At 36.8% G+C, this 59,514-nt stretch overlaps 6 protein-coding genes across 7 annotated transcripts; 1 reads left to right on the top strand and 5 right to left on the bottom strand.

The window, feature by feature from the left end:
• Positions 1 to 22,253: 22,253 nt before the first annotated feature.
• LOC122277344 (COBRA-like protein 10) lies at positions 22,254 to 24,767 on the bottom strand. Its single transcript, XM_043087305.1, has 2 exons — positions 23,947 to 24,767; positions 22,254 to 23,828 (listed from the first exon to the last, which is right to left on the bottom strand). The coding sequence occupies exons 1-2, from the start codon at positions 24,659 to 24,661 to the stop codon at positions 22,411 to 22,413; spliced, it is 2,133 nt and encodes a 710-aa protein (XP_042943239.1). The 5' UTR covers positions 24,662 to 24,767; the 3' UTR covers positions 22,254 to 22,410.
• A 4,064-nt stretch (positions 24,768 to 28,831) lies between these two features.
• On the bottom strand, positions 28,832 to 31,985 carry LOC122275332 (CRIB domain-containing protein RIC10-like). Of its 2 annotated transcripts, none has more exons than XM_043084348.1 (5): positions 31,562 to 31,984; positions 31,105 to 31,252; positions 30,867 to 30,964; positions 30,635 to 30,740; positions 28,832 to 29,389 (listed from the first exon to the last, which is right to left on the bottom strand). In XM_043084348.1, exons 2-5 carry the CDS (start codon positions 31,160 to 31,162, stop codon positions 29,178 to 29,180), a joined length of 474 nt encoding a protein of 157 aa, XP_042940282.1. In that variant the 5' UTR covers positions 31,163 to 31,252; positions 31,562 to 31,984; the 3' UTR covers positions 28,832 to 29,177. The 2 variants fall into 2 exon arrangements, with proteins under 2 accessions (XP_042940282.1, XP_042940283.1); XM_043084349.1 differs by having other exon boundaries at positions 29,245 to 29,389; positions 30,619 to 30,740; positions 31,562 to 31,985.
• A 7,737-nt stretch (positions 31,986 to 39,722) lies between these two features.
• On the bottom strand, positions 39,723 to 42,177 carry LOC122276723 (pectinesterase-like). Its single transcript, XM_043086633.1, has 2 exons — positions 41,148 to 42,177; positions 39,723 to 40,562 (listed from the first exon to the last, which is right to left on the bottom strand). The coding sequence occupies exons 1-2, from the start codon at positions 42,097 to 42,099 to the stop codon at positions 39,871 to 39,873; spliced, it is 1,644 nt and encodes a 547-aa protein (XP_042942567.1). The 5' UTR covers positions 42,100 to 42,177; the 3' UTR covers positions 39,723 to 39,870.
• Positions 42,178 to 46,042: 3,865 nt separating this feature from the next.
• LOC122276776 lies at positions 46,043 to 46,843 on the top strand. Its single transcript, XM_043086681.1, has one exon. The coding sequence runs from the start codon at positions 46,043 to 46,045 to the stop codon at positions 46,841 to 46,843; it is 801 nt and encodes a 266-aa protein (XP_042942615.1).
• A 3,070-nt stretch (positions 46,844 to 49,913) lies between these two features.
• On the bottom strand, positions 49,914 to 51,213 carry LOC122276074 (probable dolichyl-diphosphooligosaccharide--protein glycosyltransferase subunit 3B). The gene has a single exon (XM_043085521.1). The coding sequence runs from the start codon at positions 51,105 to 51,107 to the stop codon at positions 50,070 to 50,072; it is 1,038 nt and encodes a 345-aa protein (XP_042941455.1). The 5' UTR covers positions 51,108 to 51,213; the 3' UTR covers positions 49,914 to 50,069.
• Positions 51,214 to 51,570: 357 nt separating this feature from the next.
• On the bottom strand, positions 51,571 to 53,662 carry LOC122276073 (pentatricopeptide repeat-containing protein At4g21170). The gene is made up of 2 exons (XM_043085520.1): positions 51,828 to 53,662; positions 51,571 to 51,720 (listed from the first exon to the last, which is right to left on the bottom strand). The coding sequence occupies exon 1, from the start codon at positions 53,553 to 53,555 to the stop codon at positions 51,840 to 51,842; it is 1,716 nt and encodes a 571-aa protein (XP_042941454.1). The 5' UTR covers positions 53,556 to 53,662; the 3' UTR covers positions 51,571 to 51,720; positions 51,828 to 51,839.
• Positions 53,663 to 59,514: the final 5,852 nt, after the last annotated feature.

Below are 59,514 nucleotides of genomic sequence, written 5' to 3'. Positions count from 1 at the left end.
TGAAGCTAGAGACCTCAAGAAACTCGAAGTCAATGAACTCGTCGGGTCACTTATCACCCATGAGTACACATTGAAAAGAAGAGAAGAAGAAGGAAAGCCAAAGAAGAGCTTAGCACTTAAAGCTGTTCCTCATGAAAGTGAAAGTGATGAAGATGAGGAAAATGAAGATAAAGATGAAAAAGTTACGATGATAACAAGAAGAATTCAGAGGTTCTTGAAGAAAAATAGAACTCCTCCGAGGAAATCCTTCAAAAAGTTTTCCAAGAAAGATTCAGGTAAAAATGACACTTTAATTTGTTATAAATGCAATAAACCCGGTCATATCAAGCCAGATTGTCCTCTGCTAAAGAAAGATCGAAACAAGGGCAAGAAAGCAATGAAAGCTACATGGGATGATGATTCAAGTAGCTCAGATAGTGAAACAAGTAATGAAGAATCAGCAAATCTTTGTCTTATGACTAAAGATGACATTGAGGTAACAAATCTTGATAATATTGAAAATCCTTCATATGAAGAATTGCAAAATGTTTTAGAAGAGGTATATGAGGAATTTGAAAAATTGGGTATCAAGTATACTGCTTTGAAAAAGAAAAATTCTTCTTTAACAAACGAAATTGAAATTTTAAGAAAAGAAAGTATCATTTTGAAAGATAAAAATCTTGAATTGAATAAGAAGAAAACCGATTTACGAATGGAAAAAGAAATTTTGAAAAACTTCTTGGTAGTCAAAGATGTGTTTTTGACAAGGCAGGTTTGGGATATATGCCAAAACAAAAATACAAACCTTATAAAAATTTCTTTGATAATCATTCTACATCAAAGACTAATATTCAAAATTCTTTTCATAAAAATAATTTTGTCAAAAAAGGATATTATTATAATCATTCAAATTTTTCATATATGTCACATGCTATTTGCAATTTTTGTAATAGAAATGGTCATAATTATCATACTTGTCCTATTAGAAGAAATCATACAATGACTATTAGGACTATATGGGTACCTAAAAATCTTATTTCTTCTAATACTCATAAATAAAGGACCCAAAGAACTTGGGTACCAAGAAAAATCATTTTAATTGTTTTTATAGGTATGCATGAAGTCTTCCACAAGCAAAAACAAATGGGTTTTAGATAGTGGATGTTCAAGACACATGACGGGAGACAAGACTAAATTCTTTGATCTTAGATCTAAAGAAGAAGGACACGTGACATTTGGAGACAACTCGAAAGGGAAGATTGTGGGAATAAGTAAAATTGGTAATGAATCTTCTCTCATAATTGAAGATGTTCTACTTGTTGAAGGTTTAAAACATAATCTTTTGAACATAAGTCAATTATGTGATAAAAGATTTACAGTTACTTTTAAAATAGATAAATGCATTATTTTGAATGATCATGATTGTAATATTTGTTTTATTGCTTTTAGAAACAATAATGTTTATACAATTGATTTTGAAGAAATTACCTCACAAGATGCTATTTACTTTTCAGTTCAAAATGAAACTAGTTGGTTATGGCATAGAAGATTAGGTCATGCCAACATGAAACTTATTTCCAAACTTTCAAAAAATGATCTTGTGAGAGGTTTACCAAAAACATATTTTCTTAAAGACAAAATTTGTGATGCATGTTAATTTGGTAAACAAACAAAAACTTCTTTTAAAACTAAGAAACATATTTTCACTACTAGACCATTGCAAATGATACACATGGATCTTTTTGGACCAAATAGAGTTGTAAGTCTAGGAGGAAAATATTATGCATTTGTTATTGTTGATGATTTTTCTAGATATACTTGGGTTATCTTTCTTGCTCATAAAGATGAGGCACATAATGCCTTTACCAAGTTATGCAAGAGAATTCAAAATAAAAAGGGTTATACTATTTCAAGTATCCGAAGTGATAGGGGAAAAGAGTTTGTTAATAAAAATATTGAAACATTTTGTGATGAAAACGGTTTTGTGCATAATTTTTCTGCTCCTCGAACTCCTCAACAAAATGGGGTAGTAGAGAGGAAAAATAGATCTCTTCAAGAGATGGCAATAACAATGCTCAATGAGAACAACTTGCCTAGTTATTTTTGGGCCGAAGCGGTAAGTACTGCATGTTATGTTATAAATAAAGTTATGCTAAGGTCTAAGGTATCTTTCTCGGGTATTCTACTAATAGTAAAGCTTATAGAGTATTCAATAAAAAGACTTTGACTGTACAAGAATCTATGCATGTAGTATTTGATGAATCTAATTCTCCACTCTCCAAGAAATCTATTGATGAAGAAACAGAAGGTATAAATAACACAGAAAGTCTCAATCTCAACAAAGAGAAAACAATAGAGAAAGTTCAACATGGAGCCATCAGGAAAGATCATCCAAATTTAATACAAGATGCAACCAAACAGTGGAAATTTGTGAAAGATCATCCAGTGGAACAAATTTTGGGAGAACCTTCACAAGGTGTAAGTACTCGATCATCTCTTAGAAATATTTGCAATCATACTGTTTTTCTATCTCAAATTAAACCCAAAAATATTGATGACGCACTTCTTGATGAATCTTGGATTCTAGCTATGCAAGAAGAGTTGAATCAATTTGAAAGAAATGATGTTTGGACACTTGTTCCTAGACCCAAAAATCATACTATTATTGGAACAAAATTGGTTTTTAGAAAGAAGAAAGATGAGTCCGGAGTCATTACTAGAAATAAGGCTCGACTTGTAGCCCAAGGTTTTAATCAAGAAAAAGGAATCGATTATGATGAGACATATGCACCTGTCGCAAGATTAGAAGCTATTCGAATGCTACTTGCATATGCTTGCTATAAAGATTTTAAACTTTTTCAAATGGATGTTAAAAGTGCTTTCTTAAATGGTTTTATAAATGAAGAGGTATATGTTGAGCAACCTCTAGGTTTTGAAAATCATATTTCCCCAAATCATGTTTTCAAACTCACAAAAGCACTATATGGACTTAAACAAGTTCCTAGAGCTTAGTACGAAAGACTTAGTGGTTTCTTGATTGAAAAAGGGTTTTCAAGAGGAAAAATCGACACAACTCTTTTCATTAAATATGAAAATGATGATATTCTTTTGATTCAGATTTATGTTGATGATATAATATTCGGTGCTACTAATGAAAATATGTGTCAAGTTTTTGCTAAGACTATGCAGAAAGAATTTGAGATGAGCATGATGGGAGAACTTACATTCTTTCTCGGATTACAAATTAAGCAAGCAAAAAGTGGGACATTCATCAATTAATCAAAATATATTAAGGAATTACTGAAGAAGTTTAGGATGGAAAATGCTAAGGAAATTGGAACACCAATGAGCCCATCAACTAAACTTGATAAAAATGAATCCGGTAAGCCAGTTGACTCGAAAATATATCGAGGTATGATTGGTAGCTTATTATATTTAACAGCCAGTAGACCAGATATTATGTTTAGTGTGTGCTTATGTGCACGCTTTCAATCATCTCCAAAAGAATCACATTTAATTGCAGTTAAACGCATTCTTAGATATCTTAGTGGTACAATTAACCTAGGGTTATGATACCCTAAGCACACATCTTTCGATCTAATCAGTTACACAGATGCAAATTATGCTGGCTGTAAAATAGATTGAAAAAGCACTAGTGGAGCATGTCATTTCTTAGGTCATGTACTAGTTTCCTGGTTTAGTAAAAAACAAAATTCTGTTGCACTATCTACTGCTGAGGCAGAATATGTTGCTGCGGGTAGTTGTTGTGCTCAAGTTCTCTACATGAAGCAACAACTTGAAGATTTTAAACTCATGTATAATCACATTCCAATCAAATGTGATAATACAAGTGCTATAAATCTTTCAAAGAACCCAATACAACATTCTAGAACTAAGCATATTGAAATAAGATATCATTTTCTTCGAGATCGTGTGCAGAAAGGCGATATAGTACTAGAATTCACAAACACACACGATCAGTTAGTAGATATTTTCACAAAACCTTTACCAGAAGATAGATTATGTATGATCAGAAGAGAAATATGTATGATGCATGCTATGAATATCTCTTAAAAGATAGACTAGAGTCAATAAAAATAGACATATATTTTTTAAATACTTTTACATAAACTTGAGATTCTTAGTCTCATGTTTGAGATGCTCATTCTCTTCATACAATATCATGTCATTCTTATCCATGGGAACCGGCAAGCGGAATGAAGAATCTAATAAAGATTTCAACTGTTTATTCTTCTGCCGAATGATTCCTTCTCTTGTGTGAGACTCTTGAACAATTCGTTGAAGTACAACAATTTGTTCTTTGAGCTATTCAACTTCATGATTTTTGGCTTGTAGCCGCTGAGAAAAAGCAACAATAGAGGAAGAGTAGCGAGTCCCAAGACTCACCAAGTCATAAATAGCATCAGAATCTGACTTATTAGTCAGATTATTATTTTCTTGCTGCAACATGGCACCAATGGCAGCTGCAGAAAGGACAGGAGGTTGAGATGCAGAATGCCTCATGGATGGATCTAGAGAAATGTTAGAAGAATGAGCCATTGAGAAAAGAATAAAAGGCTTAAAACGAGAATGTCGAAGGAATGTAGATGAGTTATAGAGATAAGATGAAAACTTGATGCGAATTAGATGAACTTAAGGACTGATTTTATAGAGATAGCATAAAGAATAAGACAAACTATTGTCTCTTCAAATCTTATTTAGTCAAAAGAAATACAAGATATGCTGGACACACATTGTCAAAAGTTTTCTTACTAAGCCAGGGAGATTAACAGTAGATTGTCCCTATTTTTCTAGTAAACGATGAACCTCTGCTGTTATCTGCCGATGTTGACCTTGTATCTGAACCCTTTCTCGTTCCAGCTCCTCTATTCGTGGTTGCAGATCATGAGCATACCAATCTGCAAATTTTTTCAACTTTTGGTTTTCTTGTTTTAGCCTTTTATTCTCACTATCCTTATTAGCAAGCTTCTGTCGTAACTCAGATATTTGCATGTTAAGATGATCAATCTCACTCACCCTCGCCATTAACCTTCGAGACAAGATCGTAACAGAGGCAGCATATTGACTACTGAGCATTCTTGATTTTGCAATAATCTCAGAATCAGCCTTACTAGAAAAACGGTTCACTGCTCCTATCATGGTATTGACGGCCTCAGGAGAGAAGATTGATGATTGATGCGTCAAGAGTTCCTGATTCAAGTCTAGAACATTAGTGGAAGAGAATTGCTCAGCCATTCTATCTTTGTGGAAAAACAGAACTCAGGTCAAGAAGCAATTATTTTTTTGGCATCCGATAGATGAAAATGATCATTTTTTTTTTATAGAAACTCGGAGCCTTCAATTCCGTTTGTTAACAACATCAGGCGATTGTTTAATCTTCAGCCGTATTAAATTCATAGAGTTAGGCCTCGAGGCTTTGCAGCACTTGTCAGATCACGGACGACTCCATTTTTCAACTATCTATAGTGTCTACTTACGCACCATTTTCTTCAGTCTATTTACTTGTTGCGGATCCTTTTTAATGATGCCAAAAGGGGGAGAAGTGTTAGACTAGAACATTAACACTGTTTAAATTGCTAAACTTGTTATATATGTTTGGAATTATATTTATACTTTTGCTTGAAAAACTAACGCACATTCTCAGGTGGAGCTTAAGTATTAATACAGGTTTCAGGTTCTATCAAGTATTTGTCATCATCAAAAAGGGGGAGATTGTTGAACCCAAGATTTCAAATTTTGTGTAATTATATATTTACACATAGATTTTGATGATAACAAATGAATTCAAAGAATAAAAAAGTCTCAAATTCAAGTTGTCTACACAATGGAGTCAAGCACATCAAGGAAACAAGCATGAGCAAGAAGGGAACAAGTTCACATTAAAATTATAGAGTAATGTTGTAAATCTCTTGAAAATTCGAAATTAGGATTAATGCTCAAAATTAATAGTTTATCATAAAGCATTAAAATACATTTTCCACATGTGCATGAATATTTTTGAAAATTAAATTTGAAAATTTTGAAAGATGATTAATTGTCATCTTTTGCATGTGCATGCCTTGATTAAAGGGTTGAACTTTGAAAATATTAAAGATGATTGATTGTCATCTTTCACATGTGCATGTTTTATTTGAATATTTTCAAAAGTGATTGATGCTTTTTTAGACTTATACAAAAGGTAGATGATTTTGTTTGAAAAATTTGAAAAGTAAAGTGTGCTCATTTTGTCATATGCAAAAAGTAAAAGATTAGGTTTGAATTTTTTGAAAAGGAAAGTGTACTCATTTTGTCATATGCTAAAAGTAAAAGATTAGGTTTGATTTTTTTAAAAAGTGAATGATGTTGTCTTTGACAATTGAAAAAGAAGAACCTTTTATTTGAATTTTTTGAAAAAGTGAATGATGTTGTCTTTGACATGTGAATCTTTTTAAATTTGAATATGAAGTCTCATATGCCTATAAATAGATCATTTGAGAGCTTCACATTTACAACACCAAGAGCATACAACATTCATTCAAAACTTTCATTCTCTCTTCTCTAAGCATTGAGCCTTAATCCTTGTTCATTTTGAGAGATATAGTTTGCGCTGTATTGTTCTTATTTCACTCATTGAGGAGTGTTTTCTGATAACCTACCCATTATCAGCTCTTGTATCAGAAAAATGGTGTGTATAACCCTTGTGTGTGTAGAAAGTATTCTACACGGGGAATAGTTGAATCACCACGTGTAAGGTGATTGCAAGTGTAGAGGGTGTTCTACACAGATCCTTTGTACCGGTATTGTTCAAAGGTGTAATAGGTTTCTATCTCCACCTGAAGGAGGTTGAATAGTGAATTTGGGAATCCTCAAGGGGTAGCTTGAGGCGAGGACGTAGGCAGTGGGGCTGAAACCTCGTTAACATACTGAGTTTGCTTCTCTTACCCTTACTCTTTATATTTATTGTTATTTCATATTTTGTTTATTTTTTGTATTATATATTTGATTTATAATTGTTATTTTTTTTAATACAACTCAATTCACCCCCCCTCTTGTGTTAGTTATCTGGGCAACATAATTTAAGTAATAAGTTTTACTATTAAAAATTTATTTACGGTATTATAATTATATGTTTAAAACACTTTCAAATATGTTATGTTTGTTTATAAACAAATTAAAAAAGTATTTTTTGAGGTAAAAATGATGATTATTTGAATTTTTAAAAATTATATTCATATTTTTAAAAGTTTGAAAATTGCAATTATCTTAAAATTGTATGTGTATTTTCGTCCATTAATAGTTTTTTTAAAATTTAAATTACGTTCCGCATTATTCGAAAAAGTACGTTTAAGAGAAAACATTAAGCGTACTTTTTAAACTTATTTGAGATTAAAAATATTTTAATATGTAACACATAAATAACATAATTTTTTTATTAAATAGTTTTTAAGATTAGTTAAGCACTTTTTAAAAATCCTATCGCAATCCAAAACAGATCCTAAATTATAAAAAGAAGTCGACGAAACTTCTCAACTGAAAGATCTCCTATATAAATAAAACACATTCCATTCAAATATTCGCATTCCGGATTATTGAGTATGACTAGGGGTATAAAAAAAGATCCGGCAAACCGGAAAATTGGCCCTGATCGGATCGGTTGTGCCAGTTTTGGATTGGTTCGGTCCGGAATTGGTTTCCATAAATGAAAAACCGGCTGAAACCGGTCCGGTTAGTTTTGTACCGGACCGGACCAGTACTATTTATATATTAATATTATATATAATATATAATTTTTAATCACATAAAAAATACCGGACCAGACCTGTACTATTTATATATTAATATTATATATAATATGTTTTATATTATATATAATATGTTTTATATTATATATAATTTTTAATCACATAAAAAATAATCACATGTATACTAATACTAATATTCTAATGTATATTATAGTTATACTTATACTAATATAGTTATACTAAATCATCAAAACTAATACTAATATATAGCTATACTAATAGTCTAATATTAATACTATTAGATTGTCTAATATATTATATAACTGTAATTAATACTAATATATATATACTAATACTAATCGTCTAATATAATATTATAGTAGATATTTTTTTTTACACCAGATTTCTTATTTTAGTTTTTATTTTATAACAGTTTTTTATATAGTAGAATTTTGTTTATATAACAGATTTTTTTTATAAAGCAGATTTTTTATAACAGAATTGTTTTACATAGCAGATTTTTTTTGTAAAGCAGATTTTTGTAAATGGTAATAGATTTTTAATAAAACAGAATTTTTTTAATCAGTTTTTTTTAAACATAATTTTTATGACAAATTTATATTTTATTAAAATTGAAAAATCAGATCAAACTGGACCGAAAATCGATAAAATCGAAATACCAGATTATAAGAAAAATCGGTAAAGCATTTCGGTACAAACTTTATGTGGGACGAGTATTTTCCTCTCTTTTTTTTTTTTTGGTCTTGTCCAAATTGTTGGAAGGGATTGGTTTCAGGAATGAACAATAAATACGGCCTATACGTACACGACAGGATCGGAGGTGAAATTTGTTTTGGTCCAGTTTGATTTGGATGGTTGAAATTATCGTATTGATTTTAGGCCATGTGCGAATTTAATATTCCAATGTTCTATCTCTATATATGCATTAACTACTTAGGACCATTCATTTACTTTTCTCCCCAACCAGTAATTTTTCCAGCTCTGACGTTGGCGATCAGAAGTGTGCATTGCAGAACATTTATTAATTGAGAACAAGAAAATTGCATTTCACATCATGAATCTGCGAGCGATGCTCCGAGGGAGTACTAAATGTAAATGCATTTTAGTTTGGATAGCAGCTTGGACATTAATAATGTAGTCTAATTTACAAAGTAGCATTAATTCATTTACTGTACGCTCAGGCTTATGATTATAACTTCTCCGGCCATGCATCTTTATATCCAGCTTTAATAATCTGAAAGAAAAATCGGTTTTGAAGTTGTAAAGAATCTAAATGGGGCAGCTTGAAAGCGGTAGAAATATAACTGCTTCAATTAAATTTGCACCATACTTTTGTCATACACTGGTTCTTTTAATAAAGAGGATTTAAAGCAGCGGCTCATCAACTTTACCTTATGTGTTTGTGTATATATATAATATAATATTGGAGGGCTCATTTCGTATTTAAGCCCAGTATAAAAATCCTCTATAAGCAAGCTTGAACTGAAGAGCCCAAGCCCAATAGGGATCTGCACACCATACACCACTTTATTTTGGAAGAAGCAAGTCTCATGCACGTATATGGTTGTTTCGGTTACATAGAGATGATCTAAGTCAATAAACACAACACATGATAAATATCACATGAAAGTCAACTCATATCGTGTTGATCTAATTCAACAGGAATTCTCTATATATACTAGATAACTCCAAAAATGATATATCTTTGAATTTTGAATTACCAGAAGAATACAGTTTACTGACTTAAGCATCCGAGTGTTTTCAAACATATCATGCCGGAGTCTTCTTAACATTTACAGGTGAACGGTTACACTTGTGATGGTGAGACACGTCCTTAATAAATATATATATATATATATATACACATATTAGTAAGGGGCCGTGTGCCAATTGAAAAAAAAAATAGTAAATGATAAATGAGAAAGTAAATAAAAAAAAAAAAAAACTCAAATAGATTTAAAATAAGTCACAAATTTACATAAGTTAAACCGAACATAATAAAATGTAAGAAACAAACATCAACTTTATATATATGTCATTGTTTTGTTCAAACATATAATTACAACATTGAGACTTTCAGAACAAGAGATTTAGAACGTTTATGTTGTTGCTTCAGTTACAGGATTGATGGAGAAGATGTTTAGCTTGTTTTGACGTAATTGTCTAGGTTGATTTATTTTTGCACCTACATAGATGATCTATTATTTATCTAAGACTTTACTTGAAATGTTTTGTAAATATGGTAGATGCTCCTATAATAATTAAAACATATAGAAATGTAATGTATTAAATTTTCTAAATAGATTTATGAATGTACATTTTACCTCACCTATATGTTAAAGAAGAATAATAGTTGTACAATCCATTAGTCACATAAATAAAACAGAAGCACTTTTTATTTATAACTTTGTAATTAATCACATGTAAAATAGTCAAAAGCAATATAATGTCCAATACTAAAATTTAACAAATAACTTCAATAATCACAGAACATAAAAGTGAAAAAAATAACATGTCAGCTAAGATTAATGTTTATTTTTCAAAAAAAAGTTAGTATTTTCATAAATCTTTGATGAAGGCCTAGAACTTTTTTTTTTCTAACTATTTTACATTGGCCAATTTTTAAAGTAGTGTTTTTATTTTTATTTTTTTCCATATGGTAAGCCCAAATTTTAACATTAAAGCCCAAGTACTCCCCAAATTTTCACAAAGAGAAATGATATTTGCAGTCGTAGTTGTGCAAGCGGCGTGCAGTCATTTTGAAAAAAATGAATTAATATGGAATCCACATGAAAAAAAAACTAATTTTTTAATCGTAGACCCTACTCTTTTTTAAAGCGAGTACGCGGCGTTTGCAATTCCACGACAGTATGTAGCATTACTCTTTTCACAAAACCCAACACCAACGCCCTATGCGACATAGTTTCTACAAAACCCTAAATCTATACTCTCTCTCTCTCTCTCTCTATCTCTCTCTCTCCCCCCCCCCCCCCCCCCCCAAAGCTGACACCAACTTTCTCACAAAACTCTCTCCCTCTCTCCATCTCATCTCCTACCATTTCTCTACTTCTCACTCACTCACTGGAAGAAGGTGCAGCCACTGAAACAAAGAACATCCTTTCTTTCTCCTCTAGAGCTGACGCCAACTTTTTCACAAAACTCTCTCCCTCTTCCCATCTCACCTCCAACAATTTCTCTACTTCTCTCTCGCTCACTGGTTGAAAGTGCAACCATTGAAACAAAGAACAACCACCAGTATCTCTATTTTTTTCTCGGTCAGTCAAAGAAGTTGTGGTCACTTCTCTTCCTCTCTCTCTCCATCATTGGATGAAGCTGTGATCTCTCCGACCATCGTCTACGAAGAACAACCCCCACCTCTCTCTCTCTCTCTCTCTCTCTCTCTCTCTCTCTCTCTCTCTCTCTCTCTCTCTCTCTCTCTATGTTTGTAAATCGTTACAAATTTGGAGAAATTTTTTTATTTGCCATCATATGGGTATGAAATGCTTTATGAATCATCACAAATTTTATCGGATTTGGTTTATTTTTCTACAAATCCGAGTGTAAATTTTTCTAATGGTCTGAGAAGATTTTGTTGTTTTCTTTAGATCTACATGTATTACATCTTCTTTTTAGATTTTATTTCATTGAGTGTAAATGTGTATGATTTATGGAGTAAACTTATACAAATTTGAAGGGATTTTCTTTCGATCTGAACATATGGGTATGAAATCCTCTTTCAATCCTTACAAATTTGAACATATTTTGTTTCGATTTTGAGTTGATTTTGAATCAATCTGTATTCGTTTCATCTCTGTGGTAATATATATATAAATACATATATATATATATATATATATATATTTATATATGTATGTATGTAGTTAAAAAAAAATGTATCTATGTAGTTCCAGATGATCAGATATTGCATCAATTAATTGAATTTCACCTCAAGAAATGCATGCATAGAGTTCTTCTGAGAAAACTAATTGGTGCAATGCACTTCCATGAGGGCTTGAAGATTAGGTTACTCGGGAGACTATATGTATAAACAAACTGGTCTACAGTACAAAGTAGTCAAGATCGAAGCTCTAGAAGTAGTAGAAGAATGACATGACCCTCCTTTAGTTTATGAAAAATGCTTAATGCAATCGGTTGGGGGTAAGCGGCTCGTAGTCGGGTCCTATGTGTCTTAATGACTTAATGAAACAGTGCGAATTCGATTTGGATATGCAATCCACGATTACAAAACCCATCCTCCCAACCACAACTCCACTTTGCCCAAACACTTCGCCTATTTCATCTCCACTCATCTTCTCCTCTCTCCCCTGATCTTGTCAATCAATCCTAACCCTTTGAACCCCACGAAGACTTACTTGCATCATTTCTCTGAGTTTCCCGCTACTTCCTCCTCATCCTCCCAACCACAACTCCACTTTGCCTCTTTCACTATTGTAGGGAAAAGAAACATGCATTTTCTTTGAAAACAGACGTGGAAAAGCCTACAGAAATCAAGTTGAAAAGGATTGTTGCCCAGATGACTAACACAAGAGGAGGGTGAATTGAGTTGTATTAAAAAAAAATAACAATTATAAATCAAATATACAATATAAAATATAAACAAAATACGAAACAGTAATAAATATAAAGAGTAAGGGTAAGAGAGAAGCAAACTCAGTATGTTAACGAGGTTCAGCCCCACTGCCTACGTCCTCGTCTCAAGCTACCCCTTGAAGATCCCCAAATTCACTATTCAACCTCCTTCAGGTGGAGATAGAAACCTATTACACCTTTGAACAACACCGCTACAAAAGATCCGTGTAGAACACTCTCTACACTTGCAATCACCTTACACGTGGTGATTCAACTATTCCCTGTGTAGAATACTTTCTACACGCACAAGGGTTATACACACCATTTTACTGATACAAGAGCTGATAGTGGGTAGGTTGTCAGAAAACACTCCTCAATGAGTGAAATAAGAACAATACAGCGTAAACTATATCTCTCAAAATGAACAAGGATTAAGGCTCAATGCTTAGAAAAGAGAGAATGAAAGTTTTGAATGAATGTTGTATGCTCTTGGTGTTGTGAATGTGAAGCTCTCAAATGATCTATTTATAGGCATATGAGACTTCATATTCAAATTAAAAAAGATTCACATGTCAAAGACAACATCATTCACTTTTTCAAAAAATTCAAATAAAAGGTTCTTCTTTTTCAATTGTCAAAGACAACATCATTCATTTTTCAAAAACCTCAAACCTAATATTTTACTTTTTGCATATGACAAAAGGAGCACACTTTTCTTTTCAAATAAATCAAACCTAACCTTTTACTTTTTGCATATGACAAAAGGAGCACACTTTACTTTTCAAAAAATTCAAACATAATCTTTTACTTTTTGTATATGACAAAATGAGCACACTTTACTTTTCAAATATTTCAAACAAAATCATCTACCTTTTGCATAAGTCAAAAAAAGCATCAATCACTTTTGAAAATATTCAAATAAAACATGCACATGTGAAAGATGACAATCAATCATCTTTAATATTTTCAAAATTCAACCCTTTAATCAAGACATGCACATGTAAAAGATGACAATCAATCATCTTTAATATTTTCAAAATTCAACCCTTTAATCAAGGCATGCACATGTAAAAGATGACAATCAATCATCTTTCAAAATTTTTCAAATTTAATTTTCAAAATATTTATGCACATGTGGAAAATGAATTTTAATGCTTTATGATAAAATATTAATTTTGAGGCTTAATCCTAATTTCGAATTTTTAGGAGATTTACTACTCTATAACTTTAATGTGAACTTGTTCCCTTCTTGCTCATGCTTGTTTTCTTGATGTGCTTGACTCCATTGTGTAGACAACTTGAGCTTGAGACTTCTTTATTCTTTGAATTCATTTGTTATCATCAAAATCCATGTGTAGATATATAATTACACAAATCTTGAAACCTTGGGTTCAACAAGGATGTCCAAAATTTTTACAATTATACATACACAAAAATTGCAGCTTGAATCTGCAGTTCTCAACAACGAACTCAACCAATGTGCAATATTATTCCTACCAATAGATTTTTTCAACATTGTTCCATAAAACAACAACCCCAAAAAAATCATGAAATAGGAGCAAGACAAAAACGATGCTTTACCATTGTATAGTTTTTGATATTATTTACTGGGTGTTTCGTAGGTAAACTTGTTTGATCCTAAGGCTTTACTTCTCGGCCAATTGGTATCCACCGTGATGGAACTTCACCCGAGTTCTAGTGGGAATTTACGAGGAACTAGAAAATATCCACAATCAGAACCCACCCAGAGGAGATGACCATTTCAATGAAGACCACGTCAGTGAAGACTTAGTTCAGTGGTAGGGGCTACGGTTTCTTGAAGTAGCACCACACAAAGCAGATAACCCACCCGAAGCAAATATGCCACACGAGATAGATGACCCACCTGCACAGATCCCCTTGAAGATTTGAAGAGCTTGAAGCTGAAAACGAGCTCAAGAGGAAGACCAAACCAGTGACACCACGAAGCTGAAGACGAGAGCACTGATGCAAGAAGCGAGAATCTGAAAATGGACTCTCTGTTTTGTTCTAGTTTTTCATTTCATTTTTTTTTAATAATATGCCAAATAACCCACCCGAAGCAAATAACCCACAGGAGGAAGATTATCCACTCGCACAGATCCACTTGAAGATTTGAAGAGGTTGAAGCCGAAAACATGCTCTAGAGGAAGACCACACCAGCGACACCACGAAACCGAAGACGAGAGCACTGATGCAAGAAGTGAGAATCTAAGAATGGATTCTGTATTTTTTCGTTTCATTTTTTTTTTTAATAATATGCCACGTCTGCCGACTGTGCAGCGACTATTACTGGCATTTGTATATAGCAGTATTGATATATATTAAATCTTAAGGATTTGTAATATTACGTAAATACCCAGATGGTCAAATTATTCAAATGAATGAGAATATAATATATGGATTATTATTAACACGTCTGATCGATCCATGTAAATTAATGAAAATTTTATTTATTGGCTGAACCTCGATTTGCAAACAGAATCAAGCCTCTTGGCTTGAACAAATAAAGATGGAGATGTCGCACGCGTTATAAGTAGTACTACTCGTAGCTTTCGTCTCGGATAGGTTGAATAAGTTTAATTTCCCATGCAAGGTGGTTGCCGAAGTAAAATTCAAGACCCCTGTACCAAAGTCACCCACAAAATTCAGATCCGTCGCGAACTTATCTGCTACAATTTCCACAGATGTGCTCATGTTATGCTTCCTACGAGCTGGAACTTTGTAATCTTCTATGGGAGCTTCAGCCACGACATGTCCCGATAACTCACATAAGCCATACTTTGCTGGTACTTGAAACTCCCATAGTTACGATTTTCAACGGTAATCAATATGCCTAATAACAGGTTTAGAGCCAACTCAAGCATTAATTCTAGTTTAAAGCTTTCAAGGCTTACGGGCTGAGAGATTATTTTGGGTTGTGCTGTGTTTCAAACCCAAATATACAATAATATCCAAAGATCCCCAATACAGAAATTTGAATATGTAATAACATCCAAGAATTCCCAATGCAGAAATCCAATTCAGTATAACAGTATATATATATGTACACAGATTCAAAACAAAACTTAACTCAGGAATCTCAATATGATAAGATACTGATCAACACCGAAACTCAGTTGAGATATACACATGATATGATAATGATAACAGGATAACAAAAATAACAAGATAAGCTAATAAATCAGTAAAGGAACAAGAAAGATGCACAGAAATAAGAAAGAAGAAGATACAAACAGAGATTACGTGGTTCGGCCCTAATGGCCTACATCCACGGCAGGAACAGCCTCAGAGATCACTTTATTGATGAATCTTCAAGGCCAAAATGCCATAGTACAAGATAGAACTACAATGGAGTCAAGAAAAACCACAAGATTATGGCTTTTCACTTTCCCTCTCAAACCCTAGTTCTTTCTTTCACTCGGACTCTCCCAAGCTCTCAGACGGCTACTGTACAAATGAATCACTCTCTTTAACCCTAACACGATAAGCACATATATATACATGAAGTAAAGATCGATCGGACGGCTCTCCTTCATCCCATGCTTTAAGTGAGACGGCACCGTTTAAATCACTGCATAGAGTGCCGTTTAGTGAACTGCTGGAATGTCGTTTAAAGCACTGCAGGTTCCCATTACTTCATTTATCATATAAGTGCTGTTGCTTATCACGTGAGTTAACAATCTGCATGAAGATGAGTTAGTAACAAATTGAAGATAAAATAGTTGACACATTTATCACAATTCTCCACCTTGACAATATTTTATTCATCATTCCTATTCTACTCTCATCTTGGCTGTTCCTGCTTTGTCCCTCTACTAAGGGACCCCAACAGTTTTTACATTAATTAAGTTCAAATAGTGTTTGAACTTTGCTAATGGCAAGGACTTAGTCATCATATCTGAGGGATTTTCCTCTGTTGGAATTTTCTCCACTCCAACTTCTCTAGACTCAATTGCATCCCTTACAAAGTGAAGCCTAACATCTATATGCTTAGACCTTTCATGAAATACTTAGTTTTTAGCCAAGTGAATAGAGCTTTGATTATCACAATGTACAGTTATATTTCCTTTGAAAATGGCCAATTCATGTGATATCCCATTCAACCATATAGCTTCCTTTATAGCTTCTGTCAAAGCTATATACTCAGCCTCTGTTGTAGACAGGGTTACAACAGATTGCAAATTAGACTTTCAACTAATAGCCCCCCCAAAAGCAGTAAAAATATATCCTGTTAAAGATTTTCTAGTATCCATACTGCCAGCATAATCAGCATCTACAAACCCTTCCAATTCACACCCTTCTTTAACATTATTCCCATATTTCAAGCCCAAAACAGTAGTTCCTGAAATGTATCTTAATAGCCACTTAATAGCCTGCCAGTGTGCCTTACCAGGGTTACTCATAAACCTACTAACAACACTGACAGCATAGGTAAGATCAGGTCTTGTACAGACCATTGCATACATCACACTTCCTACCATACTAGCATAAGGTATTTGTTGCATAAACTCCATTTCAGATTCAGTTTGAGGGGCTTGAGTAGTGGACAACTTGAAATGTTGACCTAGAGGTGTGCTTACAGGTTTAACTTGGTTCATACCAAATCTTTTAAGAATTTTAGATAGATAATTTCTTTGAGATAGAAACAGACATCTCTCTGGTCTATTTCTTATAATATCCATTCCTAAAATTCTACTAGCTGGTCCTAGTTCCTTCATATCAAACTCAGATTTTAACATGCACTTAGACTGTTTAATCAAATCAGGATCTTTACATGCTACCAACATATCATCTACATACAGTAACAAATATATTAATATTCCATTAACATCCTTATAATAAACACAGCTGTCATAGCAGCTTCGTTTAAAATCATTTTCAAGCATGTAAGTATCAAATCTCTTATACCATTGTCTAGGTGATTGTTTTAAGCCATATAGAGATTTTTTAAGCAAACATACCTAATCAGAGTTAATTTCTTTTGTAAACCCCTCAGGGGGTTGCATGTAAATTACCTCTTCCAATTCTCTATGTTAAAAAGCAGTTTTTATATCCAATTGTTCTAAGTGCAAATCATTATATGCTATAAAGGATAAAAGCAATCTAATGGAGCTATGTTTAACCACAGGAGAGAATATCTCATTAAAATCTATTCCCTCTCTTTGAGTGAAACCTTTAGCCACTAATCTTGCCTTAAACCTAGTCCCTTCTACCCCTGGTATGCCCTCTTTCCTTTTAAAGATCCACTTGGATCCAACCAACTTAACCCCAGCAGGCTTTGTAACTAAATCCCAAGTTTTATTTTTATTTAAAGACTCCATTTCTTCTTGCATACCAAGTATCCACTTAGTGGCATCCTGGCTTGCAATGGCCTCTTTATAAGTCCTTGGTTCTTGATAAATGACCTCATCAGCAATGGTCAAAGCAAAAGCAGTAAGCTCTGCATGACCATACCTAATGGGAGGTTTTATAGTCCTTTTCTTCCTGTCTCTTACTAACATGTAAGAGTCAGGACCTGGTTTATCTAAGTCCTCTGAAATTTGGTCCTCAGACTTACTGACTTCCCCAGTATTACTACCAGTTGAGGTGTTTCCTCTCTCCACCTCAACCTGTACATTTCCCTCTGTGTTTCCAGGTATTTGTTCTATTTCTGTATTCTGGACCCGAGCCATTTGGGATTCATTAAAGATCATATCCCTGCTAATTATACATTTATTTTTACCAGGTTTGTCTATCCATAGCTTATACCCCTTCACTCCCTCAGGGTATCCCACAAAAATGCATTTTAGTGCCGTAGGGTCTAACTTATCAGTTTTTGAATGTGCATAGGCTGTACACCCAAAAATTCTAAGGTAATCATACCTGGGAGGTTTCCCAGTCCACATTTCTTGTGGTGTTTTAAAGTCTATGGCAGAAGATGGACACCTATTAATTAAATGGACAGCTGTGGAAGCAGCTTCAGCCCAGAATGTTTTAGGTAACCCAGCATTTAACAACATGCATCTTACCCTCTCTAGAATGGTCCTATTCATCCTTTCAGCTAGACCATTCTGTTGAGGTGTTGCCCTAACAGTTTTGTGTCTTAGAATCCCTTCCTTTTGACAGAAATTATTAAACTCTGTTGACAGAAACTCTAACCCATTATCAGTTCTTAAGGTTTTTAATTTTCTGTCTACCTGTTTTTCAACTAAGGATTTCCATTCCTTAAACTTTCCAAAAGTGTCACTCTTATGTTTAAGTATGTAAATCCACACCTTTCTAGAGTAATCATCAATGATGGAGAGAAAATAATTCCCTCCACCATGAGAACTTACTCTAGAAGGTCCCCAAAGGTCAGCATATACATAATCTAGAGTCTGAGTAGTCAGATGAGTTGCCCTTTTAAAACTAACCCTTTTAGCCTTTCCATAGACACAGTCTTCACAGAAAGGTCAACAGACCCTGTTTCTTAAGTTCTAAAAGCCCTCTTTGACTAACATGCCCTAACCTCCTGTGCCATAACACAGATTTTTTCTCAACTTCATTATGTACAGGGGATGCTTCCCCTATAGTTGTTTTCCCAACTAAGGTGTAAAGGTCATTTTTTATAACCCCTTTCATAATTGTAAGTGAACCTTTAGTGATTCTAAGGACCCCTGATTCAGACTTAAAGAATAACCTGAGTTATCAAGTATACCAAGAGAAATTAAATTTCTCTTTAGGTCAGGTATAAATCTGACCTCCCTCAAAAGTCTCTCCATCTCATCATGTAGTTTTAGTCTTACACACCCAATACCCATGATTTTACAGGATTTATTATTCCCTAGAATTACATGCCCACCATCCAATTCAGAAAAGTTTTCAAACCAGTCCCTGTTAGGATACATGTGGAAAGAACAACCTGAATCTAATATCCACTCACCTTCATGGCCTATATCAAATATATTTAGTACCTCAGCACTATCATACCCATCTAACACCACTGCTGCATCCCCTTCATCTTTGTTCTTGTATCCTATCTTTGTTTTTCTCTCAGGACAATCTCTCTTGAAATGTCCTTCTTTGTGACACAGAAAATATTTTAACTGTTTTCCTTTAGACTTAGACCTATATTTCTTGTTTTCTGTTTTGCCTTTCTTGCCTCTCTTTTCTGGTCTTCCCCTAACAGACAAACCCTCACCATGTTCTTGTTTGGTATTTTCTTGATTTTGTAATTCTCTAGTATGAAGTACAGATTGCATTTCATCTAGAGATATTGCATCTCTACCATACATCATGGTCTCCTTAAGGTTCTGGTATGAGGAGTCCAAAGAACTCAATAAGAGGATTGCTTGATCCTCATCCTCCACCTTAATATCTATATTCGCTAGGTCTAATATAATTTTATTAAAGGTATCCAGATGTTCTCCTATTGAAGTTCCAGAAGACATCTGAAGAGTATATAACCTAGTCTTTTTATATAATCTGTTTGCTAGGGATTTTGTCATATAGAGATGTTCAAGCTTTAACCAGATACCAGCAGCAGTTTCTTCACTAGCTACTTCCCTTAATACCTTGTCTCCTAGAGAAAGGATCAGAGCACTATGGGCCTTTTGGAGAATTGGACATTCTCCTTCCCTTCCTCTTTCGAGGAAGAGCCCATTTTATCACTGGTGAGGGCATCCTGCAAGCCCTGTTGGACTAGCAGAGCCCTCATCTTAATCCTCCATAAACTAAAATCATTTTCCCCCGTGAACTTCTCAACATCAAATTTTGTGGTCCCCATAGAACCTAAGCTCTTGATACCACTTGTTGTGTTTCAAACCCAAATATACAATAATATCCAAAGATCCCCAATACAGAAATCCGAATATGTAATAACATCCAAGAATTCCCAATGCAGAAATCCAATTCAGTATAACAGTATATATATATGTACACAGATTCAAAACAAAACTTAACTCAGGAATCTCAATATGATAAGATACTGATCAACACCGAAACTCAGTTGAGATATACACATGATATGATAATGATAACAGGATAACAAAAATAACAAGATAAGCTAATAAATCAGTAAAGGAACAAGAAAGATGCACAGAAATAAGAAAGAAGAAGATACAAACAGAGATTACGTGGTTCGGCCCTAATGGCCTACATCCACGGTAGGAATAGCCTCAGAGATCACTTTATTGATGAATCTTCAAGGCCAAAATGCCATAGTACAAGATAGAACTACAATGGAGTCAAGAAAAACCACAAGATCATGGCTTTTCACTTTGCCTCTCAAACCCTAGTTCTTTCTTTCACTCGGACTCTCCCAAGCTCTCAGACGGCTACTGTACAAATGAATCACTCTCTTTAACCCTAACACGATAAGCACATATATATATACATGAAGTAAGATCGATCGGACGGCTCTCCTTCATCCCATGCTTTAAGTGAGACGGCACCGTTTAAATCACTGCATAGAGTGCCGTTTAGTGAACTGCTGGAATGTCGTTTAAATCACTGCAGGTTCCCATTACTTCATTTATCATATAAGTGCTGTTGCTTATCACGTGAGTTAACAATCTGCATGAAGATGAGTTAGTAACAAATTGAAGATAAAATAGTTGACACATTTATCACAGGTTGTTTAGGCTTAAAGACGGTGAAGAACAAGGCGACTAGCACCACTAACAAAGTGATTAGGAAAATGGTTGTGATGCCACAGCAAATTTTCGGGCCCCTTTGAGACTTTCTTCCACTGATTCCCATGATTTCTTCTCCAATTGGGTGGTAGCTAGAAATTAAAGTTTTGGGGGCTTAGAGGTTGGTATTAGAATCGATCGAATGACTTGAGAGTAGAAGCACTGAAAGGGTACTTCGGCAAAATGGGGAGGCATTACATTTGGATAATCATATAAAAATACATAAAAATTGTAGAACGAGGTGAACCTCCATGGGGATTGTTACGAGGTAGTTTTGTTTTTTTTTTAATGAGAACGGATTGATGTATGTTTTTTTTTCGTGTGCATTGGAGGGGAAAGCAATGGGGAAAATTTTGGTGATTGATTATGTATGGATCGAACACTGTTAAAGTTATTTGTTTGTTTGCAGATACATGCCAGTCATGCCATCAGATGGCGCCAGGATGGCTATTCGATCGGCCGCTTAATTTTTTATAATTATAAAAAAAAATTATAATTTTTTTTATTCATTCCGTACAGCCGACTGTACGCCGACTACATTTGCCGACTGTATGTAGTAAAGCCGTTTCGGCATGGAAAAATATTTTTACAATCGGCAAATGCAGTCGGCATGCAGTCATGGAGAAAAAAATAAATTAATACGGGACCTACATGAAAAAAAAAATTATTTTTTTAACTTTTTTTTATTCATGTAGGTCCCCCTGAATATAAAAAAAAAAAATTTATAATTTTTTTTATTCATTCCGTACAGTCGACTGCACGCTAACTGCATTTGCTGACTGTATGTAGCAAAGCCGTTCCGGCATGTAGTTGCTGCGATTATACAGTTGAATGCTGCACGGCCTGCCGAGTAGATGGATTTGACCCATTAGGCGCTTCCAAATTGTTGAAGGATCCATTGCTGGAGATCAGATTGCTATGGTAAGCTCGGCCGAACCTGCCCCATCCCAATTAAGTTGGCCCATTGACTATACGAAATTTTGCTGCTCCAGAAGCATAGCCATGAAAAACACACACAACAAAACACACATGATGTATAGCAACTCTAGAGCGTTAAAAGACCATTCCTGTACTATTCACATGTAATTAAGGATAGGCATAAATCATAAAACTTCTTGTAGCAGTCATTTCTTGTTTTGTTTTTCCCATGCACTGGCTCAAATGTGCAACATTTATGCAAGGATATCCGTCCTAGCTACCTTCTTCTCATTTTGAGAGGACCTTTGTCTTGTTCAACCAGACAAAACGATTAGGGAATCATTATGAATTATTTAATAAAGATCTGAACTATGAAAACGAAATACAAGATTGTTTAATTTCTACAAGTGACTCTAGCTTTTGGCTTCTAATTGATTAGCCTCCTAAAGCATATAATATAAATAGCTAACACATGACCTAATTGCTTGTCAATGATGATTTTCCAACAGCAACAAGGTGGTCATGAGTACAAGAAAAATGTCAACAACTAAATTTACAAAAACTCGATCATTTCCGTTTTTGGTAGGATAATGTGTAGGAATGGAGCATTCCTCACCATTGAAAAAAACCCTCGAAGGAAACCCGTCTCCTTTTACTATTTTGATACCCGGGGTCAGCTTCTTTGTAAAAGAAATGACGGATTGTTGCTTTCCAGGCACTCTAGGGTCTTTTCTTGGGTTTGATCCATTTGTCTCTCCTACCAAAAAATTCGAGCCCGGTAAACCTTGAAAGAAGATCGTGTTGTTCAGCTCCGGAACTAAAGTACCATTGAAGGAGTAGACATTTTCATAACCACGATAAGCTTTCTTCATTTGAATCGCAGCAAACCAGTCCTCAAAATTCAGATCTCCCCAATTGAATAGAGTCATTCTGGCTGTCCACCCACTCATGTAGTCTGAGTTGACATGCCAATTTATGCTAACCCCACAATTGTCCCCACACGGCAATGGCTTAGGGATGTGAAGATGCTTTATTTTAGCCCAAGCTATGGCCTTCTCTGCCCTATTCTCAAAGGGAACAAGAAGAGCTTCTGGAGGGAGAAGCATTGCTGGGGCATCCGGATTGCATTTTTCATCTCCATCACAACCGCAGGCACATGAATTACAAGGTATAACAGAGTCATTGTAATAGGCAGAGAAAGACACACAGCACCTAGTGTTTCTTTTGGTTGGTTTTGTGATGTTGCAGACTACCTGCCAACTCGCAATTGCTGTGCTCGTTGCCTGAAGCCCACTGGGGTCTGGAAATTCTGTTGGATCCACCCTCAGTGGCGCTCCACATTTATAGTCGGGATTAAGAACGCCAAAGATTTTCCATTTCTCTGGAGGATAAAGAGCAGTCCGATTCAAATCAGGCGGAAGTTTAAACACCTGCAATTGAAAAACAGACTTTGATTTGCTTGCATCCATGATGGGTGGCAAAAGGCTACCATTTCTGCAGCAGTAGGGCAACTTGCCTACATCTGTATCGTTTGCTCTCTCACGAGGCAAGTCACCGATGATAGGCCTCTTTTGGCAATTCATGACTTTTGAAAAATCCATATCATTGTAATATTGTCCTGCCATCCCATAAATGCAATCCGCAAAGTCCTTCCTACGTGTGTAGGCTCCTCTCATTGTGAATATAAATTCCCCTCTCATCCACTCCCAGGTCAAGTTCCAACGATCAAGACGTCCTAAAGGGTTTTTGCTCTCCATGGTCACCTGAGCAAGATAATTATTTTGATAGGCTTGAAGAACATCGTAGGAGATGCTAAGATCTCCATTCTGGCGTGGTAAGAACTTGGTTTTCAGTACTTTAGCCTTAGTTTTTGGATTCCGAGTGCAACAAACATGCATCGATGCCTCTGTAGAAAAGAAGCAGCCCCAACAATATAGATAATTGCTATGTGGAAAGAATGTGGATGAAAGATGCACGAAAAAGAATTAGATTCATAAAAGAAACAAGAACAAGGAAATACTAACTGCGCCGAGTATGTGCTGGGCATTTGTACCCATCATTGACAAGACGTATTGTGCTAGGCATTGGAATCCCAGGCGGCTTCACCCCAAACTGAGTGCCACTTATTATAATCTGCACCTGAATTTGGCTAAGATCCCCGGCCGTGTCGATCGAGGTCTTCAAATCGGCCTGAGGAGACCCTGAAAATTGGGTCCCGTTCCCGACCGGAGCCGGGAAGTCATCAGCCTCCATCAAAACAGCTCCACTAGCACCGACTAGAATCTCATCGTGTTGGAACCCGATGAACATCTTCCATGCTTTGAGCTCGATTGTGCCCGTGTTCAATATGGTTGCGGTGGCATTGAAGGCCCAGGACTGTGCCGTTGCATTCTTCACATGGGGGTATTCTTTCTTCCGAGAAATGAATTCATAGGACAAGAAAATCCCATTGCAGCTTTCCACTTCCGGCGGCGGTGCTGCGGGTTTCTCGTCGTCAAAACCTTGTGACTTACTCAAAGGAACTTTGGAACACAAGAAGAAAAACACGAATGTCAGCACTCCAAATGCCCTATTCATGTTTTTCTTTCTGAAAGCGTTAGGATCAAAATGTTTTGAGGACAACACATGGAGAAAACTCAGTACTGTAATCGACGCAAAACAGATCCAGATTGATAGCAAACATAGATGGTAGATAGCTGGTGAAACTGATTCAGGAAATGGGTGTAGAAAAGTTGACATTTGGTGGGATGGATGGGTACTGAACAAAAATTAGTGGAGAATAAGTCAGCTGCAACCTCCTCCTCTAAGTCAGCGATGTATTTGGCGGGGCAACGGTTAACGGCCATCTGAATTTTTTGCAGGTCTGGTTTAATTTACAATGACAATACCAATCCTATCAGTTTGACAGTTTCTCTTAATTACAAAATCCATACAGCGAAGTCCATTGGCCCATTTTTTAAAAACACCGATCCATCTCATTTTAACCACGATGGGCTATTTCGGCACTCTCTCTACATCTTCAAGTAAAGTGGGCCCGAAAGACAGTAATGCTAAATTTTTTTTTGATAGAAATATACTTCATTGCATTCATTCAATAAGTGAAGTTATAACTGTGACTTATAAATCAAGAGAACTCGACTATAAAATCAACTAACGCAGCTGCTCAGGAACTTCTCCGCACACAAAGTGATGGACATTGTCTAAGAACTTCTAAAACTCTCAAAAGAGAGAGTAACAGCTCTGTATGACCAGAGACTGGATGGCTCCTCCTACCTCCAAGGAGGCGGACTATGGAGACAATTGCTATGAACAAAAGGTCCAATAGCATATAACCTAGACTAAAACCTAAAGACACAGACAACCTACAAAACAAAAACCAACAACGACAAAGAACAAAAACAACCACGAACACGGCTTGAGCTTCGACGGCACACCCTCCACAGGCAATTGGCATAACGAGCCCTAATGGCACGAGCACCCAGCTTGCGTACGGACCACAAAAACCTCCTCAACGAAAGCCGGCCGTACGTACACCGACCATAGCATCGTCCACTGCTCTTAACCCTTTGCCTCAGATTGGGGCCGCCCAACATCTCATCACCTCACCGTGGACTTCAAACACGGCAGCAAAAAACAGACCCACTGAAACACCGAGAGCCAACACAGAAACACTAAAAGCCAACACAGCAACTCGGCGGCAAAAAACCAACACAAAAGCACCAACAGACCCACTGAAACCAGGGGTAGAAGACACAAAAACAGAGGTCCCTGGTGGCGCCGACACCAACAGAGGCGGAAAACCCCAGCAGACCCACTGAAAACTAACCCAAAATACACCAACACAAACCAAACCCACTGAGAGAAGCTGGAGGAGAGCCGACGGTCGGAATGCGCTTTCCCGAAGTCCGGGGTCCCAGAAAAGCCTAGTTTTGAAACGGCCGGTTGGTCCCTGGTGGCGCGTGGCGGCCACGCTCTGGAGCGGCCGAGACTTCGTCCCGCGCGTGCGAGGAAAGCGCCACTCCGTGTGGCTTCACGTTCGGTGGACCTGAAGATCGGCGGCTGGCGAAGCTCCTGGTGGGGCGCTTGTCGGCGGACGGCAGCGAAGGCAACCCGGTCGGCACTCCTCCTTATTGCCTGAAAACACAAACTGGAAACGAAAAGACTAAAACAAATCAAACGGGAAAAACAGAACTGAGTGAAGAAAAGAGAAAAAGGGGAGGGGGAGGGAAGAGAAGGGTTCGACTCCCCCCCCCCCCCCCCCCCCCCCCCCCCCCCCCAAGACGATGAACAAAAGGATGAAGGATTTCAGAGAGAGCAGAGATTTTTTTATTTAGTAACGTGTCGATGTCGTACAATTAATAAGGAGATCGACAGTAATGCTAAATGGATGAACTTGATGTATAAATATTTTTTTATGAACGCCTTTTAAGTTTCCAAGCAGGGTTTTTTTTTTAGTCTGTAATTTTGTTGTGCGTAGATAAGCAAAGATTTGGATAACTCGAGGCCTTTGTTTTTTTAATTTTATTTTATTTTATATATCTTTATATATAAAAAATGTGTATGTAACAAAAACTTTTGTTTTAACGATTTTTCATATTTTCTGTTAAAATTAACACTGTTTGTTTAAATTCGTGTGAATGTAACCAGCTTATGGAATGAATACATAAATGACATTCAATGATATAAGATAAAAAGTTACATAGAGAGTATTTCAAGATAAAAAAGTTACACTACGTTTTGGGGACCAATCCGCGTACGAAGCGGAAGTGGCTTGTTGCAGTCAGTTTTTTTATATTAAAAAAAAACATAAAGAAAAAGAAAGCATCGTCTTTTCAGATCTATTTTTGATTGAGCATTATACTCATAAGTCCTATACATTGCATATTTAATATTTTTTTATTTTTTTAAATTTTTTTTAGATTTATTCTTTTTAAGTTAATTCAGTTTTTCTATTTATTATGCATATGCCAAACATTTGATAAAAGAAAAAAATTTAAAAAATTAAAATAATAGATGATGTATGGTGTATGTGCTTATGTTTAGAATTTTTCTTTTCGATCACCCTTTGTCTCCCCTCTTGCAAATCTCTTCTTTTTCATTTTTTCTTTAATTTTTTTTTCCATTCTATTTTTTATGCCCTTGAATAAAATAGATGATTCATTCACTGTCCAGAAGTTTAAGCACAAAATTGTAAAAGTTTGCTCTAAGATTCAAGAAAAACCAAACTTCCCAATGGCATTCACGTGGGTTTTTTTTTTTTCCTCCTCTTTTACTGCCTTGATTAAAAAAGAAATGTAAGAAGCCTTTAGAAATTTCTCTTTCATCTTTGTTTAGTTCATTTTGCTCTAAAATAAAATTCTCAATCGGTAGGAGGCAATGTGCATCTCTCTTTAACTATCTTTAAGAGAAAGAGAGAGTGAGAGAGAGAATTTGTGTGCGAGAATACACTCGTCGGCGCCGTTTACGGTGGCTTTTTGTTGGAGGAGATGACTCAAGTTTAATCTTTTGGCATGTTTTCTCTCGAAGATGAGCTCTGTAAGGGAATGAGAGATGGTAATTCTTTCTGAAAGGGTAGAAATGTTGAAATAAGGGGATAATGCAAATTAAGAAGAAATAAAATAAAAAATGAAGTCATGAGTAGTAGATGAGTAATTCTTTCTAGAAAGGTAAAAAAGGGATTTAGATTTATGTCAGAGGTCGGAGTTTTGTTCTTCATCTTCGTTATTTTTCTTTTGAAAAATAAAAAATAAATAATGCTGAGATTCGTGCACATTTTGAGTGCACAAGTTGCCTATATGTAGAGGGGCTCAAGATGCTAGCAAAGATAGGGTATCTAAATATATATGCATGGCTGGGTGAACCACCTGTCTAGGGAGTCATGAGTGATTAATGAACATACACAAATTTTTAATAAAAGACATACAAATTTTATATAGATCATAATTTTTATATTAAAAAGTTACATGATTTTTATTTATTTAATGTTAGTTTAAAGCCGAGAATAATAACAATACAAATATATATTCTGAATTTATTTTATAATATAATTTATTAATCACAATAATTACAATAATGAATATAGTTTATATAATAATAAGTAATTAAATATTAGTTATTATATTGTTTTCTTTCTCCTTAACATATACACATGTATTAGGTGCATAAGATGTGAATCTCTAAGTAAAATACATGTGTATTATACGTTTCCTTAACTCATATTATTGAGTATTCAAAATTTAAAAATTCCATATAATACAAGTGTGTTTAATCAATTTTTTTTTTAATTTATTTATTTATTTATTTTTAATATTAGTAGGACGTAGCTTTCGCTAAGTTATATTCCACACATGGATTTGCTATGATGGGCACGTGACAAAGGCCGTGATCCTTGAGCTAATCAAGATAGAGTAAATTTGGCCAACAACTTTAAAATATATTTTATGATTTATATATATATATGCTATATATAGAAAATATTATAGTACAAATTTTATAAAAAGAATGGATGATTTAACTTTATGTTGACCCTGATGACTTAACCAACAGAAACGTAAGAATTTCAACGTATTCTCTATTAATCCTCTTCAGGATGACACAAATTGATGAGCTATAATACAAACATCAAATGACACATATTTTGAACTATCGTTTGTGTTTGACTTTTATTAAATTTTTTGCATGCATCTTTATTAAAATTATGGATGTTATAAACATGTATTGGATTATATGATATTTCAAACTAATTTTTTATTTTCTCTAATATGTCTTAAATTATTAAGTGAAATCAATCATTTTTATAAAATATATATTATTTTTTACAAATAATCATTTAATAAAACTAGATAAATGTGCTTTGCACGTTGCTCCCATCTAGTATATATATATTTATCAATAATTTTGACATGGGGATTGAGCTTCTCATCTGCGAAAGAGTATGCATAAATGTGAACTTGCAAGTTGTGAATTGTACATTGTAGCATCGCAAAGAATTAATTAGAAAGAATTTTCAAGGTTGTCAAACAAAAACTCTAAATCATCCGGTACCTTTCAGAACTATAAAAACAGCATCCCCTTGATTTCTTTTTGAAGTCCTGTCATTCAAATCAGCTAAACTTGCAAGCAGCAAAACTGAAGGAATTTCACTCTATGCACACTTATACGAGTAAGAAAAGGGGATTTCACATCTTCTACTATTCATATCAACATTTTTTTAGAAAAACTTTCCCTGCATCAATATCATAATCTTACACCAGTTCTAGATTTGTAGGTTTGATGTTGCATCCATATGATCATTGAATGCAGGCTTTGACTTCGCCGCTCGTGAGGATCTGGACGAAGAAGACTTGGGAGAAGAAGTAGATCTAGACTTTTTTCGCTTCTGTTTCTTGGGAATGTTAGGAAGATCTGTAGGCGGAACGTCTTTGAACATGTCGCCTGCTGGTTGGTGTCTCACGGAATGGTCAAAATCTGTCACAAAATATCAAAATATAACTAAATTGAATTCCCATGAACTATGCTTAAAAGGGCAACACCACCAGAATCCAGAAAATGTACATTGTTTATCTGCCTCCACATGGTAATTTTCAGCTCCATTATTTTACTAACCTAAACATCCCTGAGTTTCTACGATTGTCAAAACTTGTGCCATAAACTCTTCCTCTGTTTTAACTTGATTTGCATTCCTAATTTACATGTTTTATATGAAGGGTGACATCATAATATCTGATACAGGCTTTCATGTGTCTCGGGAGGTATCCATTTGCACAAGTTTTTGGTCTACATTGAATAAGACCCAACACGCGTATCACTTTGAATAACTTTTTTCACATATATATATATATATATATGTATATAACCTTCATATATATATATATATATGTATATAACCTTCAAGAAAGTGCCGTTCTATGTGTTTGTGGTGGTTCATTACAGGCATAACTCAGCCAGATTCACAAACCAAAGACCCAGGCTCGATCGATCCTTATTCCAAAGTGTTTACCCATTCTACGGAAAAAGATATATTACCATAAAGTAAGTTACGCCATTAAGCTTTTTCATTTGAAATGCCTTCCACACCAAGAAAAATAGAAGGAATTGTTTTGTACATAATTTATCCCCTAACTGAACTGAAATATAATACTAGAAAACTAGATCTTTTAGCATAATTGACAAATCTTCCAAGCATCTCATTCACTACTGTCAGTAAATTATTCACATTGCCCCCAATCACATCCTTTTTTACACACCCCCTGGGAAGCATAGCAGATATCAGCATATAAAAAACTTTAATAAGCTTTATTGATTTATGAGAAACTTTGGGAAACTCAACATAAGCAAAAACTTCAATCGATGAACTTCTGGGGTTGGGCACCAAAAGCTGCCGTCTTTTTGGGTCATGAGCTATTAGATTCTCCTTGGTAATGAAGGGTTATCTCGTGACAGAACAGCCAAAATTTTCCTGTTCAGGGGCAAAGAGTCCTAAGAACTTTCCGCACCTTACAACTTTAGCTTCAAAAAACTACGAGAAACGCTAATATACAATTCCTCCTCAACTAGTTAACCCGTGAAAAGGCCTTGTTTGTACTTGTCTATTTAAGACATGCACTGCATGATATAATATCTGGAAGCCTTAAAATACCCAAGGAAAAAATCAAAATGGCACTAAGGTCCTAGCAAAACTCAAAATACATACATACATGCCAACATACATACCCGCAGAGGACCAAGCGGAAAGAGGCATAGAAGCGGAATCTCTAAATTCACCAATGCTACCAAGCGATTTTGTTGAAAACTCAGATGCTGTTTTGTATTCATGCATCTGCATAATTCCACCCAAAGGAAAAAAAATTAGTGGACAAAACACACACATGCAGACACAGTTTTGGGCATTACCATCTTGAGAAACCGGGAGATAAGACTAAGGAATAAGTAGTGGACTACGTACCCAACTAGGTGCACTGCCAGACGGGCCATCCAACCCGACATGTGCCACATGCTTAACATCTGTCGGGTAACCAATTTCCATCTCACGCTCCTTCACAACTGTATGGAAACCATTGATCAAGATATTTATCCCCAAATCATTAAAACCACCAAAATATTCACTGGTAAACACGGGAAAAGATGCATATGTATCTGTGTGGACAGAGAGAGAGAGAGAGAGAGAGAGAGAGAGGCATTACCAAATATTTGGGAAATGTATTTGAAACTTTTGTAAATCCCTTTCATCTTGGCCGACATGGTGGTAGCAAGACCAATGCAACCGACGCTTCAAGGAATGACACAATGGGGAAGCAAACGCCAGTAAATGTGGAGAGATGGTTCTTACGCCTGCCAGAAAAGTAGATGTAGTTATATGGGACTCTGTATTTTTTATTTAAACAATTTTCATTTAGAAAACAAAAAGGGGGTAGAGTTACTAGAGTATCAAAGAAGTCCCCTGCATGTGATTTAGGAACTTTCTTTTTCCCGTGAAGGAAGATTGGTATCGATTAAACATTACAACAGCTATGATACACGAATGATGAAGAAATGATTTGAAGTATATGTGCACAGCTCAAACCCATTTTTCATTATATTATAGCTTACACAACAGAACCGAAAAGAAAAAGAGCTCCAAGAAGAGTTATTGTGTAGTACCTTGACGAGATGATTACGCTTATGATAAAGTGGGAGAGATTCAAAAGGCCAAGCAACTTCTCCACCACCTACAACAACTGTTACAGGGCTTCAGTACAGTTCATCTTTCTACAAACCATGCCTGGCGAATGAAAAACAGGTACAAAGACTTCCTGTAGATCGGGAAGGAGGGGTTGGTGCATTCATAGGCCCATAAAAGCGAAACAACAAAGACTAAAACAAAAGATGAGAAACAACAAGGTGAGATAGGTGTCCTAGAGATGGAAGACTGACACGCTTAGAAAGGCCTAGAGCAAGAGAAGAGAAGGTGGGCAACTTGGCAACCATGAAAACCTCCAAAACCAAGGGTGAGAGAAGGCTTTGAAAGACGAGACGAGGAGGAGAGAGGAGCATAATAAATTGGGTGGTTACCGATTACTACCCAAAAAATATAGATTTTATATTACTTCTGGAAAAACAAATTTATTAAAAATTAAAAAGAAAAAAATATAGTTAGGATGGTGTTTCACAAATATTCATTCTAAAATAATATTTTTTGTTCTTTTAAAAAAACCTGCACACGCCATCTTTAAGTAGAGATTGTAAATAAAATTTCTCTTTTATAAATAAAAAAATCTAGTTACAAGTACACTGTCCACTAATCTATGCATCAATCTAATATGATTAGTCAAAAAGTAAATTTTATTGAAAACAGTACTAATTTAAATTTTGAATATAAAGAAACCAGTATTGGTATGCATATTAATATGTAACTTTACTTATACGTAATAAAACTCTTCACAAATATAATAGATAAATTTTATATAAATATTATTATGAAAAAATGGGTATAAATAATATAGAATAATTTTTTTTTATATATTTTTAAGATATGATCTACTTTTTTTAATATTTGCACCGAATTTACCTATTTAAAATTTGTATAAATCATTTCTTTTATTTTAACATGTAAGAGCACATATTTTTTGAGTCATTAAATTGGTCTCTAAACAAAATAATTATGCAGGAGAATCCTAAAATGCATTTGTGCACTGTTGATTCCATCTCAAAATTGGCTGTAACATTTAGGATAAAATAATTGTGTTTGTGTAGTTTCTTCTTTTCTATGCCATAGATTATGGTAGTGAAAAAAATTATTTATATTAAATTGCCGGCCCGTGTGTTAAAGTCCAAGATTTGATTGGTCTCGCCCTTTAAGGCATTTGTAGATAGGAAAATTTTTCTTGTCATCCTCACACTTTACACATTATATTTATTTTAATTTATTTTTATTTTTTTATAATAAATATGTAGTGTGTGGATGATAAATAAAATAATTCAATTAGTTTAATAAGAATAAAATGAAATAAAAAATAAAAAAAATAATATTTTAATATATAAAATATGTGGTGTGGGATGATGTGTAACATTCCTCTTTGTAGAAATTGGGAATAACTTAGATAAAGCGTTAATCGATATAACTGTACTGGTTGTCTGATATCGACTGATCATCTTCAAGATGGTTGACGATAATTAGCATTATTTATTAACTCGTTTGCCAGATTTTATCGATTTCTCATATATGTATATATATAGATATATATATTGATTATCCGAACTCTTGATATGATTGTGATTTCTATAACGTGTGCCAGAATTCGTTAAAGCTCTTTTCCAATCCACTCGGATGATCAAAAGGATCCATTTTCTTTAATTTTATGCAAATGGCATTTTTTAATTTATAGGTAAAATATGATCGGTTTCCACGTATGCCTCCTGATCAATTATTATTATATTACGAAAAGGTTGCCTAGATACCTGCATATTGTCTTACAAGATGATGATCTATTACGTACGAAAACTGTATTCCTATACTTTTTCAAGGCAGATACCACAAGAATGCTTGCTTAGGTGGTTGTGATAGCAGCATCTGCAGAGGGGTTTTTGGATGGTTGGGGGCACGTTGGGCTCAGCTTGTTTCTTTATGAGAAACAGCACCGAAGTTTCTTGGACTTGGGTTTTTGTCAGCAACGACACTCGAGGAGACTCGTGACAACAACGTCTTTTATAAACTGCATGCTCTAAATGGAGAAGATCATCATTAATGGATTCAATGGTACGGAAATTCGGAAATAATATGTTGCCACTTAAATTGGGATATAGAAAAATAAAAATGGAATTATATGATTCGATGGTTGAAGATAGAAATCTGAATATATAACAAAAGTCTGTGTGCAAGGAATGATTCAAGATCAAGATCGATGATCAATGGCAAAATGCAGATTCAATTGCCATTTTAATTTTTTTTAAATATCTCTGAACAAGAAAATGTGTCCTTTTCAATTTACTAGCTGGACCTTGTTGTAAACACTTCATGTTATGCCTTTATTTTATGAGCAATGACTAATATCATGGGTAGTCTACAAATTAGCCAAGCATGGTTCATTATTTGATTACAGGATGTACTTTCTAGATTGAAGAGGTCCCAACTTTTTTTATATTTATCTTACCATTTGGATCTAGAATGTTCTAGTTTAGATGCTTGAAGAAAAGGTATCACATTTCATGGAAGTCAATATGGTTGACTCAATATGGGAATCAACTAATGGAAAATAAAGGTGCAAATTAATTTCACAATACAAGTAAAATTAACATTTGTGACGAGTTATTTATAATAAAAATGACTATTTATGATAAAAATAAACTCATAATTAATTTTACGATAAATAACTAATCACAAATAAGTAATTTTTTTATAACCATGATCGATCGATCCATCAAGACAAGTCATAATTATACATGCAAGAAAAAAGTGCTCTTCTCGATCCATTAGTTTTAGGCTATTAAATTAAAATACTTTCCTCAATGCTTGTTGGGAATGGATCGAACAAACAAAGGTTAAGTTGAAGTAAATAATAGCGGAAGCAACAAAATAAACAACAATCACACAAAGAATACCAAGATTTAAGTGGTTCAGCTCAATGTGAGCCTACGTCCACTGTCGGGATCGGTTTCAAAGATTTCACTATGAACAAAAGATAGGAGTACAAGAGTATTGATCACAAAATCCTCAATCCTAAAGCCCCAATACACTCAATAGACTCTTAGGATTGTATACAAAATGATTCTCAAAACTCTCTCTTTCTTGGCTGCTGAACACACTTCAAAATGAATAGAAAATGATGTATTTATAGGACAAGGCGCTAGTCAGAACATTCGCTCGAGCGGACGTCGAGCGAAGTGTCGAGCGCACGTTAGGGTTGCATTCTCGCTCGAGCGGACTGTCGAGCGGAACTCTCTGGATGAGTTCGCTCGAGCGGAGGTCGAGCGGAACTGTAGCGGAACTGTAGCAAGCCCCAAAAAAACACATTTTCAGCAGGAAATCAAGCCAAACTTAACAAATCTCCACCTTGGCTTGAATTCCGTCAAGCCTAAAAAAAAAAAAAACCATTAACCAAGAAACCGAAACCCCTCCACCAAATCCCCTAAGGGAATCACATACCCCGAACACCAATCAAGTCCAAGCAAAGTTTGAACTTGTATACCGGAACTGGCTTTATCATCATATCTGCTGGATTCTCAGTAGTAGCAATCTTCTGAATTTCTAACACGCCCTCTGTAACAACTTCCCGAAGGAAATGATACCTGACATCAATATGCTTTTTTCTCTCATGATACATTTGATTTTTGGTCAAATGTATTGCACTTTGGCTGTCACAAAATACTGAAATTGCATCCTGCTATAATCCCAAATCACTGATCAAACCTTTCAACCAAATGGCCTCCTTAACAGCCTCAACTGCTGCCATATACTCTGCTTCTGTAGTTGATAAAGCAACAGTAGATTATAGTGTTGCTTTCCAACTAATAGCAGAGCCACACAAAGTGAAAACATACCCTGTTAATGATCTTCTCTTATCCAAGTCTCCAGCATAATCAGAATCAACATAACCAACCACCCTTGAATAGTAGTCAATTTCTCTATCAAATATTAAACCAATGTTCGAAGTACCTTTCAGATACCTGAGTATCCATTTCACAGCCTGCCAATGAGCTCTACCCGGGTTAGCCATGTACCTGCTAACAACACTCACTGCCTGTGAAATATCTGGACGAGTACAAATTATTGCATACATAATACTGCCAACTGCACTGGAATAAGGAACACTAGCCATGAAGCATTCCTTCTCATCTGTCTGAGGAGATAGGGATGCTGAAAGTTTAAAATGTGTAGCAAGTGGTGTACTTACTGGTTTGGAATCAGACATTCCAAACCTCCGAAGAACTTTCTCAATGTACTTTCCCTGGGACAAATACAACTTTCCAGCTTTCCTATCTCTGTGGATCTCCATCCCCAAAATCTTCTTTGCAGCACCTAAGTCTTTCATTTCAAACTCATTTCTAAGTTGAGTTTTCAGCAAACTAATGTCAGATATGCTTTTAGCAGCAATAAGCATATCATCAACATAAAGTAGCAAATAGATGAAAGACCCATTAGATAACTGCCTATAATAAACGCAACAATCATGGCTACTCCTCACATAACCATGATCTATCATAAAAGAGTCAAAGCGTTTATACCATTGCCTCGGAGACTGTTTTAAACCATACAATGACTTCTTCAATCTGCAAACATGATCTTCTTTGCCTTGAACAATGAACCCCTTCGGCTGATGCATGTAAATGGTCTCCTCCAGGTCACCATGCAGGAACACTGTTTTAACATCAAGTTGCTGAAGCTCTAAGTCATGTGCTGCCACTATGGCAAGCAACACCCTGATCGAACTGTGTTTCACAATTGGAGAGAAAACCTCGTTGAAGTCGATGCCTTCTCTCTGACTATAGCCTTTTGCAACCAAATGTGCCTTGTACCTTGCATATGCAACATCTTGGATTCCCTCTTTCATTTTGAAAACCCATTTGCAACCAACAGTCTTCGTCTTCTTAGGCAACTTAACCAAATCCCAAGTTTGGTTCTTGTAAAGAGACTCAATCTCCTCAGTCATTGCTGCGCACCATTGTGCACACTCCTTACTTTTGACAGCTTCTGAATAACTGGAAGGCTCTTGACCATCTATGTCCTCTGCTGTAGTAAGTGCATACATCACCATATTTGCATGAGCATATCTTTGAGGTGGCCTGATCTGCCTCCTTTGTCTACCAGTTGCAATACTGTAATCTTGCTCACCCTGTGCGCCATCATCAAAATCAGGATCATGCTCATCTGAAGTGACATGATCTTGGGTGTCATCTGGCATCCCTTTTGAAGCCTCAACCTGTGACTCCACCTTCTTGCCATTACTCTGCTCTTCACCTGTAGACACAATAAACTCCTTCCTCGGATTAAGCATGGATTGTTCATCAAATACTACATCCCTACTAATTACAAACTTAGGTGATTTGGGATCAGTACACCATAACCTGAATCCTTTCACCCCACTAACATATCCAATGAATATGCCATTCTTTGCCCTTGGCTCAAGTTTTCCATCATTAACATGGAAATATGCAGGACAGCAAAAAACTTTCAAATTTGAATAATCAGAGGGAGTACCTGACCATACCTCATTTGGAGTTTTTAAACCAATAGTTGTGGCTGGAGAGCGGTTAACCAAATAGCAAGCTGTGTTGACTGCTTCAGCCCAAAAATCTTTAGACAAGCCGGCGTTTGAAAGCATACTACGGGCTCTCTCCAAGAGAGTCCTATTCATCCGCTCAGCTACTCCATTTTGTTGTGGAGTATGTCTCACTGTGCGGTGCCTCACTATGCCTTCATTTTTGCAGAATTCATCAAAATCACCTCCGCAAAATTCCATACCATTGTCGGTTCGGAGTCGCTTAACCTTCTTGCCTGTCTGATTTTCAATCAAAACCTTCCATTGTTTAAAGTTAGCAAATACATCGCTCTTATGTTTCAGAAAATAAGTCCAAACCTTCCGTGAGTAATCATCAATAAAGGTAAGCAAATACTGGGCTCCACCTTTCGATGGAACTGAAGATGGACCCCAAAGATCAGAATGAATATAGTCCACAGTACTTTTAGTTCTGTGAACTCCTGTAGTAAACTGAACCCTGCACTGTTTTCCAAATACACAATGTTCACAGAATTCAAGTTTTCCTATCTTCTAATTGCACAACAAATCCTGCTTACTTAGGATAGACATCCCCTTTTCACTCATGTGACCCAAACGCATGTGCCATAGACGGGTGTTGTCTGAGTCTGGATTATTTAAAACAGACACTGCAGCTGTACCTGTCAATGTACTGCCCTGAAGGAAATAAAGACCATCTGTCATATCTCCTCTCATTACAATCATGGAGCCCTTACTGACTTTAATAGCTCCACCTTCACCGGTGTACCGGAAACCTAAAGAATCAAGAGTGCCCAAGGAAATAAGATTTTTCTTCAAATCTGGGATGTGTCGAACATTAGATAATGTCCTGACAATCCCATCAAACATCTTAATCCTAACTGAACCAATCCCAACAATTTTACACGCCATATCATTTCCCATCAAAACGGAGCCACCGTTGACTGACTCATAGGTAGTGAACCAGTCCCTCTTGGGACACATATGAAAAGTACAAGCTGAGTCCATGACCCACTTGTCACCATAGCGACTATTTGAGCTACTAATTGCTAGAACAATATCTACGCCGTTAGACTTTTCATCAGCAACGCTAACAGCATTAGAGAAACTAGTGTCTTCCTCTCTATTTTTCAATTTAGAACACTCATTTTTGTAATGACCAAATTTATGGCAGTAATGACATTTAACATTTTTCTTGTTAAATTTTGACTGTGAACTGCCCCTGGATTTACTCCTGTTCTTCTCTGAACTTCTCTCATGTGATCTACCCCTGCTAGATGAACCCTTAACAAACAAACCACTGGCTTGACTATCCGTGCCTTGTACACCCAATTTTGTTCTCAACTCCTTAGAGTTCAAAGCAGATTTTACATCTACCAAAGAGATGGTATCTCTACCATACAATATCGAGTTTACAAAATTTTCAAATGATACCGGCAACGAACACAACACAATTAACGCTTGATCCTCATCATCAAACTTAATATCGATATTCCTCAAATCCATGATAATCTTATTAAATTCATCTAAGTGTTCAGAGATAGGAGTACCTTCCTTCATTTTGAGCGTGTATAACCGTTGCTTCAAATACAAACGGTTGGTGAGCGACTTTTTCATATACAAGCTCTCAAGCTTGGACCAAAGATCGAAAGCGGTCTCCTCATCGGCAACCTCCCTCAAAACTCCATCTGATAGTGACAACAAAATGACACTATGTGCCTTCTCATCTTCTTCTCTTGATAATGCAGGAGAATCCTCGGATACCTTCCCTTCCAAAGCTTTCGACAAGCATTGTTGTCGTAACAAAGCTTTCATCTTGATGCGCCATAAGCTAAAGCTGTTTTGACCGTCGAATTTCTCCACTTCAAACTTTGCCATAGCCATTCCTCAAGATTTTACAAAGAGCTTGACGCTCTGATACCAGTTTATTGGGAATGGACCGAACAAACAAAGGCTAAGTTGAAGTAAATAATAGCGGAAGCAACAAAATAAACAACAATCACACACAGAACACCAAGATTTAAGTGGTTCAGTTCAATGTGAGCCTACGTCCACTGTCGGGGTCGGTTTCAAAAATTTCACTATGAACAAAAGATGGGAGTACAAAAATATTGATCACAAAATCCTCAATCCTAAAGCTCCAATACACTCAATAGACTCTTAGGATTGTATACAAAAGGATTCTCAAAACTCTCTTTCTTGACTGCTGAACACACTTCAAAATGAAGAGAAAATTATGTATTTATAGGACAAGGCGCTAGTCAGAACATTCGCTCGAGCGGACATCGAGCGAAGTGTCGAGTGCACGTTAGGGTTGCATTCTCGCTCGAGCAGACTGTCGAGCGGAGGTCGAGCGAAACTCTCTGGAAGATTTCGCTCGAGCGGACTGTCGAGCAGAAGTCGAGCGGAACTCTCTGGATGAGTTCGCTCGAGCGGAGGTCGAGCGAAACTGTAACGGAGCTGTAGCGAAACTGTAGCAAGCTCCAAAAAAACACATTTTCAGCAGGAAATCAAGCCAAACTCAACAATGCTCTCTCATGGAAACCATAAACTCGTCAGTAAAGTAGTTTGCAAAAAAAAAAAAAAAAGCATACACAACATTTCACCCATTAACATAATAAAAGATAGAAAGAAGCTGCCTAAGCAAAACACCACAAGCTTCAGCTATGGAAAGAAACTCCTTGAAGTTCTTATTCGAACTTGAGGTGATCATCTTGATGGTACATATAATAATTCACATCACAACCCTTCAGAATAAGCAACTCCAGAGGACTTCAACCAATTCCCTCCCTGTATCAGCTCAGCAACGGTGAATTTTTTGGCTTCCTCTGCTCTAGTAATGAGATGGTAGCCAGGCCAGTTCACTCTCTTGCTAGTACCAGCTCCTGGTCCCCTATTAGTATACTCTCCGTAATACAGTGTCTTTAATGCAAAATCTTTACTCCACACCGACCACCCTGCCGGATCAATATGGTTACCTATGTACGACTGCATGACCACTGTTCTTGAATATTCCTTCCACGGTCGACCCAAGTATGATCGGACCGAGCCCTTCACGGGCTCCAGATCAGAGCTTGCTATTATGTCACACTTTTGGATTGAAGTCCCGGTGGCTTGGTTTGGGTCAGTTCGACCTTGGGCTGTTACCATGTTGGCCTGTCCACTCATGGGCTTTCGGGCTACTATTTTGCAGTTTTGGAACACGACAGCCGCATTGCCGAAGATGAAATCCACGGTTCCTGTGATGTAGGAGTCTCGGTAGAATTGCCTGTTGGAGTGGGCGTAGAGTGTGTCCTGATAGGCGTCAATGCGGCAGCGGTTTATGATGGATTGGTCGGCTCCAACACGAAGTGCCACCGCTTGGTGCTTCTGTGGCCCGGCCGTGTTTTGGAACCAGATGTCTTGGGCGATGAATCCATCACCAACAGCAGCTGCATGGGCCATGTCCTTTTAATTAGTTTGCCATTGTTGGTGGTATTTATCATTTTATTGAGAAATACAAACAGAGTATGACATCATCCTTTCACTATTCATAAAAGTAAATGATATTTCTATAAACTAATATCACGATAAAAGTTATCGATTGTTTTTTTTAATTATTTAATTATTAAAAAAGTATTTTTTAATGAGTTTGTAAATTTTTAAAATATTTAAGAAGTTTTAAAAAATATTTGAAAATAAAAACTTGGCCACTAATGAAAATTGTCGGCGGTGTAACAGCACCCATTCATAAATAAACCTATTGGTACTTTAATTTCTAGGAAGACAAACAAGTTATAAGAGAATATTAATATTGCCATTCAAATTAGTTATAGAATAATATTATATACAATCTTGAAATCTATAAGACCCACCCACTCCATTTTTTATAAAAAATTATAGAGTTTATTATTAAAAAAATAATTTTTTTAAATGAATCTAAATTTATTCATTTTTTTAAAAAAAAAAATACTATACTTATATCCTAGAATTGCAAATATAATTTCTTTTTAACTATAATTAAGGAAGATCTTTACCGACAGTTGCAGACTTGAAAGTAGTCGATCCATCGATAACATTCAAACTGCCAGTGATAATCGTTGAGCTCATGCCATCACCAACGATCATCACGTTCTGTTTGTTCTTCCCAACCTCAACATTTTCTTTATAGGTGCCCTTCTTCACATAAATGACGTACCTAATTTTGCTTTTATTGGGTGCCGATGCCACAGCTTCTTTCACAGTTCTGTACTTCCCACTCCCATCCTTAGCCACCACAACGTTGGCCTTGATTTCCTTTGGCAAAGCTTGTAAAAGCTTCCGATCCCTATTCGTGACCCATGAGGGGAATCCCCCGTTTAGTGGCTTAGTCACTTCGGTTTTCAAGGATGAAACCGCGAGAAGCATGGCTAGGAAGTTTCTGGCCCTCGATATCAAGTCCTTGACCCCTGGCTCCATCGAGGCCCGGGCTATTCCCTCTAAGCCATCCCAGCATGTGACATGGTTGGTAAGAACACTGCTTAGCCATGCATGGGCATCTTCACAGGAACGGCCGGTCATATTTTCAAGAGCCGCTATGGAATCAAAGATCCTGTCCCTGGACAATTCCATTAGTTGCACACAATCAAGTAAAGCCAGTTGTTCTTTAGGATCGTTAATCCTATGCTTGACATCTTGGGCTCTCCCCTTGACTTTTTGTATTTCGTAGGCTGATCTTTTTAAGAACACTTGCAGTAGATGGACATGGTTCATTTGCACGATATTGTTCGTGTCCCCCACCACTTCTGTGACCATGGCTAAGCATGAGGCTGGGTTGTGGGCTTGATCACAGATGTGGTGTTGTAGGTGAGGATCGGAGAAGTTGGCTTGAAGTAGATGGGTAGCAACAAGTGCAGATGAGCTTATGATGGCAGCTAGGGAGAGAATTAAGCATAGAGTTCTGAAGGGAGAAGTCTTAGGATTCTCCAACAGCGGTCGATGGTTGTCCATTCTACTTACTTTTAGTATACTAAGCTTTCTCTTCCTCTGAGCTCGCTGTGTTTGCAATTGCCCTCATATATACTAGGATAAAAAGCAAGTGTTTATGTGGATTTTTACCATTCGAATAAAAAAACCACCGCATCGATCTTGATAATGGATATCAAATAAATATTAAAGTATACATCATAATTATCATGGCTTTACGAAAATGAATGAACTTGTCCATTTCAAATTATAGCTGTTTGTGACTCATTCCTTCTAGTGGATGGATTGGATCAGCCTTATCTTCAATGATTCATGCCATGTTCTAGAACCCACATAGGTGTACTTATTTATTGTATTTTCTTCATAAATGCTAAAGCCACACGTGGTGGATTCCGATTGTGTATATATTTTTTTTTATTTAGTGATTAAAGAAGTATTTTTTTAATGATATTATAAATTTTTAAAAAGATATATATTTAAAAGTATTAAAAAATACATGAAAATATATTTTGCACTGGGAGGATCTCCATGTGTGGGGTGGCTGTAGAGCCACTCTATTTTCTTTGATGCGATTTTTCTATTTGGTCGATTAGTGATTACTACCAAGGTAAAGCTTGTGTGTAAGGCATCTATTGAAGTGGTCCTGCAGCCTTGAAGAAATAACCGAATAAAATAAGATAAGCGTGCGAGCACTGCTAGGGTTGGAAAAGAATGCATGATAGTGATGCAGCGACAGCGAATTTGGGACCTTAATTAGTGGAAAGTCGAAAATTTAGCCTTTGTACATGATAACCATCATGGTGATCGCCGAAAGGATTACGAAAGTGGGTATGCACTCTAAAATCCATACAAAAATATGCCGCGTCAATCGGTTCAACCTGCAGGACGTTGCAGATCATTGTTGAAAAGATTCTGTAACAATAATAAATATAGAACAAAAAGAAAAAGAAATCGTACCTAGTTTTAATTATAGTCTCGAGGCTGTCTAGTTTGTATGCTTTCCAGATCAAGCCTTGGGTTTTGAGAAATTTCGATGAGAAAAGAAGTCAACTTAAGATCATTAGTCGTGATTAATGAATGGATTCTTAAATTATCCACTTGATATTGATGTGGTACTCAAAAAGTAAAACACAGTACCAGATAACGTGGGATCTCATCACCATTCTATACTCAACTCTGGATTTATCAATACACGTTGCAAAACGTGTGAAGTCTTGTCTTAATTCCAACCACAATACAGGACGTAATGTTGAAGGCGGTGGGAAGAGATAACAAGGAGTCTTCTTCCGTTGGTATCGACATCCATAAAAGATCCCAACTTATGACCTCTGCATTATAGTTTTAAGGTATAATGTTTAAAAAATGACAGTTACCGGCTTGTTTGTATATTTAAGCTTACAAAGTGTAATTGTTCTCACAAGAGAAAATCAAATTGTAAGCCCCGGAGATATCATCCCTTGGTCAACTCACAACCATTACCAAAATAATGGATACAAATCCCTCTCCCCAAGGGTGTGAATAACGGGGACTAAACAACCAAGGGCATTAAGCATTCACAACTATCATTGTTAGCAAAATATGAATGATATTCACCACGCTCACGAGTTTGCCAAATAAGTCATGTACAAAGAAGTTTCTAGTACTCGTCACCAGAGATGCCTAATCTCATTCCCATCCCCATCACATGTTTTTTTCACAAGTCCATCCCCATCAGGGTTCACGAATCACAACGGGAACCTTCCTCCCAGAGCATGCCATAAACGTTTTGAAAAATGGCCCACCAGCACCACTCCACTCCACTCCACTCTACCTTGCAACCACTGGAGTGTACAACATATTAGTTAATGTTGCATAATACTACCATCCACACTTATTTTTAAGTCCGTGAAGAATCCCGAATCGAAAATTGTTCTGCCCGAAACAGGTCATTTGGCTCCCCTCTAAATTCTCTTGTTGGCACTATACTTTATGCTAAGTGACACCAGGGGAAATGATAAAGAACACGTCAGCTTTGGGTTTGACTAATTAGTATGTCCGATACGCAAAAATCAAGCGCTAAGTAATGACCCACTTTCACCCTCAATGTTTTTTAGAAATAAATTTCACCCCCATTTCGATTCCCAACAAACAAATATCCAATAAAGAAAGCAAACTCTATCTTGAAACTGATGTTACCTTGTCTTCCCTTTTCATCTTCTCTATGCTAGATTACTCTTCTTTTTTCCCAATAAGTACGCTAGATTATTCATTAATGATCAAATTTATCATCCCCAATAATTATGATAATCCACTTTACTTATAGAATTATACTATATACAGTCACTTTTACATATTCTTTAAGTATTCTACTGATGTGATTGGCCAAAACAGTTATTTTATATTTAAAAAAAATGATGCAACCAATCACATTAATGAAGTGTACAAAAGAGTACGCGAAAATGGCTGCAAATAAAATTTTTGTTACTTATATATATTTAAAATAAATAAAAAAAACACTTAATACTCCCACAATAACTCTCATGTCATGTTATACTGTCTATTTTTTTTTTTTCCTACCAAAAGCTCAAGTTAAAAACAATCCTGATAGGGTGTCCAAGAACAGCGTTCTGACTAATCCCAGGGGTGCACAAACCATCGGCAAGAAATTTTTTGCAAGTACACCTCGGATAATTTAAAGAAAAAATCTCTCAGTCCGATGGCCCCAAGAGGTTAATTGCACCCAAGGGATTGCATAGGCCCTTTGTGCATTTTCATCAAGCGTTTTCTAGTGCGTTACAGAATTTGTGACAAATATTATACCTGATTCACTTTCACCCCAATAACTAACACCATAAAAGGTGTCTTAGATATTGGTAACTATGATATCTGAAATCCACCACAAATTCACAGACATATAGGTAGTGAAACCATCATGTTAATTTTTTTTTATTGGCACCAAGTGTCCAACAAAGTCTTGACTAATCTTGGAAATACACAATATCTCGATAAGGAGTTTTCTGCAAGTGCATCTCGGATAATTCAAGGTGAAATTCTCCCAATCTTATGATTTCTAGAAATTGTTTGCACCTAAGAGGATTCGAACATTAGACCTAAAGGGAGAATACCACTAAGACCAATGCCCTTACCACTTGAGTTAACTCCACCAATGCCCTTATCACTTGAGTCAATTCCAAAGGGTTGAAACCATCCTGTTGATGACCAGATATAATTGTTTCAACAAAACTGATTTCATAGCCATGGCTCATGAGTGGCTGGACAGGTCGGAAATACGCATGCATATACATGAATTATCAACCAGATACCAAGGACCAAATTTTAGGACCCCTTAAGATGGTCAGGTGAAGGCTATACTGACCATTTGATATACAAACCTGGCACCAATGACCAGACATTCACATCAGGCTAAGGAGCAATTACCTATAGGATTTTTCTTGGTCTTTCCAGTCAGTGTAAACACTACTAAATGGTATTACCACTTGTACCGCAAGTTCAATTTCAAGCATGACCGGCTTTTAAAACACATTCACAGGTTAAACTCTAATTAGGTTATTCTCATGTATCCTCCTTGTATACTTGGGCTTTGCCTACTTCTATGAATAAATTTCTTAATTACCTATATAAAAAAAATAGGGTCACAGTTAGATGCAAGTAATTGACAAAATAAAACAATGGTCCTTTAAAATGTATTTGGACAAGAAATATAGATACGTGATTGATCTCAAAATACGCTACAGCCCATGGACACCATTTACGTTAGGGGGTTGAACGAGATCAACAAACGCCTTCGCATAAAAAAAATTTACTTCGAGAATGGAGGGCGGATGTCGTTTGTTTACAAGAAACTAAGTTGAAATTGGTGACCAGAAAATTAGTGAGAAGTGTGTGGCATTGTCCGTATGTAGACTGGATTTATTTAACCTCGAATGGGGCCTCGGGTGGAATCCTTGTGATGTGGGATAAGAGGGTAATGGAGAAAATGGAGGAGTTTGTAGGGGAATTTTCAGTGGCTGTATCTTTTAAGATGGCGGAAGACAATTTTATGTGGGCATTTGCAGGTATATATGGGCCCAATGCTGACAACATTAGAAAACTTTTATGGGAGGAAATAGCTGGAATTTCGAGCTGGTGGGACCTCCCCTGGTGCATAGGCGGTGACTTTAATATCACAAGATTCCCTAGTGAAAGATCAGGAAACAGTCAACTAAGTCCAACCATGACGGAGTTCTCAGATTGTATTTTTGATTTGAACTTGGTGGACCTCCCACTTGTAGGTGGCCCTTTCACATGGTCCAACAACCAGATTTACTCTCGACTAGATAGATTCCTAATTTCGCCAGATTGGGAATGTCATTACCTGGAGGTATCTCAAAAGAGATTACCACGTCTATGTTCGGATCACTTTCCTATTTTACTGGATGGAGGTGGTATTCAAGGTGGTCGGCGTTCTTTTATGTTTGAAAACATGTGGCTTAAAAGTGAAGGCTTTGTGGACAAGGTAAGACATTGGTGGTCTTCTTATCAGTTTCATGGCACCCCCTCTTTTATTCTCGTAGGTAAACTAAAAGCTCTAAAGAACGATTTAAAGCATTGGAATTCTCAAAGTTTTGGAGATGTGGGAGAACAAAAGCAAACCATGACCGAGGAGATTCAGATTTTTGATAGAATCACCGAAGAAAGAGCCCTCACCCCAGAGGAACTTTTACGGAAGACAGAGCTGGTTTTAGAATTAGAAAGAATATTATCTTTAGAAGAGATTTCTTGGCGTTAGAAGTCAAGAGCCATTTGGTTAAAAGAGGGGGATCGAAGCACGAAATTTTTTCATAGAGTGGCCAACTCACATAGGAGAAATAATACCATTGATATGTTGAAAATCAATGGTAGAGATTACACAGAAGCTCCAGTGATCAGAGAACATGTGGTGAGTTTTTTTGATAATCTTTTTTCAGAACGAGAGGGATGGAGGCCAACAGTAGATGGGTTGGACTTTGATTCTATTGAACCACAAGTAGCATCATGGTTAGAAAGAGCCTTTGAAGAAGATGAAGTACACGATGTGATTAGGAAAATGGAGAAAGATAAAGCGCCAGGACCAGATGGTTTTTCGATGGGGTTTTTTCAAACGTGTTGGGAGGTTGTGAAAGAAGACATTATGAACGTATTTCAAGAATTTTTCCATGCTGAAAAATTCAAGAAAAGCCTGAATGCTACTTTTATTGCTCTTATTCCGAAGAAATCTGGGGTATCGGAAGTGAAGGATTTTAGGCCCACTAGCCTTATCAACGGAATCTACAAAATTCTAGCTAAGGTGCTGGCTAACAGACTAGGGGAGGTTTTAGGAAAAATTATTTCTAAGCCTCAAAATGCTTTTGTAAGGGGTTGTCAAATTCTGGATTCCGTGTTAATAGCCAATGAATGTCTGGATAGTAGACTAAAATCTGGTATTGCAGGGATCATTTGCAAACTGTACATGGAAAAAGCTTACGACCATGTAAACTGGAACTTTCTCCTATATCTTTTGCAGAGATGTGGCTTCGGGGAGAAATTGCGCATGTGGATCAGATGGTGTATCTCAACGGCAAAATTTTCAGTCCTCATTAATGGCAGCCCGGAGGGTTTCTTCGACAGCTCTCGAGGCTTAAGACAGGGAGATCATTTGTCCCCACTTCTCTTTGTTATCATCATGGAGACCCTAAGTAGGATGTTAACGGCTCTGGTTGCCAATGGGTTTATGGCTGATTTCTCAGTGGGTGACTCGAATAGAGGCTTTATTTCTATCTCTCACTTGCTTTTTGCAGATGACACACTAATTTTTTGTGAAGCAGATAAAGAACAACTTAGGGCATTAAAGGCCCTTCTTCTATGCTTTGAAGCAGCGTCGGGTTTAAGGGTGAATTTTGATAAATCAGAATTAGTGCCAGTCGGTAGAATCAGTAGTATTCAGCATTTGGCTAACAATTTGGGTTGTAAGGTGGGTTCTCTCCCTATGACTTATTTGGGGCTACCGTTGGGGGCTGCTTCACGATCCCTACAAATCTGGAATTCAGTTATTGAGAAAGTAGAAAAAAGACTGGCAGAGTGGAAGAGACTATACTTGTCAAAAGGAGGTCGTGTGACTCTTATCAAAAGCACTCTCTCTAATCTACCAACTTATTTCTTGTCTTTATTCCAAATCCCAACCTCTGTGGCTTCACGCAGAAAAACTTTATCGGGATTTCTTATGGAGTGGGATGGGGAACGAATTCAAATTCCACTTAGTTAAGTGGGACAAGGTATGCAGACCACTCTCATCAAGTGGATTGGGAATAAAGAACTTGAAGACGTTTAACCGAGCACTTCTTGGTAAATGGCTTTGGAGATACAATATGGAACCGGAAGCATTATGGAAATTAGTCGTTGACTGCAGACATGGGAGAACGTGGGGTGGTTGGTGTACTAGAGATGGGAATGCCCCCTATGGGGTGGGGATTTAGAAACACATCAGACGAGGATGGGGAGTTTTTGCAAACCGTACTAGATTCTTGGTGGGGGAAGGGACTGGTATAAAATTTTGGAGGGACATCTGGTGTGGGGAGATGGCGCTGAAGGATGCTTTTCCTACCGTGTTTCGTGTGGCATGTGAGCCAGAAGCTTCGGTGGCAGATTTTCTGGTGCGTTCAGGGGATCAAGTCCAATGGAATGTCACCTTTAGTAGAGCAGCTCAAGATTGGGAAGTAGACAGTTTTGAGGCTTTTTTCATATTAATGTATTCCACGAAGCTGAATGGTATGCGAGAAGATAAGTTGTGGTGGACACCTACGGGTAAGGGGAACTTTTCAGTTCGCTCATTCTATAAATCCCTTATAACCACACCAAATAGTCAGTTCCCTTCGAGAAGTTTGTGGATGAATAAGGCACCTCCCAAATCACTTTTTTTCGTTTGGTCAGCGGCCCTGGGTAAGATCTTGACGACAGATAATTTGCATAAACGCCGGGTAATCATTGCAGACTGGTGCTGTATGTGTAAGAAAGCCAGAGAGACCGTGGATCATCTGTTGCTACATTGTGAGACAGCGAGAGCCTTGTGGTACGAAGTGTTCAACAGAATCGGGTTAAACTAGGTGATGCCTACTACGGTAACTGAGTTATTGGCTAGTTGGGGGATGCCGGGTGGATTACCACATATCAAAGCCGTGTGAAAAATGGTTCCAATCTGTATTGTGTGGTGCATATGGCAAGAGCGCAATGAGCGGATATTTGAGGACAAGGAGCGGACACTAGTGGAGCTTTGCTCTCTTTTTTTCTCTTATTTAGTCCCCTGGGCCATCGCTGTAAACTTTAATGGCCAAAATATGCACGATTTTCTTTTGTCTTCTTTAGCATCTTAGATAGGTTTTATCTCTTGTATAACTTCTTGTTTTACTTGGGCTATGCCTATTCATATTAATACTATCGTTTACCTATAAAAAAAAAAAAAGCCTACTATCAAATCTATGTTAAAGCAATTATGTTCGTGAAGAAGGATCATGGGCAGCTGGCAGTGTGAACGGTAAATGATATTCCAAAATAGCTATTGCTACGGTAATTATACCAGGTTTCGTGCATATTATTAAGTGGAAGGATTCAGGAAAATCAACCTATAATACTTAGGATGAAACCCAACGATCTTACAGCCACGACTTCACCAAACACAATATCACCATTGTCTCCTTAGACCAGAAAGACTGCCAGAACACTTCCCTAACCTATGTTGCACTTAGCCAATTGGTCTACTTCCAGCTCTAGTGCTTTTTTTTTTTTTTTTTACAGAGAAAACATGGTGAAGATTAGAACAAAAAGCCAGCAATCAACAACACAAAAACTGGTCTAGCAAATGGCTTTTAAGCCTTAGTCAAGCGGCAATAGGAACCTACATTATCTCGTTTATCATCAAAAGTTATACAATTCAAACATCAAACTCCAAGAGCAACATAAACCACCTTCACTAATAACCCAAAATCATTACCTTTTAGCAGAGCTTATTTCCAACTTGAAGGCCAGAATCCGTGGATCCCATAACCAGTCTTCCAATTATCCAAATACACGACCTTCTTGACCGCCCAAAACGAAATGAAAAGAGCAACGATCATGACCACTCGCTGCACGTTTACATTCCTCACCTTCACGAGCACGTGCGTCATGAACGCCAGCAACAGCCCCACAATCGTGTACAAGGATCCGACCGCGAACCCCTCCGCCCCAAGCTGCATGCCGGAGCCCTGGTAGAAAAATATGAGGCGGTTCGGATCGTTCCGGTCAGCCAGGAACATGGGCATTTTCCGAATTATGTTGTGCATCGCGCCCGAAACGCTGAAGAAGTAGACGAACACCGAACCGACCAGCCAGATTTTCGGATCGTGGAGTAATGTCTCGCCTATGACGATCTTTTTTATAGCGAATGGAATCCAAATCGAAATGGCAAGGAAGATGACTATCAATTGCTTGCTGGAAAGCATGGGTGGCCGGTGGATCGGGCCGAAGACAAACTTGGTCTTCGATTCGATGAACTCGGACATCGATTCGGCGAGCCTGGAGAAGTCTCCCTGGTCCATCTGATGGGATTCTTTGGGGTTTTGGTGCGGAGCGATGAGGCGGATGTGAGGGAGGGCATTGACACCGAAGAGGCCGAAGCTGGACTGTGACTCTTTGAATTCGAGGTCGCAGAAGAAGAGCTTGCCATGGGAAGGCGACTCGGGGTCCTGGTTGTTGGTTATGAAGGAGTTGGCAAGGAGGGCGAACTCGCTGTGGAGAGTCTTGAGATGGAGCTCTGTCTTGTCATGGAGCTGAGTGGCGTCGAAGAAGACGACGAGCCAGTAGGGTCTCGGAGTCTTGACCGAGGTGAGGAAGCGAGAGACGGAGCGGTCGTCCAGGTGGATCACTCCCGATTTAGATCGGGACTGAAGGGCCAGAAGCTCCGAGACCCGTTGAGAATCCGAATCGGCTGAGACCGATAAGAGGGCGAGGGAAAACACGGCCAATAAGAGGAGGAGACTAGGAGGTTCGCGAAAGGAAGCCATTTTTGGATTCTGGGCACACAAAGTGAGCGAGGGTTTCGCTTCGTTTTGTTATTGGGGGAAGACTAATGACCGATTTTGTTTGGTCACAAATGATTCCGTGCCATTTACTTCATCTGTACTACAAGTCGTATGGGAAGCGGTGCTTATTGTGTGCTACATGTCGGTAGCTATTTTTATTTTAGATTGGATAAACAGACAGAATAATTTTGATAAATGAGAAAATTGATCTCAACATACACCTAAACTCATTAAGTCATTTCTTTGGAAAATTACAGGCAATCCCAATCCATTTATATGTTCTATTTGTTGTAATTTGGACAAGTTGGGTTATACATGAACCATGGTCATCCACATCCATGTCATCCTAGGCTTACATTCTTTGTTTGCTTAGATACTCGGTACCATTTCCGGCTAATCGAAAAATAAAAACCATGCCCCCACGTCTGTTCCAATAGGCAACACGTTAAACAATTATATCGGATTCAAGCAAGAAGCATCAAGCAATTTTAACTGTCTCCCTGTGATCACATAGTTTTAGTGTCTCACCTCTCAGAAAGGATGTTTGCATCTTTCAATTTGAAAGCTGATAAAGAACCAAAACTGTATCGATGGCCTGCAGATCACGCAGCCAAATGTTACAAGACATGGTAAAAGCCAAAATCAATAGTACACCGTCCAATAATCATGACAAGAACCAGGTTGGCTGCTAAGGTATAATACCAGAATAATTGGTTATTTAAAACCACGTATCAATCGCTTGTATGCTGCTCGATCAGGTTTAAGCCCCATGTTCAACATTTCATCATGAATTTTAATGGCCTTTCTAAGTTCCTTTGCACGACAAAGACCACTAATCATAATCGTAAAACTTGCACTGCTCACCAAATTCATTCTTCTCATGTATTCAAATACCCTGACTGCTGCTTCAATCCTCTTTCCCGAAAAGAGCGCTTTGAGCAGTACATTATAAGTTGCTGCATCCAAACCATTATTCCATCTTTCCATCTTGTCATGCAATGCCATAGCTGAATCAATCCGTCTGCTGGAGCAGTAATGCACCATCAACAAGCAACAACATAGAGAATCTGGCAATAACCCTTTCTCTAGAGTTAAATTCAACACTTCCTCTGCTTCTCTCCATCTCCCTCTATTACACTGTGATGCTATAAATCTAGACAATTCTGATGCACATGGAGTACTTCCTCTTCTGACAACATCCCTTAACAATTCACAAGCTTCCTCGGATTGGTTTTCCTTACAAAGAACATTTACAAATGCGTTATAACTGCTATCATTCACTGTAAGACCCCTTTCAGAGATTAAACGATATATTGGAATCGCTTCCTCTAGTCTTCCTTCCTTTGACAATGCTCTTAACATACACCCATAAGTAGCATCCTGTAACCCGCTGCTCTCATCACGAGCTCTACAAAAGAACATCTCCGCCGCATACGTCTTGCCCAAGTCACAAAGCTTCTGAACTACTAAATCATACTCGAATGAAAGTATCTTTGGTAGCAGCTTCTTTTCCACCATAATGCTCATTATGTTCTCAATTACTGCAGCATTTTCGTATTTACATGCCCCATCAAGAACCGAACTATAAGTACTAAAACCCGGGTCAATTTTCCTATCGTACATCTGATTCAAGATATCAAAAGCGGCTCCAAAATCCCCACTTTTGCTATAACAATCAACAACAAGATTACAAATCACAGAAGTATAGAGACCTACATCTAACAATCTAACAATTCTCTCAAATTTCCCATTTTTAAACAAAATCTGAGCAACCAACGACCACATAGACCGGTCTGGCGACACCCCACAACGAATTACGGCACCATAGCAACACCAAGCCAGTTTAGTCTCATTTTCCCGTAACAAAGAATCAAGCAGAGCACTACAGGCACGAACCGAAGGGGTACACCCACGACCTCTCATTTTCCCGAGCACCTCTAACCCCTCCATGAACAAACCCTTCTGTGAATAACATTCAAGAACAAGGCTTAATAAATTAGACTGAGAATCTCTACCTCTACAAACTCGAAGCAGGCACTGTACAAGCACTGGTGCAGGGTGACACTGAATCAGAGAACCCAAGAGGGGCTTCACGGGTTGAACAAGACCCGACGCGAGTGAAAGCTGGATGATTTGGCAGTGAGACGGGAGGTCCGGTTGAAACCCAAGATTTGTTTTGGCCCAATTGAAGAAGTTGAGAGAGATTTCAGGGCTGTTTTGGGTTTTTTGGATAATTTGAAGGAAGAGAGATGGGGTTAGTTTGGAGGAGAGATTGAGGTTTTGAAGAAGCGGGACCCAATTGCGCCTCTGTAAGAGAAGGGATGAGATTTGGGAGGCGAGCTGGTCTTGTTTGATTTGGGTTCTCCAAGTGAGAGAAGCTGGTGTTGAGGTTGAGAATGGTTTGAGGAGATAACGAGCTTTGTGAAGCATTTGGGTTCTCAGAAAGAAAAACGGATCAGTTCTGGTTCAACTGGAGATAGTAGGTTTAGGAACTGATCTTGGTCGAAGAAAGTCGGGATTTTCCACGAATTGTCATTTTCCTTTTTACTATTTCACCCTAATTTACAAATCATTTTTATTTATACCTTAATTTATTCATAGATATCATTTCACTCCCTTGCAGTGTCCAGTTTTTCATTTATATAAGATTATAACGTAATTAATTTACGAGGTAAATTGAAACTTGTAATAATTTAATGATTTAAATCTCAAAGTATAAAACAAAAAATGACTTTTGTTTGTATCATGATGACTTTGTCACATCCAGATTTTACCTTCAAGTCTAAACAAAACAAGCACCAAAATACAGGAGCTTTACGACTTTGGTGGCAAGTTGGGTTGGTTAGTTAGATTTGTAACTTTTGCTTCCTCAATCCTAGTAAGGCTTAAATCCTTCCATGGGTATAACTTGAGACAAGAATCTATGCTTATTGAACTTCCTGGAACTTAATTAGTTATTAAAGCCGTTTAACTCAAGATGATAGTTTGTAACGAGTATACATGTGTGAGTGAAAAAGAATTTTAAGGCTCACATTGGAAAATAATAGTCATATGAACTTCTTCAAAGGAAAGGTTATGTTGGGCCTATTACGTGGCAGGGGCCCATCTAACGAAATGGTTGTACCTGTAGTTGTAGCTAAAAATTCACTCTCTTTCCAGTTGAATCGTATCGTTTTTTTAGTGTGTTTAGATGTTGAGTGTATCTCAACACTTTTTAACATTCTTTATTATTATTTATTATTCTATGTTTATTTTTCACTTATTTTTTATTATTATTCATTATTTTTTATTACTATTTAATATTCTATTATTACTTTTCACATACTTTTTTAATACTATTCACAACATACCTCAATACTTCTCAACACCTAAACCCTAATCTCGCTAAAAAGACTACTAGATATTGTTCGTAACAACGAGAGGATAGCACATTGATTGTGAAAAAGTAGCTCGATGACGACTTTTTTATTTTCCCCTCCCTTCTTCTAAGCAAGTTTTACTTCATTATACTAAAAAGATTATACATAAAGAACGAGTGAGATTCTCCAACAAACACCCAAAGCAAATAAATAATAGTGTACAGTGGTGGAAAAAAGAAAAAAAAAGTTTTATTTGAGACCAGTTTCTTGGTCCCTACTCATATCATATGAGATGACGTTGTATAAAAGCAAACAATGGAACCACCGTTGGAGGCTGTGGATCCTCCGCTAGAAGTGATGATGGCGGGTGCACTGTCACTTGTTGACTTGAGATGATTATTGGAAAGGTTCACAATTCCTCTTGCAAGATTACAGATTAGGGAAAGCAATAAAATAGGGTAGCAGCCAGATACTGAGCCAAGTTGCCGACAAGTGGCCAACACAAGCAGTGGCGGGGCGTGTAAGCCACACGCCTCTTGAGGAGATGAATGGAAGGGCTAATCCAAAGGATTGGAAGCCTCTGAAACCGATGGGGTTGCACGTGGCCTCAAAAGTCACCCCAGAAAGCGGCTGCGAGTGGAAAACGGGCACGACGAAGGACGTGCATGTTACGAACACGTTGAATGGAATAGCAATTTTCTTTTGCGACCAAAAAGATTGGCAACTAGAGATGCTAAAGAGGCGACGTGTGTAGGACAAAGGATGCCGGAAAGCAGTAGATCGGTGAGGGTAGTAGCAAAGAGAAATCTAAAGGAAAAACTAGGAAAAAAAAACTATTGAAAAAGCATAGAAACGGAAAAGTCACTAGGGCTGGCTAGGGGAGGAAGTGGTTAGAGCCTAAGCTCCGAAACCCTCCGCCCAATGAAGGAGCGGCAATCTTGGGAATTGGCTGGAGAAGCGTTTGTTAGAGAGAGAATGAAAAAAAACTGAGAGATTTACACAGGTAGCTCGAGTTTTATTTACCTTTCGGGTTCTCTCACTACAAGAATCTGGGCGTTTACCGACGAGTTTTTAATCGCCGCAGAAAAAATCGCCGTAATATATCACTTATAGCGGCGATTTATTAATCGCTGCTTTATTTATTATATTTGTTGGCGAGAAAGTCACTTAAAATTTCCCAACCACTTATTTTCTTTTAGCGGCGAAAAGTTTCGCCGCTATATGTCTAAGCTGAGGCGCCAAACTTAATTGCATTTTATTTCCCTCCCCGCGACGTATTCACAGTAACCTCTCTGCTCTCCGTGTGTTTTTCCATTTCCAATCACCTGCAACTGAAATCCCTTCTGGCCAATCCATACGGTTTCCAAATCCAGTAATCCCCAGTTCCGAATATGTCCCGAAGCTCCATATCTAGCCTCCACGAAATTTTCTTGGCGTTCGAAGGTTGCGAAACCGTTTCCTTCCAAAACCCACTCGTTGCCTCCATCGTTCGGCAAACCCATATCCGAAAGGCTACCAAAACTTAACCAAATTTTCTGTTGAATGCATATGTACACACGGCAATTTCAGCCAAAAACGCCCTCTGTTGTGCATTACCTATATTCCAGAAATTCCCCTAAACTTGCTCTCCCAAAGATCTTGTATGCGAGGCTTTCCACTCAGAACTAAGCCCTCGGTTGGCGAAAATCCACTTGCTCGGGTGCTGCTTAGTGTGTCCAAGGTATTTGAATACTCTCAAACTCTGTTTGTGCCACAATTTGTTCTCCATACATGCATGAACATTTGGCATGTTCGGGGTTACTTTGATTGTATATTGACATGCATAAATACCAGTTTTGGTTTTTTGTCCTTATGGTGTTGTTTTGGTTTTTTTTTTTTTTTTGATCTTCTGATCAAAGATGCTGTGCATATTGTGATTTATTGGTTGATTTTGAATCTTGGTAGTTGGTAGTCGAAAATAGATATTCAAGTGTTGTCAATGTCCCATTGGAAAGAATTTGTGCAATTGAGGTTAGGCTTAGGGCTAGATTTAGGGAAAGAATTTTGGGTAATGAATAAAGCGGCTGTTAGGTTTGAATATTGTCTAATGTCGCATGCTGTTGATCTTACTTCAGGAAGCTTTATGTTGTGAAACTGACTTTATGGCTTTTAATTTGCTCTTTGTACATCCTCTCTCTTTCATGCTATTTTGATTTCTTCTTTACTCTTTTCTTCTCCCTCTTTTGATAATAACAAATAAGTATGATTCCTCTGTTTAATAGCAAAAGTGTTCTTTGCATGATGAAGCTAATTTATGTACCTACGTTGTACACACTTTGAATGCTTTCTACTAGTGAACTGTTGGGCTGCCTTAATTGACAGCAGAGGCATATGAGATGCTCATAAGAAGTGCATCACTTTTTAAGGAAGTGACATTAGCCATAGCAGTCTATAGGGGATTATTTATTTGTGCACTTTTGTTTGCTCAATGAAATAATATTCTTTTTATAATCAAAATTTAAAGCTAAACTCATGCTAACTTATCAAGAATAAAATAAAAATTCATGCTAGAAAACTGGGGCTTACTCCAAAAACTTGCAAAAAGTAGAGACCAACCAAACCATAACAGCTTGATTGACATAGATGTAGTTACCTGCCACTATGATAACTAGACAACTAATACCTCTAATATATTTAGCTGGTTTATACCCTAAAAGCCTATATTTACATTGAGATGCACTTCTAAAACCTGTTTCCTTTAATCTTTGTAATCTTTGAAAGGATAAAGGGCCCAGTACATTGCATATTAGTTAACAACTGTTTGTTTAAGGTACAATTGAGGTACATGCTTTTTTAAAGAGAGATTGTTGAGATACTGATAAAAACATTGCAAATGCTTATGCATGTTGCATCTCGTTATCTTGGCGATTTCTTGTAGGCATTTCTCTCTCTCTCTCTCTCTCTCTCTCTCTCTCTCTCTCTCTCTCTCTCTCTCTCTCTCTCTGTGCATTGTACAAATTAATTTAAGCCTTAATATGGTTCATCATGGCCTCTTAATGAAAATGCAAGGCATCTTTGTAGTCATGATTTTTTTTTTTTTTTTTTTTGTTTGGTGGGGGGAGCTATGGAGGGGGAAGGGGATAGTGAGATGTGAACCTCTATCTCATAGCTCCAACAAGTACTGATGAGTACCAAAACTCACGAAGGTTAATAGTTCTAACGAAAGACTATCTTTAATCCAAATAACGCGTATGGTACTTTTAGCTCATACTAATATGTGGTCTTTTATTCAACCAAATTATCTGAGGTTGATGCTTGTTCAAGGATTAATGCAAGGTACGTATACAGTACCTCTGATCAATAAGGCCTAGCTAGATATATAGTAGATAAAGTACAGAACTTCAATATATGCTGCTTGTTCATAATTAAGCACTATAACGATAATCAAATTATGTTAAGGCCGGTAATCAAGTATAGAATAGGTATTTACAGCCATTAATCCTTCCAACTTCTAGATATATATTTTTGTTACTTTAAAGTTCGTAGTCATTAAAAAATAAATCCCCTAGCTCGTTCTTAAACTAGCTTCATCTGGTAAAATCCGGTTGCCGTTACTGGTAATTAAGACAGCATTCACAACAGTTTACTGTTGAATTAGCCTTAGATCATTTGCAATCCATGCATGCATATGATTGCAGCATAATATTTTAAATGCCTATATATATACATATATACATACTAGCTTGTTGAGACACGCACTCTGTACAGTTGCATCCTCAATTAATTTAATTACATCTGTTGTTAGTATATATCAGTCCCCAACTAATTTCCTCCTAGATAGAGTTGCAGCATGTAACAGCCCGCTAGAAATTCAATTGTGAAATTTCTAGGAACCTCGTGAAAACCTCATAAGTTTTCACGAATCCATTAATCGTATAGATTTTTGTCTAACTATATAGTTAGTGTTATTATTTACTATGGTATCATAAGTGTATTTTTGATTATTGGAGATAGTTAGAAGTGTCAAAATGTATTATGGTTTGTGCCATTAGACTCGGAGGATTATTTAAAGTTTTATAGCACAATAACATTTTTTCATATTTTCGGACAAAACGTCTGTTCAAAACTGTAGATATTATTGGATAAAAAGAAATATCTTGAGGTAATTTTCATGAATATTATTGGGTAAAAATATTTTGAATTGATTTTTATAGATATTATTAGATAAAAATATCTTAAGTTGATTTTTTTTTAGATATTATTGGATAGAATATTATAAGATAATCATTTATAGATTTTTTTTGGGTAGGAGAAAACTACACTCAACTCTCAAGTCCAGCCTCATCTCTTCCATATGTCATCCATAAGTATCTCCAGCCACCTCTCCCCACGAAATTATCTTCATTTACACTTTCCATTAAAAGAATATCAAACACTCTCTCTCGGACAGCTTTTAGGAGGTCTTTTGTACACCCATTTCGAAGCTTTTTTAAGTGTTTTATCATAAAGTCTCCTTCATATAAGTTGTTTCTTTTTGAGTCTAGTTTACATGGATATCTTATTTGGCCCATTTGAAGATCATTTGGTCAGTCAAATATTGTGTAAACTATAGAAAGGTCATTCTGGGCGTGAATCTGGAGAGTATGTTATAGTTTGGCGTTTTTGACCAAGCTAATGGATAGATATTGGTCCGAAATTTTTATGGAGTATTGTTAACATGTATATGTGACTATTGGTTGAGGATTTTTGCATGATTAAAGGTTTTGATGAAAGATGTTCTTAGATTTAGAAACTTAGAAACTAGAAGAGGAAAAACAGTTTCTGTTTTGAGAAAGTTTAACTATTTGGTGGTCTAAACCTATTTTAATGACTTTGATAATTTTATTGGAGGATCCTAAACATCTTATATACATGTTATATTATTATTTTGAAGATATTTGATGTTAGTTTCAAAGATATGAAGTTTTATGCAAAGAGATATTCAAATAAGTCAAAGTGTGGATATTCTTGGCTAAATTTATGTTTTGGTTAATTTCTAACCATATGATCTT

Source organism: Carya illinoinensis, chromosome 9, assembly GCF_018687715.1.
Source record: "Carya illinoinensis cultivar Pawnee chromosome 9, C.illinoinensisPawnee_v1, whole genome shotgun sequence".
NCBI classification, from domain to species: domain Eukaryota; kingdom Viridiplantae; phylum Streptophyta; class Magnoliopsida; order Fagales; family Juglandaceae; genus Carya; species Carya illinoinensis.
This window is presented reverse-complemented; position numbering and strand designations above follow the sequence as displayed.

What these genes read in the sequence shown, in the direction of transcription:
- LOC122277344 (XM_043087305.1), bottom strand. Translation starts at nt 24,661, where the DNA reads ATGTCAACTTTTCTACACCCATTTCCTGAATCAGTTTCACCAGCTATC. An exon ending in CCCAGCACATACTCGGCGCA is followed by an intron (nt 23,829 to 23,946) that starts GTTAGTATTTCC and finishes TCTTTTCTACAG; the next exon opens with AGGCATCGATGCATGTTTGT.
- LOC122275332 (XM_043084348.1), bottom strand. Translation starts at nt 31,162, where the DNA reads ATGTCGGCCAAGATGAAAGGGATTTACAAAAGTTTCAAATACATTTCC. An exon ending in CTGGCAGTGCACCTAGTTGG is followed by an intron (nt 30,741 to 30,866) that starts GTACGTAGTCCA and finishes GGAATTATGCAG; the next exon opens with ATGCATGAATACAAAACAGC. An exon ending in TTCCGCTTGGTCCTCTGCGG is followed by an intron (nt 29,390 to 30,634) that starts GTATGTATGTTG and finishes ATTTTGTGACAG; the next exon opens with ATTTTGACCATTCCGTGAGA.
- LOC122276723 (XM_043086633.1), bottom strand. Translation starts at nt 42,099, where the DNA reads ATGGACAACCATCGACCGCTGTTGGAGAATCCTAAGACTTCTCCCTTC. An exon ending in TTTCAAGTCTGCAACTGTCG is followed by an intron (nt 40,563 to 41,147) that starts GTAAAGATCTTC and finishes TGGCCCATGCAG; the next exon opens with CTGCTGTTGGTGATGGATTC.
- LOC122276776 (XM_043086681.1), top strand. Translation starts at nt 46,043, where the DNA reads ATGGAGAAAATGGAGGAGTTTGTAGGGGAATTTTCAGTGGCTGTATCT.
- LOC122276074 (XM_043085521.1), bottom strand. Translation starts at nt 51,107, where the DNA reads ATGGCTTCCTTTCGCGAACCTCCTAGTCTCCTCCTCTTATTGGCCGTG.
- LOC122276073 (XM_043085520.1), bottom strand. Translation starts at nt 53,555, where the DNA reads ATGCTTCACAAAGCTCGTTATCTCCTCAAACCATTCTCAACCTCAACA.